This window comes from Scyliorhinus canicula, chromosome 1 (genome assembly GCF_902713615.1).
Source record: "Scyliorhinus canicula chromosome 1, sScyCan1.1, whole genome shotgun sequence".
In the NCBI taxonomy this organism is placed as follows: Eukaryota; Metazoa; Chordata; class Chondrichthyes; order Carcharhiniformes; family Scyliorhinidae; genus Scyliorhinus; species Scyliorhinus canicula.
In genome coordinates, this window is record NC_052146.1 from 165,901,071 (window position 1) to 165,967,024 (window position 65,954).

The 65,954-nt window shown below is 44.9% G+C and overlaps 1 protein-coding gene across 1 annotated transcript; it reads right to left on the reverse strand.

Moving 5' to 3' along the window:
* Positions 1-21,248: 21,248 nt before the first annotated feature.
* On the reverse strand, positions 21,249-57,776 carry LOC119969032 (KH domain-containing, RNA-binding, signal transduction-associated protein 1-like). Its single transcript, XM_038802173.1, has 8 exons — positions 57,633-57,776; positions 56,452-56,568; positions 55,547-55,693; positions 52,309-52,430; positions 43,205-43,436; positions 41,824-41,891; positions 40,809-40,867; positions 21,249-23,319 (listed from the first exon to the last, which is right to left on the reverse strand). Exons 1-8 carry the CDS (start codon positions 57,750-57,752, stop codon positions 23,225-23,227), a joined length of 960 nt encoding a protein of 319 aa, XP_038658101.1. The 5' UTR covers positions 57,753-57,776; the 3' UTR covers positions 21,249-23,224.
* Between the last annotated feature and the right edge of the window lie 8,178 nt (positions 57,777-65,954).

Here is a 65,954-nt window from a genome sequence, read left to right on the forward strand (position 1 = left end):
TGCTTCCCCTATCTCCTCTGATTCCACACACAACTTTCCACTACTATCCTTGATTGGCCCTAATCTTACTCGAGTCATTCTTTTGTTCCTGATATACCTATAGAAAGCCTTAGGGTTTTCCTTGATCCTATCCGCCAACGACTTTTCGTGTCCTCTCCTCGCTCTTCTTAACTCTCCCTTTAGGTCCTTCCTGGCTAACTTGTAACTCTCAAGTGCCCTAACTGAGCCTTCATGTCTCATCCTAACATAAGCCTTCTTCTTCCTCTTGACAAGTGCTTCAACTTCCTTAGTAAACCACGGCTCCCTTGCTCGACAACTTCCTCCCTGCCTGACAGGTACATACTTATCAAGGACACGCAGTAGCTGTTCCTTGAAAAAGCGCCACATTTCGATTGTACCCATCCCCTGCAGTTTCCTTCCCCATCCTATACCTCCTAAATCTTGCCGAATAGCATCATAATTGCCTTTCCCCCAGCTATAATTCTTGCCTTGCGGTATATACCTATCCCTGCCCATTGCTAAAGTAAACATAACCGAGTTGTGATCACTATCACCAAAGTGCTCACCTACATCTAAATCTAACACCTGGCCGGGTTCATTACCCAGTACCAAATCCAATGTGGCATCGCCCCTTGTTGGCCTGTCTACATACTGTGTCAGAAAACCTTCCTGCACACACTGCACAAAAACTGACCCATCTATAGTACTCGAACTATAGTATTTCCAGTCAATATTTGGAAAGTTAAAGTCCCCCATAACAACTACCCTGTTACTCTCGCTCCTGTCAAGAATCATCTTTCCAATCCTTTCCTCTACATCTCTGGGACTATTCGGAGGTCTATAGACAACTCCCAACAGGGTGACCTCTCCTCTACTGTTCCTAACCTCGGCCCATACTGCCTCAGTAGACGAGTCCTCAAGCGTCCTTTCTACCGCCGTAATACTTTCCTTGATTAACAATGCCACACCCCCCCCTCTTTTACCATCTTCTCTGTTCTTACAGAAACATCTAAATCCTGGAACCTGCAACAACCATTCCTGTCCCTGCTCTACCCATGTCTCCGAAATCGCCACAACATCGAGATCCCAGGTACCAACCCATGCTGCAAGCTCACCCACCTTATTCCGGATGCTCCTGGCGTTGAAGTAGACACACTTCAAACCAGCGTCCTGCTTGCCGGTGCCCTCTTTCGAACTTTTAACCCTATCCCTGACCTCACTACTCTCAACATCCTGTACACTGGGACTACAATTTAGGTTCCCATCCCCCTGCTGAATTAGTTTAAACCCCCCCGAAGAGCACTAGCAAATCTCCCCCCCAGGATATTGGTACCCCTCTGGTTCAGGTGAAGACCATCCTGTTTGTAGAGGTCCCACCTACCCCAGAATGAGCCCCAATTATCCAGGAAACCAAAACCCTCCCTCCTGCACCATCCCTGTAGCCACGTGTTCAACTCCTCTCTCTCCTTATTTCTCACTTCGCTAGCACGTGGCACGGGTAACAACCCAGAGATAACAACTCTGTTTGTTCTAGCTCTCAGCTTCCACCCTAGCTCCCTGAATTTCTGTCTCAAATCCCCATCTCTCTTCCTACCTATGTCGTTGGTACCTATGTGGACCACGACTTGGGGCTGCTCCCCCTCCCCCTTAAGGATCCCAAAAACACGATCAGAGACATCACAAACCCTGGCACCTGGGAGGCAACACACCAACCGTGAGTCTCTTTCGTTCCCACAGAACCTCCTGTCTGTTCCTCTAACTATGGAGTCCCCAATGACAAGTGCTCTGTTCCTCTTCTCCCTTCCCTTCTGAGCAACAGGGACAGACTCTGTGCCAGAGACCTGCGCCCTATTGCTTACCCCTGGTAAGTCGTCCCCCGCAACAGTATCCAAAACGGTATACTTGTTATAGAGGGGAACGACCACAGGGGATCCCTGCACTGCCTGCCGGTTCCCTCTCCCTCCTCTGACGGTAACCCATCTACTTTCTTCTTTTACCTGAGGTGTGACTACCTCCCTATAACTCCTCTCAATAACCTCCTCCGCCTCCCGAATGATCCGAAGTTCATCCAGCTCCAGCTCCAGGTCCCTAATGCGGCTCTCGAGGAGCTGGAGTTGGGTGCACTTCCCGCAGATGTAGTCAGAAGGGACACTAGAGGTGACCCTTTCCTCCCACATTCTGCAGGAGGAACATTCAACTGCCCTAGCCTCCATTCCCACTGAACTAACTTCCCAACTACTGAAAAATAAAAAAATAAAAAACTTGTTAGTTTAGCAATCCAATGGACAGAGCTTTTTTTTTTGGTTAGAGGAGGAGGATGGGTGGGAGACACTACGTAAGTAGTGTTTCGGGTAAAGCTGTCACTCGAGAACAGCCCCTTCACAAACCACCTTCAACTTACGCTGACCACACTGCACGTATGCAAATCTCTCCGGAACAGCCAATCAGAAGCTCTGCTCTGCTGCCCTCTGCTGGATGCTCACCTTCCGTCGAACTCCTCGGGTCACTGATGCAGGTGCACCTTCAACTTACGCTGACCGCACTGCACGTATGCAAATCTCCCCGGAACAGCCAATCAGAAGCTCTGCTCTGCTGCCCTCTGCTGGATGCTCACCTTCCGTCGAACTCCTCGGGTCACTGATGCAGGTGCACCTTCAACTTACGCTGACCGCACTGCACGTATGCAAATCTCCCCGGAACAGCCAATCAGAAGCTCTGCTCTGCTGCCCTCTGCTGGATGCTCACCTTCCGTCGAACTCCTCGGGTCACTGATGCAGGTGCACCTTCAACTTACGCTGACCGCACTGCACGTATGCAAATCTCCCCGGAACAGCCAATCAGAAGCTCTGCTCTGCTGCCCTCTGCTGGATGCTCACCTTCCGTCGAACTCCTCGGGTCACTGATGCAGGTGCACCTTCAACTTACGCTGACCGCACTGCACGTATGCAAATCTCCCCGGAACAGCCAATCAGAAGCTCTGCTCTGCTGCCCTCTGCTTACCTAATGAATGCTGTTTGAATTTCTCTATCAGTCAAGACGCGGGGAAAATATAAAATACAACACCCAGCTCCGACTATCCCCAACTCCGACTATTCCCAGCTCCGACTATCTCGAGCTCAGAACATCCCAGCTCCGAATATTCCCAGCTGCGACTATCCCAAGCTGTGACCATTCCCAGCTCTGACTATCTCCAGCTCCGACTATCCCAAGCTCCGAATGTCCCCAGCTCCGACCATCCCCAGCTCCGACTATCCCCAGCTCCGACTATCTCCAGCTCAGACTATTCCCAGCTCAGACTATTCCCAGCTCCGACTATCCCCAGCTCCGACTATCCCAGCTCCGACTGTCTCCAACTCCGACTATCCCAGCTCCGACTGTCCCCAACTCCGGCTATTCCCAGCTCAGACTATCTCTAGCTCAGAACATCCCAGCTCAACCCGGTCACAATCCTCACCAAACACATCCGACTCAGCTTCTTTTAGATGGGAGACTTAAGGACGGATCAGTTAGCCAGGTGAGAGCAGCACGCTGGACTTTACTACTGCAAGGCAGGGACATCTCTGTAAAGCGCACCAAGGTCCCCACTTTTTTAGCAGATAACTTACATTACAGAGGAACCCCATATGAATGCCAGATCATTACAGCCAAACACCCCACAGGACCCTTTTTTCCAAGGTCACTACAGCCACGAGCAGGCAGCAAGAAAACAGGACCCTAACAATTGAGGGTCACATTCAAAATCTATGTAGATGGCTCCTCCACTATTGAGGATGGTATTTGGATAACTGGGTGCGGTATATACATGGAGGATTCACAGGGGCGCTCACTGGAATAAGTAGCTCTCAAAGCGCCAGAACACCGAGGAGCCCAGGCCACTGAACTTGCAGCCATAGCTTATGTGGTTGCCCACCCGGAGTCCTTCCCAATGTCTGCGGACATACACTCAGACAGTATGTATGTTTGCAACAGTTTAACTGAATTCCTCCCACTATGGGAAACTCGTGGTTTTGTATCCATTGGCGGAAAACCCCTACCCTCAGCCCCTTTACTTAAGCACATCATTAAGGAAGCCACTGGCTGCACATATGGCATAATTAATGTTTCCAGGATGATAGATCTATCATAGGGCTAGAAAAGTGTAGCTATGAGGAGATTAGATAGGGTGGGACTATTTTCCTTGGAACAAAGAAGGCTGAGGGGTGATTTTATTGAGGTGTACAAAATTATGAGGGGAAGAGATAGGGTGCACAGGATAAAATGGTTTCTCTTGGTGGAGAATTCTAGAACCAGGGGACATAGATTCAAGATAAGGTGGCATGGTAGCACAGTGGTTAGCACTGTTGCTTCACAGCTCCAGAGTCCCAGGTTCAATTCCTGGCTTGGGTCACTGTCAGTGTGGAGTCTGCACGTTCTCTCCGTGTCTGCGTGGGTTTTCTGGTTTCCTCCCACAGTCCAAAGATGTCCAGGTTGGTGGATTGGCTATGCTAAATTTACCTTTGTGTCCAAAAAGGTTAGGTGAGGTTACTGGGTTATGGGGATATGGTAGAGGTGTGGGCTTAAGTAGGATGCTCTTTCCAAGGGCTGGTACAAACCTGATGGGCAGAATGGCCTCCTTCAGCACTGTAAATTCTATGATAAGTGGCAGAAGCTGTAGAGGGGACTGGAGGAAGAACTTTTTTATGCAGAGTGTAGTGGGAGTCTGGAATTCACTGCCCAAGTTGGCCGTGGAGGCAGGAGACTAAACTCTTTTAAAAAGTACCTGGATCTGCACCTTAAGTACTGTCAGCTTAGCGCAATGGATCGGGTGCAGGAAGGTGGAATTAGAAAGGGCACTTGGGTGTCCTTGGGCTGGCATGGACAAGGTGGGCCAAACAGCCTCCTTCTGTGCTGTAACCTTTCTATGATTCTATGGGTACTTGAGGAAGTGGCTTTAGAAATAGTAGATCCATTGGTGGTCATTTTCCAAAATTCTTAATCGCTGGAATGGTTTCTACCTCGCTATTCAAAAAGTGAGATAGAGAGAAAACAGGAAACTATAGACCAGTGAGCCTAACGTCAGTGGTACGAAAGTTGCTGGGGTCCATTATCAAGGATTTCATAGCACAGCATTTGGAAATCAGTGGTTTAATCAGACAAAGTCAGCATGGATTTATGAAAGGAAAATCATGCTTCACAAATCCAATGGAATTCTTTGAAGATGTAACTAGTAGAGTTGACCAGGGAGAAGTGGTGGATGTGATTTATGTAGACTTTCAGAAGGCATTCGACAAGGTTTCGCATAGCAGATTACTATGTAAAATTAAGCCGTATGGGATTACGGGTATTGTCTTGAGATGGAGAGAAAGCTGGTTAGCAAATAGGAAGCAAAAAGTTGGAATAAAAGGGTCTTTTTCTGATTGGCAGGCAGTGACTAATGGGGTACCGCAGGGATCTGTGCTTGGACCCCAAATGTTCAAATTATATATTAATGATTTGGACAAAGGAACTAAATGTATTATCTCCAAATCTGCAGATGATGCAAAGTTGGGTGGGAGGGTGAGCTGTGAGGAGGATGCAGGGATATTTCAGTGGGATTGGAACAGGCTCTGGGCATAAGAATGGCAGATGCAGTATAATGTGGATAAATGTGAGGTTATCCGCTTCAGTAAAAAATAGGAAGGCAGATTATTATTTGAATGGGTGTAAATAGAGAGAGGTGGATACTCAGCAAGCCCTTGGTGTCCTCGTCCATCAGTGCCTGAAAGTAAGCAGGCAGTAAAAAAGGCAAATTGTGTGTTGGCCTTCATAGCAAAAGGATTTGAGTATAGGAATACAGATATTTTACTGCAATTGTATTGAGCATTGGTGAGGCCACACCTGGACCATTGTGTGCAGTTTTGGTACCCTTATCTGAGGAAGGATGTTCTTGCTATTGAGGGAGCGCAGCAAATGTTTACCAGGCTGATTCCTGGAATGGTGGAATGGTCACATAAAGTGAGACTAAGTCCGTTAGGATTATATTCATTGGAGTTTATAAGAATGAGAGGGGATCTCATAGAAACCTACAAAATTTTAACAGGATTAGACTGGGTTGATTCAGAAAGAATGTTCCCAATGGTGGTCGAGACCAGACTGGAGGCCATAGTTTGAAGATAAGGGGTAAACCTTTTGGACTGAGGTAAGGAGAAATTGGCAGAATCCATGATGTTGATTTGCTAAACTTGGCCTGCAGCCAATCAGTGAATGTAGGATTCTCCATCAGCTCCTATTGTTGCCTCTGATTGGTGAAGCCAGTCAGAACCATCCAGAAATAAGGCGGGTCTTCTGCAAAGTCCCATCTTTTGTTTCAGTTCTGAGGTTTCAGCCAGGTCACAGCTGGAAAGCACTCTTTCGCTCTGCTGTATTTTCTCGCTTTTGACCAAACAATATCTAAAACCTCCAGGCCAGTTCTGGAAGCTCTCCTGGTGAGAAGGCAGACAGCACTCAAGTTTGTGGAAGGCGTCTGGAGTAAGAAAACAAGCCGTCACTCACCAGGTCTGTAACCTTTTAATCCTGTCTGGAAGGCTGGGAAGAGCTCAAACTAAGAGCATGCTTTAAAATACTGCCAGCATTTGTGCACAAAATCAGGCAATCGAAAGTACTCCTAACTCTCAAATTTAAAGCCCAGTAAAAAACCAAGGACACAGAAGCTCTATCTGGTGGTAGAAGGCCAGACCTGAAACACTTGGGTACAACACCATCTGGTGGTCAAAGGACAGAATTGTGCCAACCTGAACCTCTTGAGTAACTCTATTCTCCAGAGGCCACAACTGCAGCAATGCAGTCATCTTAAACCTCTTTAATCCCTGCTTTTTCATCCTCACCAACGCCTATCTTGTGTCTGTCTGTGTAGAGGGTGGGACAGGTCTTGAGATTAGGTAGACTGGTAGACCATTGCCCTGGTATATCTTTATAAATTCATCTTTTCCTCTTTTTATTAATAAAGTTTGTTAATGTTTTACTTCTAAATCTGGTATCTGTAACTTGTTGGAGCAGTCGAGCTTTAATGATGTCAGGCAAACTCGAATTATTGGTTAATTCACTTATGTTGGGACTCCGGTACCTGTGGGGCTGGAACTGACCGCACACTCATCCAGGATGTCACAACATAAATTGAGGACTTGTCTGGGATTGGAAACGTTAGATGCCGACTTGGGGTAGAGTAAATTACAAAGACACCAGGTTTGTAGTAAGAAAGCAAGTTGGCTGTGGAGTCTGCTAAGTGGATGATTTAACTCTGGTTCACTTAATGGAGCTTCACAAAGACAATCTGGTCACGTTGGCAGGTGAATTACAAATGGTAGTACCAGCTAAAGTTATGAAGGCTGGGGTAGTTGATGCAATTGCTAAAGATTTAAAGTTGAGGCTGTGAAGTTGTACAAATTAAATAATGGCATGATAGGGAAATCGGTCAACTACTTGACGGGGTGAGCACACGTTTATGCACCTTGTCAGAGCAGGACTCTAGAGATTATGATTCAATGAAAAGGGCTATTTTAGATGCACACAGATTGGTTCCCGAAGAATATTGGCAAAAATTCCGGAATTTGTCGAGACTGCAGCGACAGACCAATGCACAATTTGAGACGTTTAAACAGAACAATTTTAATAGATGGGGCATAACTTAAAGCATGAATAAGATCAGAGAAGGTCAAGCTATTCCAAAATGCCTGACCTCTGTAAATTTTGATAAGGTTAACTCATCATGACCCAGGGCTGGATGAGTAAGACAAGATACGGTCAGGGAAGGAGTAACCGACCTTTTAATGTTCTATCAAAGGTCAAGATAATGGTATGAGTGATGAGACAGAGTCCAAGGAGGTCAGCAGGTTGTGCCATGTTTTAAGACATTGCTTGTTTCCACCTCTGATCGAATTCCTGACTAAGCTGTACTCACACAATCTTGATAATGATAATGTATAAATATTGAACTGATTCTCTGCGTAAGCGCAGACTTGAGGAGGAATAAGCTGCTCTCTGAACTCAAGTTGCAGCCAATACTGCATGCAGTATTTTCATAAATAAAGACTCCTTATTTTGTCAAAAGTAACTTTGGTGAGTCTTTCTACCACAGTCCAGAAGCAGGAAAAATATTGACTTCTACAAGGCAAATGCCAGGAACACAGGGAAGCTGACGTGGTAGTACAGCATCAGAGATTTTGTCAAGTGGGGAAACGGAGCTGAGAGAACTCGCTTGCTGTTAGAGTATAAAAGGGAATCAAAACAAATGGAGATGAAGCAGAAATAAATGGAATTGAGGAGAGGGGAAAGAGAAGAGGAGAGAAAAGGGAAAGAGATTGGGAAAGAGAGCGAGAGGACAAAGGGAGAGATTTCTAACTTGCGGTTCTGGAAAAGTGGGAGATGCCAGAACATGGAAGGGAGCCTAGTCCTAGAACAGAACTTGGTGATGATATGTTTAGGTTTATACATGCTCTCCCAAAATTTGAAGAGAAAGAAGTAGAAATGTTCTTTAGGGCTTTTGAGAAGATAACAAGCAAATGGAATGGCCAAAAGGGAAGTGGACATTATCCCTGCAGAGTAAGTTGACGGGGTGAGCACACGTTTATGCACCTTGTCAGAGCAGGACTCTAGAGATTATGATTCAATGAAAAGGGCTATTTTAGATGCACACAGATTGGTTCCCGAAGAATATTGGCAAAAATTCCGGAATTTGTCGAGACTGCAGCGACAGACCAATGCACAATTTGAGACGTTTAAACTGAACAATTTTAATAGATGGGTACAGGCTTTGGGAGTTGCGACTACCTATGAGGCTCTGAGAGAGGTTATTGTCTTAGGAGTTTAAGAATTCCTTACCTTTAATAGTAAGGACCCATGTTGAAGACCAGAAGGTACAAACTGCTAGACAAGCAACGATTATGGCTGATGATTATGAGCTTATCCATAAATTTAAACCTTTGTTCCATCACCCCCATAATTTTGAAAAGGAAAGGGAAACTGAGGGGGTGGCAGATAGCCATGGTAAAGAATGGATAGTTAGGAAGGCTCCGGGATCTCCTCCTCAGACCAAGGAAGGTAGGTAGGTACTGGGGGTGGAAGTGAGACTGGGAAGCCAAGATGTTATCATTGTAACAAGTGGGATATGTCCATTCAGCATGTTGAATGTCGCAAGGAAATCCCATGAGACTTGTGGGAGTTCACAGGGAGGATTCGGAGAAGGGAGTTAAAGTGGAGAATGCTTTGGTGCATTAACTGGACTTAGGAGACCCAAGGTGAACACTGCTGTGGGAGCAGCTGTAGGGAATGGAGGTAGATGAGATATACTAGTTTTGTATCGATGGGGAAAGTTACCCCATTTACCTCGACAGAGGTAGCCAACTCCATAACAATTTTACGAGGCACAGGGGCTACTCAAACTCTTGTGCTGGAGAAGGATTTGTTTTTTCCTCCAGAGAGCTCAGTGAAAACAGAAGTGTTTATGAATGGGATAGATGGAAATTTTATTCTAGATCTATTGTATGAGGTGCATTTGGAGTGTGACCGAGTGTCAGGTCCAGTAGTTGTTGGAATGGTTAAAGAATTCCCAGTGGAAGGAATAGACTTAGTTTGGGGGAACGATTTGGCACGAGTGAAGGTTGTAGCTTCACCCATGATTACTGAGAGTCCAACGGAAGTGCTGCAGTTAGCACCTGAAATGCCAAATGAAAGACATGCGAGCTAGGAAAACCCATTGGAAATTAGAGGACTTAGTGGACCCTAGCTCCAGGAAGGCAACATACCATCCTGGGAGTCTAGTTTGCAGCCACAGAAATGCCTGTTTATTCACTTTGCAATCGAATCCCCTATAACTATTGCTCCTTCCCTCTGCAGCAGAACCAACCGTGGTGAAACAAATTTGGCTTTTGCTGCTTTCCCGACAGGTCATTCCCATCAACAGTATCCAAAACAGTGCATCTGTTTTGCAGTTACAACCTCCTAACCCAAATTAACTTACAGTTGGGTTGCTTTAAGAGTTGCTGATTGATGCTCATTTCACTAAAGCTTTTCCTTGTTCCTCAATGCAGACAGCAGGTTGAACCGACATTGATTTAATTGGATGAATGTTTTGCATGCTACTTACCGCTCAATCATCAGCCTTTCAGCTTGCCACTGTTGAGTTTCCAGATACACGCTGATTGTTTCGTTCAGTAGTTTGGAGCAGAGGGTATTTGGCAATAATGTAGATTGAAATTGTGTGTAAATTCCTACCAATAGATTGAAGCAGTGGTAGAGTTTCTAAACAGAAGTTGACATTTTGTTTTGGCTGTTCCAGCACTGTTCTATCTCAAAAGATGTGGGAAAGAGGGGTGCAGTTCTAATCGAGTGACAATAGCAAGCATTCCCACTGGACACTAGAACAGGATGAAATGTGCTATATGTTTAAAAACATGCTGTATAACTAAGCTCACATGTAAATACTATTAAATATTTCAATTTCCCTCAACAGTTGGCCGTCATAATTCTGGGCCGAATCTGAATTTAGCAAGCACCGCGCAGGCCTCAGTTTCTAGATTACATCAAAACCCCAAAAGCTCACTTAGGAGCCTTCCTCTGTGTGTCATCGGAGTCCCACGATTAACTAATTTTCCACGGTAAAACCCTAATGAGATTGAATAGATGTTGGAAGAGGCGATCCTGCACCATAGACTTGAACTGATGTTCCAGATCATTAATCACACTCTGAAGAATTGTGTGGACTCAATATTAACTCTGCTTCTCTCTCCACAGGTGCTGCCAGACCTGCTGAGATTTTGCAGCATTTTCTAGTTTATTTCAGTAATCCAGATCTTGGAATTACTAGTTCAGTAACAACATAGGGGAATGGTTAAGAAGCTTTTAAAACACCGTATTTGGTTAAAAAAAAACAGAATCAAGAAAGCCAATGAGTAAGACACTGAACAAAGTAAAAACAGCTTTATTTAAATCCAGTTATCTTCCAAATGTTTCAAAAGCACAAACTGTATGAATTTTCCACCGACAAAAAGCAAAAGCTTTTACAGATGTGAAATCAGTAGTCAGCAATGTCATTTTTTAAAAGTAGAAATTTTAGCTGAATTAATTCTCATTCAGGTAAAATTTACCAGACAATGTATTACACATTACATTATATCACATAAAAACAAAACACTTTGAACTTGGAGAATGTGCCAGTATGAAGGCTGAAGCAATTCTCCTTTTGCATTCTGGGGATCTGTGTACACCACACAAGCTCAGAATGCAGCATTGCTATCAGCAGCGTAACACTTCTGGCTGCATAAGTCAAGGGCACGCCCAGGTTTTCCCAAAAAGCCGAGGCTTTCAAGTATAATCTTCACAAAGATTCAAAACAATTCAATTGAGAGATTTCATTTGGTTAATGCAAAATATGCATTGTTTTTAAAAATCTTATTTGGACATTACAAATTTGTTACTGAGAAATTAATTTGCAGCCACGGTGACTAGAAAAGGATGTGGTCATAAAATTGTTACAGCACAGGAGGTGGCCATTCAGCTCATTGTGCCACCATGGCTCTGCTAAGGAATAATTAAAGGACTGCCACTCCATTCTCTGCTCCCTCCCCACATTCCTCCCTTTCAGATAGTTAACAAATGTGGAACGGTTTATAGCACACGTCTGGTCTGCACTGGCCAAAAAAGGAGCCACCCAGCCTATCCCATTTTCCAGCATTTGGTCCAGAGCCCTGGAGATACAGGACTTCAGATGCATTTGCAGGCATCCTTTGAATGAGTGGAAGGTTTCTGCCTCTGCTACCCTTTCAGGCTCTGAAATTCAACCTCCCCCCCCTCCCCGCATCACCCTCTGGGTGACAAAAGGTTTCCTCATCACCCCTCTAATCTTTCTACCAATCAATTTAAATCTATGGCCCTAGTCACTCACCGAAGGGAAATAGGTCCTTTCCATCTACTCTACTCCAGCCCCTCAACCTTGTATACCTCAATCAAATTTCCCCTCAGTCTCCTCTGTTCCAAGGGAACAACCTCAACCGGCCCAATCTTTCCTCACAGCTACAATTTTCCAGTCCTAGCAACATCTCGTAAATCTCCTCTGTACCCTCTCTAATGCAATGATACCTTTCTGTAGTGAAGTGAAGTACTAAAATTGTGATCCTAATTAGTGTTTAAATGATTAAGGGCAACAAGTCTCCCAATATCCACCCCCTGTGTCTTGTAGTTGGCTGGCCTCCTCCCTGCGGCAAACATGACCTTTAGTCCTGTTTTAGTCAATTTTTTATGTAACATATTTAAACTCCAATTGCTATACATGAATTTCTCTCTTTGCTGTGACTGCAGTACCAGAGCAAACCAAAGCACATTACCTCACACTTACGCAGTGAATTCTACTTGCCAGCATTATGCTCTTTGGAACTTTTCTTTGATTTATTAAAGTATCTACTTTGGCATCAACTGCAATTCACTCCTAGGCATATTTAAAAATAATTGACAGACGATGAACAGGATTATCTCCAAAACGGAAACCTGTGGCGATCGCTACTGATAAACTCCTGCTTTTTCCTGCCCCTTTTAACCAGTATCTAATCACTAGCAATCCTCCTCCCAATTCCACACATCAGTAATCTCCCATGCGGTACTTTGTCATGCATGGAATTTATCCAGAACATGCAGAGAAGCCCAGTGCTTAAGAGAAACAACCACTCAAATCCCAGGCAAGACTGTGCAGGTGGTTTAGAGGGACTTCTGAAATAACATGATTTACTGGACAGGTTTTGTGATCGTTTTCAGAACTGCACAACTTTCGTTACACTGTTCTAAATGAAGTAGGATAGCATTCAAGGGGAGACGGAAATCCAGATGATTTCACTGCATCTTTGCGGCTATACTTTATAGGATAGATTGCTACTTCCTCAGTAACAATTCAAATAATTGTTTCGCCACAAGTAAAATACTGAGAATGCTGGAAATCTGAAACCATAAAATTCTAGAAAATCTCAGCAGCATCAGTGGAGAGAAAGTTTCAAGACCATATGTCTTTCCAGAATTTTCTGTTTTTAAGTAACAGCTGACCAATCAGAAGGTAGTGTGCTTGATAAACAGAAGTTTATGCCGTACAAGGAACATCCATGATAATATTGACACAATATTGACATGGGGCTGGTTTAGCACACTGGGCTAAATCGCTGGCTTTTAAAGTAGACCAAGGCAGGCCAACAGCACGATTCAATTCCCGTATGAGACTCCACAAACAGGCACTGGAATGTGGCGACTAGGGGCTTTTTACAGTAACTTCATTGAAGTCTACTCGTGACAATAAGTGATTTTCATTCAATAGAATTTTAACATGGAGCATGTTACACAATAGAGCATGTTAACACCAACCATCATCTTAGTGGTATTTCCAAAGATTTCAGATGGGTAGACACAAACAACAGCTTCCTGAATCCAGGGCCTTCCTTCACAAGTTACGTTTCAGCAAATGTTCACCCACCAGGTTCATCAAAACAGGTACGGAGGTTCCCCCAAAGATTAAGGGTACTTGATTCATCATTTTCCATCTCCAAACATTTATTCAAACAAGGAAGGTTTGATATGGAACCTGTGACCATGAATTTAATTAGCTGTGTCTTGATTCAAGACCTCCCACAATTTCACTATTAGCATGCCTTTCATAGGTGTACTGCTCAGCCTGGAACCTTTTGAGAAATGACAGAGTTCAAGTTTACTGGAGCCATTTTAAGACCCAAAATGATATTATAATCAGAAGGGATAGTTACTGCAAGACTAGGTAAACTGCTGACACCAACCAGTACATGATGCTGCCAAATATAGCATTATAGCATGTGGATTCATCCAGACAGATGGATCCCAGACTCCCAGTCCAAAAGATCTAGTTGGCAAGGACAATATCATTAAAAGGTTTATGGGATCTTGTTATAAATATACTACTGAGATCCAACAAATTTCAAATGGATGGCCTGTGACCTTCATTTTCAGAACACAATATTGTGATTAAACTTAATAGCCCCACAATTAATGTTCCTTTAAGATTCAGATTTTTTTTTTGCAGTCTCACATCAAGTATAGAACATAGAACAGTACAGCACAGAACAGGCCCTTCGGCCCTCGATGTTGTGCCAGGGAAATGTGTGTCATCTCTTAGGCAGCTCCAGCTGCACAGTTCAGCAGGAACAATGCTCACAACACATCTTAGTTGACACTTGAGTGTAACTAGTAACTGTAACATTTTGTTTCAAGGATCTTAACAGAAACCCCACAGTGCAGGAGGCCATTCGGCTATTGAGCCTACACTGATCCTCCAAAACAGCACCCCACCGAGGCCCATACTCCTTCCCTATCCCCACCTAACCTTTTGGATACTCAAGGGCAATTTAGCATGGTCAGTCTCCTGTCCTGCACATCTTTGGACTGAGAGGAAACCAGAGTACCCAGAAGAAACCCATGCAGACACAGGGAGAATGTTTAAATTCCTTCGTACTCACTCTCTGGCTGTTCAGTAAAGCCAATGCCCGGCAAGGATGAAAACCAAGATCCAATTAAAAGGTGTACAGGCCACAAGATCTGGTTTGGGGGGAGGTTAATAGGGAGTGTAATTGGAAAAGGATGGCAGACAGAAGTAGATACAAACGTTTCAAACCTGGACAGAAACTGTGCGTTACAGTATGCAACTGCACATTAGAACTTTAGTTTACCTTTAACTTCAGGGTTGGATTTCTAGTGCAGGTGATCTACAAAACTGTCATCTTTCAGTTTTATTTTAACCTCATTTTAAATCATCAGCTTTCAGAGCAATCATAAATACACACCACTTAATTACCACGCAATTAAATTAGGACATTTAAAGCATGGCAGTGCTCAAGTTCTTCAATTGTGATCTACCACTGCACCTTTGTATTGGTGCCAGTACCAACATGTAGACAACATAACCACAACAGTTCCCACTGCCTGGAACATTTTGTCAGGTGCACCACATGCTGTAAGGAAGGCAGCATGTGCCACAAGGCAGCTGGCACACCAGTGAGGCAGAGAAAGAAACACAAAAAGGAAAAAAACAGAGGGGGAAGGTCACCCGAGGACCACAAATATTGACCCCTAAAGAGGTGACTTGACACACCCATTGCATACTCCAATAAAAAAGGCAAATATAACCATTTTCTTCTAAGGATGTATGAATGGCCAGTTGCATCTTCCATGACTGATCTAGGTTAACAATTAGCATTTTCCCTTCTTTTAAGATTGTAGGGTGTGCAGATAAAGGATAGAATACAAACCCCGGAAAAATTTGCAAGTGTGTAGAAAACTCTTACATGGCTCGATCGCTACTATGGTACAAAATTCTGGTACTGTTCCAGTATATCTACAACAATGATATCGACCTGACAATGTCCAAAATGGTTCAGCTCTGTTGTGTCCACAAAAAGGTCAAATCCAGTCCAACCAATTACACTGCTGATAATCATGACAAGGGAAGGAAGATGATTGTTAATTTGTAATGTCACTGGACCAGTGGACCAGGGTAATGCTCTGGGACACTGGTTCAAACCCCACCACGGTAGCTAGTGGATTTTATATTAAATTAATTTTTAAAAGTCTGAGAATGAAAGCTAGTTCATATGTTTTGGTTCTGTCCAAAGCTGGAGGATTACTGGAAGGAGGTTTTTAGGGTAATCTCTTAAGTCGTGCACGTGAAACTGGGCCCAGGCCCTCAAGAGGCCATATTCAGGATGTCAGACCAGACGGAAACGGGTGTGGAGGCAGCCTTCGCCTTGTTGATCGCCCAAAGGCGGATCCTGTTGGGATGGAGATCAACCTCTCCACCCTGTGCCCGGCGTGGTGGGGGACCTACTGGAATACTTGACACTTGAGAAGGTCAAATTTGAACTGAGGGGAAGGATGGAGAAGTTCTACAATTCATGGGTGTTATTCATTATGCATTTCGAGAATTGGATTACATTGAACATTAGGAGGGGGCTGTATGTGTTAATGGTGACTGCGGGTGATACCCGATTACTTTTTGTTATTCGTTTATGTTAACATGCGGGCTGTTTGGGGATTTGATGGTAGGATTGGATTGTTGTTATTGATATGGGGATTGACATAGCATTAGTTACTGATTATTGTTGGTGGGTGTAAATTTGGGAGAAAATGTGAAAAATGAGAATAAGATTTTTTTTTTAAAAACTGACCTCAAAGGATAATTTGTGATGGGCAACAAAACTATGCTAGTCAGTCTGCTACAGCAGAGGGCAAAGAGAAAAACAATGTTATAACGGAAAAGCAGAACACTGCGAATGCTGGAAAACTAAAATTGCTGGAAATACTCAGCAGGCCAGACATAATCTTTGAGAGAAATTGAGTAAACGTTTTAGAACAATGACTTTTCACCAGAACAAGGAAAAGTTAGAGATGTATTAAATGGTGGGACAAATATGTGATCCGAAGGTATATTGAATGACTGCAGAGCTCATTTTACAGAGTCAAAGGAAATTGGGACGAGGCACGAAACCAAAAAAACGTGCCGAGACAGTTGCGCAACTGTCTGAAAGGCAAACGCAAGCTTAAAATTTTAAACATACAAAAAAAAAACAAAGTAGGGGGACAGAATTTAAAGTCTGAAATTGTTGAACGGAGTGTCTGGAAGCGCCTCATCAAAAGTGACACGTTGCTGAAGCTCACTTTGAGCTTCACTGCACCAGTACAGCAAGCTAAGGATGGAGATGTGAACACGAGAGCGAAGTGGAAAATTAAAATGACAGGCCACTAGCAGTGCTGCCTCATGGCGGCAAGGACTTGGGTTTGATTCCGTTCCTGGGTCACGGTCCGTGTGGATTTTGCACATTCTCCCCGTGGATCTCATGCCCACAACCCAAACGATGTGCTGGGTAGGTGGATTGACCATGCTAAATCGCCCCTAAAAATAAAAAACAGGCCACTGGAAACTCAGGATCACGCTCGCTGGCAGGACAGAGGCATGCTATAAGGACCCAATCTGCATTTGGTCACCCCAATGCAGAGGAGGGTACATTGTGAGCACTGAATGCAGTACAGCCAATTGAAAGGAGGACATTGAATTGTTGCTTCATTTGGAAAGGTTGGGGTCTTGCACGCTGAGGTAAAATGGAAGGCGTTAGATTTGCGTTTCATAGAAATGTGCCATGAGAAGGGGACAAAGTGCTGGGGATAATCGAGGGACTAAATTATGCCCTGAAGTCGGGATCCACATCTCAAAGAAGAGTATTGGAAATCTACTACGGCGAAGAAAAGGACCAGGGGATCAGGGTTACGGGTGTATTTGGACCCACAGAAATTAGAATTTATAAGGGGGCACTGACATGCATCCAGCAACAACTGTTAGATGGTGGGTGTAGAACATATGGAAATAACTGTTCCGGAGAGGCAAATCAGGTTGGCAAATTCATAACAGTTACACATATACACTTCAATCCTATCCACCACCAAATAAAGCATTGTGGAAGATGTTTCACACCAACCAGATGGCATCCATTCCTTTAATTTTAGGAAATTGCATCAGCAACTCAAATACTCTGCATAAAATGTAGAGCTATAAAGTGATATCTTTTAGAACTTTGCCATTGCATTTGAATTGTACACCATCCCGATCTGACCTTGGATCTCAAATTCCTGGTCAGCTTTGCATAAGAGTTACCATCATAGCCAGCCATCGGAAGGCAGCAGTGGAAAAGTTAGCAAGGTTAAAAAAAAAAGGTCTGTTTTATGTTTATTTTGTTGGAAACAGCAATCCAAAAAAATTTCTGCTGTCATTAACAACCTCCGAGGATCTCAGTGTGTTTAACTGAATTTTATTGTACACTAGAGTCAATACCTCTAAACATAATAAATACAGCTTCACAAAGAGCACAACATGATCCATATCCAACAGCCTTCTCACCAATCTGCTTTTTATACTGACTTCAACAAAATGCCTGAACTCTTATCTCCCAGTTGCAGAAGAGGATAGATTAATTGTTCTAACCAAACGTGGCAACATTTCACTCTCAGGAGCAGTCTGCAATCTTTTCAGAATCATATAATTGCTTCACAGAATCTTTAATCTAACAAGAACATGATAGAATTTACCGCATGCACTTTATTATAAAGGCAGTTCTTCTTCCCTCACTGTCCTAGGGTGGAATGGGTCCATCAGTACAAAGGACAAATAACAGAACAAAAATACATGTCACCAGATATTAGACCAATTGTTAACTTCCTGTCCTTTAAACAGTCCTTTGTTTATTAGAATACCAGAGTTTCGGCACACGCTGACACAACTGTAATCTCCAGGAAACTTCATGACTGCTGCTTCAGTAGCACCTTGCTCCTAGTACTTTACAGATCATGCTGCAATATCAAACACAATTATCTAATTTAGATTTGGAGATATTTATTTATCTTTCCTTATTGACGCTAGTCTTTACCACATCAACTGTAAAAACAGGCTGCCCGTAACACTGACAAGACTGAGTATTGTCCATCTCACACTCAGAAGTAAATCACAGAAGTAAATCATAAAGTGTGGAACTGGAGTCACACTTGGGTCTGACAGTGAATCAATTGGGTTTTACAACAATCAAGAACATTCCATGATCATTTTCTGGAGTCCATCCATAAATTGATTTCACGATTTACCACTGTAGGATCTGAACTTATAACACTAAGTTGTGAGTTCAGTAACATAACTATTAATTGGATTACGGCACAGTACCTTAACTCAAGATGATCCTCTCTGTTCGTAATAAATTTCCACTTCGTTGTACCATACAAGTTACTGAGGATTGAGAATTCAAATCTTTTCAGGAAAACATTAGTCGACTGTACCTACCCTTGCACCCCATGTCTACTGGTGCTGCTGTTTACTGAAACACAATAAGCAGTTCTGTTTCTTGCCTCCATTTCGAATTGCAATGTCTGAAGCTTCAAAGCAAACATTTATTTCATTATGTTTTGAGCTCTTCAGTTATTGTATGTGTTATGGTAAAGGTTCGCATTAATAAACTTTAATTGCAGAAACAGTAGACACAAAGCAGGAATAATGAAATGAAATATGAATGAAAATCGCTTATTGTCACGAGTATGCTTCAATGAAGTTACTGTGAAAAGCCCCTAGTCGCCACATTCCGGTGCCTGTTCGGGGAGGCTGGTACAGGAATTGAACCGTGCTGCTGACCTGCCTTGGTCTGCTTTAAAAGCCAGCAATTTAGACCAGTGTGCTAAACCAGCGTTTAGGACAGAGCAGTGTAAAACAGTCTGAATATGAGACTACTCGGGTTGGACAGCGACATCTCATTTGAACAGGGGTCCTAGATAGAGACAGTCTGCATTTTAAATCCTTAAACTATAATTTTTTTTAGGTTGTTTCCTAATCCAATATTTTTGATGTTGGACAGATCATAGTGTTAGTACAAAACCCACTTTGATCAATCAGAGGTGGCAAAATTCAATTAACTCCTTGATCCAAAGTGAATAACCAGCAAATCTTTATTGGTCGCCATCTGCAAAGACATCAGATTTCACCATAAAACCTTGGAGGCACGACATCACTCTCAACCAATGCAGTTGTGAACAGTTAACCCTTATTTCATTCCCTCTCCCTAATGCAGACGGAGAAATGCCCCATTCTTGAGACCAGTTTTTATTAACCAAGCAGTTTTCTTCATCCAGATTCTTTTTAAAAATATAAATCTAGAGTACCCAATAATTTTTTTAATTTCCAATGGGCAATTTAGAGTGGCCACTTCACCTATCCTGCACATCTTTGGGTCGTGCGAGTGAAACTCGCGCAAACATGGGGAGAATGTGCAAACTCCACACAGTGACGTGGGGCCGGGATTGAACTTGGAACCACAGCGCTGAAGCTGCAGTGCTAACCACTCCGCCATCGTGCCGCCCTTCTTCCAGATTCAATGTTCAACAAGGTACTATGCAACAATCATATTGGGAACCTGGAGACAATTACAATAGCAGCGTGCAAACGTACATACATACCCAGCCAGACTTCCCAGCTCTCCGAGGATGCAGATTTCAACATGGGTTACTACCCTGTGCCTGCAAAAGGGAAAAAACTGGTAAGAGTTCAACCATTTAGACGTGCATACGGTGGTAAAAGCGGTTTGAGTTATTCCATGCAAATTAGATTTATATTATACACAAGGGCAGCATGCAACTCAAGCTTTTATATAAATTGAAACAAACTTCTGAATTAAAGTTTGAAAAATAGATACAGTAAAAATAAATTAATCTTAAATATGCAAAATCTAAGATACATTTTTATTAGTGCTCGAGGATGAAACCAATTCTCTTTTAAAGCTTTACCTGGACTGATCTATTTTTGTGTGCTTTGTTTCAAGTTTAAATTTAAAGCATTCAGCGTTTAGCAAGAGTTGCATTACATTCATATTATGATGGGCAAATTTAGACTCTTTAATCAAGACAGGGTTAAAACAGAACATGTTTATCACTAGTTAACACTAATTAGAAATTTATTTTCCTGTTTTCCTATTTTAATGTTTGGAAGTTTACATTTTTACCATTTATAACTATAATAGTTACCAAGAAAGGCTGTATATACACATCAGTGCCTTAAAATTACAGATTTAGCATTACTGTTACCTTGTGCATTTTGCGAGGTGGTTAAGGTTTAGTCATCCATCCTGCGATATATTCCTTTAAAAAAATCAGCCATCATCTTTCATTTCATCATAAAGACATTGAGCCCTGTAAACTGACTGGGATTGCCGAGACTTAGTCACATTAACACTGAAAATTGCAAATACATTTTAAAATTCAGTATAGAAAGACATTAACTTGTATTCGTTAACCTCGTGGTTTTTTTTTGGTTTTTGTTGTTAACTGTTACACTGCAGTACTCAGGACTCCGCTGGTTGGGCCCGTGTGAGGTAGTGTCAAGTCGTATGATTTAATGGTGTTAGTCACAATATAGAATCTACAAGGAATATTTTGTCTTTAACAGTTTTATGGTGAAGCAGTGGTCTTACCTCTATCTTCTTTACGTTTTGTTCACAGATAACATGCTGGCATAAACAAGTCCGTTATATTTATTTTAGCAAGATGAAACCGTCTTGTGTTTGTTTATTTCACCATTTCTGTACATATTAACCAAGATTTACCAAAATCCATGCAACAGGTTTAACAGATTTGCTTTTAACTTTCAACTCATCCCAAGGACTTTAACCAAAATAGTTTTTTTTTGGTAAAATGAAATAATTAGAACAGAGGTCTTTAAAGTTTATATAGTGAGAATGTTTATTGTACCGCAGAAAAAGAGTTTTATATTTCTAAGGAAAAAAGGGAATTCAGTTTAGTTCTATACAAAAGAATTGAACTTTATTGACAAACTGCTGCAAACGTGTTTGACAAATGTTTAGCTACCTATTTAGGTCAGCTCACACAAGGAGTGCAATGCATATTTATGTCCAGGCACAGATTTCAAGGACAACAGACAATTGTGGTTATAAATTTCCAACTACATACATGAACTCATTTTAGCTGCAGTGTCCCTTTCTTACATCAGCAGACAGACCCTCTCGAGAATTGCCAGAAACACAAAAGGCTAAAAGAAAACCATGAAGAGATGGGGAGGGGAGAATGAAATGAAGAAATAAACTTGACTTCAACAATAAATTTCTGACCCTGGCAGGCTATAATTACACTGCTCAAAGTTCAAGTCTTAAAAGCAAGAGAATCTGTCAACAGCATTTGAATATCAGAATCCCAGCTATCCACACGTGAACCTCGCAAAGCTCTTGCTGCAAATGGCAGCTGAGACACTACTAGAGACATCCTCCCAGTTACTCCAGGTTAACTAATCCTCTCAAAGTGGTCAGACACCTCCCTCAATTATAAGCAGGGAGAGTAAAGCCAAAGCTGCAAGAGCCCCATCATTGTCTCAACAATTCCGGAGGCAAACGATTTGGTGCCTGTGGCTGTTATCACAAACCATCCACCCGCTGAGTAAATGCAATAGTGACAAAGGCCTTACTCATTCATATTTGACTGTGCACATCGCACAAACTCAGTGCATTCTGTGAGAACAGGTATACTGTTCTGGGGCCTGGTGACCTCAAGTGAAACCAACAGGAGAGAAAGTAAATCCATCCCCACAGTCACTGATACTCCAGCTTCTGCAAGAACATAAAGAGCAAAAGGGGCTTCATGACAGGGCCTAAAACAATGTGACTGATGCTTCAGTCAGCAATCTGAATTTAATGAAAACAAGCGCAAGGAAACAGGTGTATCCAGTGGATAAGGGCAGCTAGCGAGTACCCGGCGATCAGTGCAATTGAACCTGCCTGTCGAGAATACTGCACATTCTGGGGAAGCCCAAAGCCACAGAGAGCACATTTTCCATTATTCACCAGCTCACTGGGAAAACACCATCAGTTGGTCTTTGTATTGAACAAACATACACCATTGCACCATTATGGTGACAAATCAGCTTTCACCATCAGAACTAACATCTTTGCTTGTAGGGGTTCTTCTTAAAAAAACATACCAACCTCAAAGGGGTCTTTCAAAAAAAAAAAATCAAATGTACACATCCTTTTATAAAATTATAAACATTTACTTCCCTGGTTTGGAAATGACAATGAAACATTGTCTGATTGGGTTAAAAACACAAGATTCATACTGCGCCCCCAAAACTAAAGACATGCAGATCGTAGCATATTGACCAGCAAAACATCTCGAATAAAAATCAAATTGGTATGGAAGCCGAGGGTGAATGGAATGTGAAGATTTCATTTGACAGATTTAAAATGCAGCTCATGTAATCCAATGGGATTCTGCAACTTTGAAGATCATTTAAACATTGTACGTAATTAACAGAAATAAGTCATGGTAAACAAGTCTAAAAATACCTACACAGCAGAATGAAATTCAAATGGCAAATAAAGGCCATCTTTACACGTACATGTAAATTGACAGATGCGTCAACAGTATAAAAACAAAAACAAAGCATTCTAATCATATGGGTTTAGCTAGAACTTGCTGCCCTCTAATTTATTGAAACATATCATGCCAGAGTTGCACTACCATGGGTATTAGTTATCTAAACATGTACATAAATCAGTCTGCCCAATAAACGTCCAAAGTAGAAAACAAATGGACTATTACTTGTGTCACAGTTGATAACAAGATGGTGACCACAGAAGATTGAAGCAATTTATAAGGAAGCACACATGGTCAGAGGCCAGACTTAGTATCTCCCATAGGGATGTTCTCTGTACATTCCCTTGAGTGGCCTTGCTGGTGCCTTCAGGCTTGCTCGTCCTGCATTCCAATCCTCCTGTCCTGTAACACAAAAGATAAACAGATTTGCATTACACACAGTACCTGAAGAGCAAGCTCTGGAAGCTGCACTGCATACATCTCTAGCAGTGCCCGATGTGAAGCACAATCAGTAACAAATGCAGACACAAAAGACTAAACCATACTATTGTTGGATACTAACAAAATGAGTACAACACCCCAAATAACAAAAACTTTCCTGGGCCCAAATCGCCAACTCAGCACCCTTGCAATCGGGTTGATGAGCATTGGATTGTGATCATCCTTTAGCTAGAAAGTACAGCAAAGTGGGCAAGAAAAATGCCCAAGCAATTCTGTGCGCATGCAGAGGCGCACAGGCACTTGAAAATCAAACTGTTGTTTTCTGGTCCTCATTGGCTGCCAAATTTAAATAGGCCAGCTGAATGGTTGCAATGTGAATGTGATTTCACCATACATACACATACCACACACACTGCAACTGTTCAATGAAAACTCTGTCTACATAGGGGCAGGGGGAGAGTTAGCCACACAATCTAAGGCTGTCAACATCTCAGGCAATGCCATTGCTTAACTAAATTACTCAGAAGTCAATCCCAGGACAGACACAAGAATGGCAAATTTCAAAGGAAACAATAATTGCACAAGAGATGCTAATCGATTGTCAAGTTGGCTCTAATTGGTCAAGATGATACCATGGAAGGCAGCACGGTGGCATTGGTTAGCATTGCTGCCTCACGGCACCGCCCGGCTCTGGGTCACTGTCCTTGTGGAGTTTGCACATTATCCCTGTGTTTGTGTAGGTTTCGCCCCCACAACCCAAAGATGTGCAGATTAGATTTTTTGGCCACACTAAAATTGCCCCGTAATTGGAGAAAATGAATTGGGTACTCAAAATTTTTTTAAAAAGATGGTACCATGACAACGATACCGGGACGCCCATACTTCTGGTTATTCAAAAAAGGTGCAACGTCCGAACATATTCTTTTTACCTGTAGAGAACATATGAATAAATATAGCTGCCAGCAAGTTACATCGTGAGCCCGACTGACAAAACCATGTTGATTGTGTAATTCTCAGCACACTTGCGATTGTTCACAAGTGCTGACCTATCACAGAATCACATCCAACATGAGACATTATTGTTCTGAGTTTAGCAAGTTGCCATGGCAATATCAGCTTTAAGACTTGATCAGAGTAAGTCTTGTTACAGGGCAGCATTGATAATTTCAGTTCATTAGCTAAAGAATACCCCCACATTACTTTGCTGAAATTAATTTGACTGTAGCTAAACGTGGCAATTTATTATTTTACTGTAGCATGGCAAATACAGAACTTTCCAAGGAAATAAATTCATCTGAAGGAAGTTCCCCACATTGCATTTCTCCGTTTATGCTCTTATTAGCGAGCAGCAATTCAGACAATTAGCTGCAGCATTCACTCACTTACTTTGCAGAAACAATTCCACTCCCATGTCACGCCATTCCAATAAACGCTTTAGATTTCCAACCCAGCTGGACTTGGTTAGTTAGGACCTGCATGTCCCAACATACAATAAGTACTTCTAAATACCAATGCAATTTGAACAATATCACGTGTACCAGATCCTAATTGTGACTTTGAACATATTGTTCAGCAAATCCAATCAGCTGTCCTGCAATAACTAAAACCTCGGGAGCACAAAGGACAGCAGCAGAGGTCCTGTCCAACTTGTGTAGGCATAACACAGGAATAGGGCGGTAGCAGCACGTGTTGTGTATGGAATGGTATGTTTTTATAGATGCAGGCAGGTTGTTTCCACTGGTGGGTGAAAGAAAAACTGGGGGGCATAGCCTCAAAATAAGGGGAATTAGATTTAGGACTGAGCTTAGGAGGAATTTCTTCACCCAAAGGTTGTGAATCTATGGAATTCCTTGCCCAGTGAAGCAGTTGAGGCTCCTTCATTAAATGTTTTTAAGATAAAGATAGATTTTTTTTTTTGAAGAATAAAGGGATTAAGGGTTATGGTGTTCGGGACGGAAAGTGGAGCTCTGTCCAAAAAAGATCAGCCATGATCCCATTGAATGGCGGAGCAGGCTCGAGGGGCCAGATGGCCTTCTCCTGCTCCTAGTTCTTATGAAAACAAATGTATCCACACGGGAACTTGGATGAGCCAGGGAGGTACTGTAAAGCCCCAGTTTGAGATTTCCAATTCAACAAATTTGCTGATCCATGCAGAAGTCTTCATATATCCATCCCACGCTCAAATTATCCAGGGTTTCAAACATAGTAAAATAGATACCAACTTTAGAAAATGCTGGGGGGAAACTGCCTAGATTTAGCTCAAAAAAATCTGAAGTGCTATTCCTTGCAGACAGCGCGTGTGCATTCTGTCATTGTTTGCATTTGGGCATTCCTTGCTGCTGCAATTTAATGCCTAATGGCTAGTACGGTAGCAGTGGTCAGCACTGTTGCTTCACAGCGCCAGGGTCCCAGATTTGATTCCTGCTTGGGTCACTGTTGGTGCAGAATCTGCACATTCCCCGTGTCTCTACGTGGTTTCCTCCAGGTGCTCCAGTTTCCTCCCACAGTCCAAAGATGGATTGACCGTACTAAATTGCACTTAGTGTCTAAAAAGGTTAGGTGGGGTTACTGGGATAGGGTGGAGGTGAATGCTTAGGTAGGGTGCCCTTTCCAAAGGCCGGTGCAGACTTGATGAGCCAAATGGCCTTCTGCACTGTAAATTCTATGAAATGTATCTCCACTCTCAAATACTGAAGTGTGACAAACTTTACATTGTTCTGAAGAGCCAAAAGGACTTGCAGCATTTACTGTTCTCTCTCTCTACAGATGCTGCCAGACCTGCTGAGTTTTTCCAGCATTGTTCCAGATCCTAGCATCTGCCGTATTTTGCTTATTCTACATTGTTTTATTAAACAATTTGTCCAGTAAATTTCTCTTTAAATTTATTAAGAGCATAGTTTTTCTTGCCTTTGATTCTTTCTACATGCCAAATTTTAGGATAGCTGGCACCTATCTATCTAGAAATATTGTAAAATATTTGTTCAAAATTATGCTGTTTGCCAGGTTTCATGCCAGTGGTGGGACTTTACTGCACTATACACATTTGGATGCCTCATCACTGAGGTTTTAGGGCAAAGATCTGATACCTCTTCCTGGGTAAAAGGAGTCAGGATACAGACCCAATTAGATTGCAGACCCGGCTGAATGGCCTAATCGTGTTCCTATGCATCAACTCTTCCACACCCATTATTTAGGTAACCTGATGGATTGGAGCCGGGAACCTTTTTAAACACGCTCACATCTAATCTGGGAAAGATGAGAGCAGTGAAGTTATCTTTTGGATGAGACATGAAACCAAGGTCACATCTGCCTGCTCAGATGGATGTAATCAATGTTAGACGTTTAGCTGCTGTTGTATAGAGTCAACGGTCTGCTCCTTTTTACAAAGTAAGAAGTCTTACAACACCAGGTTAAAGTCCAACAGGTTTGTTTCAAACACGAGCTTTCGGAGCACGGCTCCTTCTTCACCTGAAGAAGGAGCCGTGCTCCGAAAGCTCGTGTTTGAAACAAACCTGTTGGACTTTAACCTGGTGTTGTAAGACTTCTTACTGTGCTCACCCCAGTCCAACGCCGGCATCTCCACATCATGGCTACCTTGTTACAAACACCTTTATTTTACTTTAACAGACTCTGCACAAAACCCTTATCATCCCATCACCCGAAGTCTCTTTACATGTGTCAATTATTGGATATTTAATATAAATGAGACAACTAATTGGAATGTCGCTTAACCGTCTCCCCTTCCTTTCAGAAAAAAAATTAATGAGGTGAAAACAAAATTACAAGAAACTCAAAAACACAAAATTTCCCCACTTTTTTGGGGGGAAAAAACACAGAAACAGGCACCCATCATTAACAATATGCAAAAGTTTCTCTGAACTAGCCCATCTTTTTGTGAAACAGTCTGACAATTGATAGCTACTGTCAACCCATTTAATTTTTGCTATTTCCCCTCTGTCCAACATCTGCTTCAAACTTGCGATGTCTTTCCTTAACCTTTTTTCGACACTTTGTAGAGTGCACATTTTCCCACAGGGATTTATTGTCAATGTGACATTCAATATGTATATTACCCAAATCCCAAAATTTCTGTCAATATCTGAGATTTATAAACTGTCATATCCACCGCCTCTACAAGGCTTAACGTCTGAGCAGCCAAAGTGCTTTTGACCACTCTAATTTTCTTTGTTTCCCACACAAGAGGCAACATTTACCATTGTTCCCCAAAAGGAAAATTATAAAACCTCCTGCGCTTGAAACCCCATCACAAATTTGCATGGGACGCATCACTATAAATTATGAGTTTCAAGTGCCTACGGTCACCTATAACCGGGAACCACAAAACACACTCCTGCATTTTTAGTTTGACCAACACTTTATTTGCTCTTGTTAGGTCTTCCACTTCGGGATCATTCATTTTTGTACTCAACTCTGAGGCATCAAAACTCATGTCCGGTCTAGTCTGTCTACCTAACCAATTCAGTTGCCCAATTAAACTTCGCAGTTGCCCTTTTTCCATCTCTGAAACCATTGCGTCTTTTTGTGTAACCCGGCCACGACTAATTGCTATTGAGCTGGTGCTTTCCAAATAAGATTGTTGATGTAAAGTTGCCCCTAACTTCGCCTGTCCGATTTCCAGTCCAATATATTTAAATGCACCGGAAACCTGACTTCCAACCACAAATGTTTTCCTCAAATCAGAGATTACAATAGCTTCGAAATCACTAGACCCACCCTACAAAAAAATCATCGACATGCATCATAAAAGATGCCAGAAAGATTTCCTTTATAGTGCCAGCAAAGCATTGCAGATCTGCTTTAGACTTGCAACAGCCTAACTTTAACAAAACTGACCTTACCAAAAACTACCAGACTCTAGCCACATCACGTAATCCATATACACATTTGTTCAACTTCCAGAGTACCCCTTCTGTGTTAGCTGCCTCTTTAGGAGGACGGAGAAAAATTTCTCTAGAGCTGATGCCCCTGCAAAAAAGGCAGCTTATATATCTCTAGATTTGCATTCCCATGCCTTTGTGGCTAATAGGGCCAAGATGATCTTTAAAATAACTTTTCCTGCCGTAGGTGAATCTACCCTGATCTTCTAAGTTTTCATCAAATCACCTTGCCACAAGCCTGGCCTTTGCCTTATAAGTTCCATCCGGAAGAACCTTTTCCGTGCAAATCCATCTGCAGGACAAAGCTCTTTGTCCCCTATCCGGTACTTCCGTGTATATCCCAAATTCACTCCAACTTTGCGGTTCTTGCTGTTTGGCATCTTTGATAACTTTTTCATCTAATTTATTGGAAGCCACCAAAATCTCACTTGCATGTGGGCTTCTACCCCTATTACTGTAGTATTCGTAGTCTTACTCATGTTCTGAAACCTTGATAAACTACGTCCCCTCTCCCGCCTGGTATCTCGTTCTGTACTGCTACTGCTTGATATTTCCCTTCTGCTGTGGGATGTACTTTCAATACTTCTCGACCTTTCCCTGCTGACCTGTTCACTATCCGATCTACTATATGAACTGGCACTACGTTTCTGTGCCCTCCATTTTTGAATGCTGTGTTCCAATCCATTGTCTTGACTCCCTTCCCTGAATGCTGGACATTCAACCAATGTCTATATACTTTCCAGTGGCCTTCCCTGCTCTACTAATAACAGTTGCATCCTTCCATTGACTAGACCCTTCAGGCAAGTATGTCACTTTTGTACCAACTTTTTGGTAGTTGTCCTTTCGGACAAATGGCTTGTTCTAATTCATCAGAAATGTTGTATTCGTCGACAGAAACCATGTCTATATCAGTTAACTCATAGTTCTGTAACACGTGGGTACCAGATGACTCTGGTTCCTCATCATGTCTGTCTGCTCTGTCAAAATTTGAAAATTTGTAATCTGTACCCATTATTGTAGATGTACCTTAACAGTTTGATTGCCATGTTGCAAAATAATTGTTTTGCCATCTATGCCTATGATCTTCCCTGGGCCTTTCCATTCATTAAACTTGTCTCTCTGAGACTTCCGGTGGCGGCTTTGAAGGAGTAGGTCGCACATTTGGTGGCTCCCGCTCGGGTCGGACTTTTGGACCTTTTCCCCCAGTTTTTCACCAGACTTGATTTTGAAAATTGATGATAGAGGCAATTGTGTACTGGATTCCCACATCGGTGCATGGAGAGGCGGACTGGAAGTGCTCACAAAGGCAGAAACAGACGATCAGAGAAGACTTGGGCTGAAGCTGCAGCGGGAAAAAGCATGGCGGATGGCCAGAGTCCTGGCTTGTCGACCCAGCGTCAATGGAGCAGCTGATGCAGGAGAGCTTAGCCAAACAGAAGCAGGAATGCTTGGACCCGATTAAAGAATCAATCACGCGGCTGGAACTTAGACTGGACGCCCAAGATCAGGTGATCCAGAAAGTAGAGAAAGCGCTGGCTGAGCAGGAGGAACATCAAACTGCAGTGGAGCTGGAGGTGGGGATGCTGAGAGACCAGCAGAAAAGGCTCCTGGAGAAGGTGAAGGATGGGTCCTGCCAGCAGAACTTGAGAATCGTCGGGCTCCTAGAGGGGTCCGAAGGAGCGGACGCTGGGGCATACATAGCGGACATGTTCGAGATGCTGCTGGGGGATGGGACATTCTCCCGACCCTTGAAGGTGGACAAGGGCTCACAGAGCGCTCGCAAAGAAGCCGCAAACGAGACACCCAAGATAGTGCTGGACTTCGCAAAAAGGAAGGACTGGTGGCGGATTCAGAACTTTGAGCTTTGCTGCAACGTTCGTGTTTAAAAAAAGTTTTGTATTTTTGTTTTGTGGACGCCATTTGTAATGCCTTCTGTATTACATAATTACATAGAACATACAGTGCAGAAGGAGCTGTGAAGCCATAATGCTATCCACTGTGCTACCGTGCTGCCTGTATTGATTTGGGGCCAGTTGCAGAGCTGAGTGAGTTAAAGTTTACATTTGCGCTGATGGGGGATGGAGGTGTGTTTGTTAGATGCTAAAACTTCTGCTTTTCTTTGTTCCGCGGTTTTTTGTCGGGCAATTTCATTGGGATTGTTTTTCATTTGAGCATGTGTGTATGATCGGGGGGGGGGGGGGGGGGGGGGTTTGGAACGGACGACAATAGGTGGGAGAATGTCTGGCACCAGAGGCAGGTGCCACCAAGCTAGCTGGGCATATCGAAGGGGTCGATTAACATTGTGCTTTTACTAGGGGGCGGGGGAAATGTTCTGCTGGCGAGGGAGGGACTTTTGCTGAGGGACAGAGAGGAGGTCGGGGGCGAGGCTGCCTGGGGGCAGGCTGGTGGAGGCGTGGGGCGCAGCTCTGGAGAATGGTCTAAGAAAGGTGATGGCTGATCGCCGAAGGGGGGGGTCAGGCAGGGTGGTGGATGAACCCCCCAACCAGGCTGATCACCTGGGATTGTACGAGGGCTAAATGGGCCGGTTAAGAGTGCACACATGTTCGTGCATTTGAGAGGACTGAAGGCGGATGTGGTAATGCTACAGGAGACGTACCTTAGAGTAGTTGATCAGATTAGATTAAGGAAGGGATGGGTCGGACAGGTTTTTCCACTCGCGGCTGGACTCGAAGGCTAGAGGGGTCGCGATCCTGATTAATAAGCTAGTGGTGATTGAGGCGGGAAGAATAGTCTTGGATGTGGGAGGCTGGTACATTATGGTCAGTGGGAAATTGGAGGGGGTGCAGGTGGCACTAGTAAATGTGTATGCACCAAATTGGGATGATGTGGAGTTTATAAAGAGGATGCTGGGAAGATAACGGACCTAGATTTGCATAACTTGGTCATGGGAGGGGACTTCAACACAGTTATTGACCCTGGTTTAGACCAGTCGAGCTCAATGACAGGCAGGGTGCCAGCAATGGCAAAGGAACGAAAAGGGACCCATGGAGATTTGGGTAGCCGAGAGTGAAGGAGTTCTCCTTCTACTCACACGTGTATAAAGTGTACTCCCGTACAAAATACTAAAGTGTATTTTGAGCAGTGCTCTACTGACGGGGTGGTGGACACGGGGTACTCGGCGATCACAATCTTAGACCATGCTCCGCACTGGGTTGACCTGCAGGTTAGTAAAGACAGTAACCAGTGCCCGCATTGGAGGTCAGACGTGGGACTTTTAGCTGACGAAGAGATATGCGGGCGGCTGAGGAAATGAATTCAGAACTACCTGGATGTCAACGGCATGGGGGAAGTTCCAGCAGCGGTGGTCTTTGAGGCATTGAAGGCGGTGGTTAGAGGGGAGCTGACCTCAATACAGGCCCACAGGGAGAAGGTAGACAGGGCAGAGACAGACCGACTGGTAAAGGAGATATTACAGGTCGACAGGATGTATGTGGAGACCCGAGGCAGGGCTTTTAAGGGAACAGCAGAGGCAACAGGCGGAGTTCGGCTTGTTAACCACAGGGAGGGTGGTAGAACAGCTGAGAAAGGAGAGGGGGATGATTTAGGAGCATGAAGAGGCGAGGCCACATTGGATTTGGTTTTGGGTAATGAACCAGGCCAGGTGTTAGATCTGGAGGTAGGTGAGCACTTTGGAAACAGTGACCACAATTCGGTGACCTTTACATTAGTGATGGAAAGGGATAAGTATACCCCGCAGGGCAAGAGTTATAGCTGGGGGAAGGGCAATTATGATGCCATTAGACATGATTTAGGATGTGTTGGTTGGAGAAGTAGGCTGCAAGGGTTGGGCACACTGGATATGTGGAGCTTGTTCAAGGAACAGCTATTGCATGTTCTTGATAAGTACGTACCAGTCAGGCAGGGAGGAAGGGGTCGAGCGAGGGAACCGTGGTTTACCAAAGAAGTGGAATCTCTTGTTAAGAGGAAGAAGGAGGCCTATGTGAAGATGAGGCGTGAAGTTTCAGTTGGGGCGCTTGATAGTTACAAGGAAGCGAGGAAGGGTCTAAAGAGAGAGCTGAGACGAGCAAGGAGGGGACATGAGAAGTCTTTGGCAGGTAGGATCAAGGAAAACCCAAAAGCTTTCTATAGGTATGTCAGGAATAAAAGAATGACTAGGGTAAGAGTAGGGCCAGTCAAGGACAGTGGTGGGAAGTTGTGTTTGGAGGCTGAGGAGATAAGCGAGATACTAAATGAATACTTTTCGTCAGTATTCACTCAAGAAAAAGATAATATTGTGGAGGAGAATGCTGAGACCCAGGCTATTAGAATAGATGGCATTGAGGTGCGTAGGGAAGAACTGTTGGCAATTCTGGACAAGGTGAAAATAGATAAGTCCCCGGGGCCGGATGGGATTTATCCTAGGATTCTCTGGGAAGCCAGGGAAGAGATTGCTGAGCCTTTGGCTTTGATTTTTAGGTCATCATTGGCTACAGGAATAGTGCCAGAGGACTGGAGGATAGCAAATGTGGTCCCTTTGTTCAAGAAGGGGAGTAGAGATAACCCCGGTAACTATAGGCCGGTGAGCCTAACGTCTGTCGTGGGTAAAGTCTTGGAGAGGATTATAAAAGATACGATTTATAATCATCTAGATAGGAATAATATGATTAGGGACAGTCAGCATGGTTTTGTGAAGGGTAGGTCATGCCTCACAAACCTTATCGAGTTCTTTGAGAAGGTGACTGAACAGGTAGACGAGGGTAGAGCAGTTGATGTGGTGTATATGGATTTCAGTAAAGCGTTTGATAAGGTTCCCCACGGTCGGCTATTGCAGAAAATACGGAGGCTGGGGATTGAGGGTGATTTAGAGATGTGGATCAGAAATTGGCTAGTTGAAAGAAGACAGAGAGTGGTAGTTGATGGGAAATGTTCAGAATGGAGTTCAGTTACGAGTGGCGTACCACAAGGATCTGTTCTGGGGCCGTTGCTGTTTGTCATTTTTATAAATGACCTAGAGGAGGGCGCAGAAGGATGGGTGAGTAAATTTGCAGACGACACTAAAGTCGGTGGAGTTGTAGACAGTGCGGAAGGATGTTGCAGGTTACAGAGGGACATAGATAAGCTGCAGAGCTGGGCTGAGAGGTGGCAAATGGAGTTTAATGTGGAGAAGTGTGAGGTGATTCACTTTGGAAAGAATAACAGAAATGCGGAATATTTGGCTAATGGTAAAATTCTTGGTAGTGTGGATGAGCAGAGGGATCTTGGTGTCCATGTACATAGATCCCTGAAAGTTGCCACCCAGGTTGATAGGGTTGTGAAGAAGGCCTATGGTGTGTTGGCCTTTATTGGTAGAGGGATTGAGTTCCGGAGCCATGAGGTCATGTTGCAGTTGTACAAAACTCTAGTACGGCCGCATTTGGAGTATTGCGTACAGTTCTGGTCGCCTCATTATAGGAAGGACGTGGAAGCTTTGGAACGGGTGCAGAGGAGATTTACCAGGATGTTGCCTGGTATGGAGGGAAAATCTTATGAGGAAAGGCTGATGGACTTGAGGTTGTTTTCGTTAGAGAGAAGAAGGTTAAGAGGTGACTTAATAGAGGCATACAAAATGATCAGAGTGTTAGATAGGGTGGACAGCGAGAGCCTTCTCCCGCGGATGGAGGTGGCTAGCACGAGGGGACATAGCCTTAAATTGAGGGGTAATAGATATAGGACAGAGGTCAGAGGTGGGTTTTTTACGCAAAGAGTGGTGAGGCCGTGGAATGCCCTACCTGCAACAGTAGTGAACTCGCCAACATTGAGGGCATTTAAAAATTTATTGGATAAGCATATGGATGATAAGGGCATAGTGTAGGTTAGATGGCCTTTAGATTTTTTCCATGTCGGTGCAACATCGAGGGCCGAAGGGCCTGTACTGCGCTGTATCGTTCTATGTTCTATGAAGAGAAGACAAGCAGAATGCTTGCATAGCAGCTTAGAAAGAGGGAGGCAGCTAGGGAAAGTAAAGGATGGGGACAGGAGCCTGGTTGGTGACTCAGCAGGAATTACTATTGGGCGGCGGAAATAGCCATGATCAGGAAGTGGGTGGTGCTGGTTGGGGGGGGGGGGGGGGGGGGGGAGAGCATATGTAGACGGCTTCATGCAAGGGCACCAGCTTGGGGGAATTGATAGCGGCACCTCTGCCGTTCCTGCCGGCACAGTACGCCACCAGCCCCGTGGTGGTGGCGGCCCTGAGAGTCTGGGGGCAACGGAGGAGACATGTGGGAGCGGAGGGAGTATCGGTCTGGTCTCTAATCTGTAATAATCACCAGTTTGCCCCAGGAAGGATGGATGGGGGGTTTTGGAAATGGCAGAGAGAAGGGATTGAGAGGATGGGGGATGTGTTTATAGAGGGGAGCTTTCCTAACCTGAGGGAGCTGGTGGAGAAATTTGGATTGGCAAGGGGAAACAAACGGGATTTCCTACGTCGGCAGGTTTCAACCTTCCCGCTCCTACCATCAAGGGAGTTACAGGACAGGGTAGTTTCCAGAGTGTGGGTGGCAGAAGGGAGGGTCTCTGACATCTATAAGGAACTTATGGGGTCATAGGGGACACAGACAGAGGAGCCCAGGCGCAAGTGAGAAGAGGAGCTGGGCGGAGAAATTGAGGATGGTCTCTGGCGGACGCGTTGACCAGAGTCAACGCGTCCACAACATGTGCCAGGCTCAGCCTGATAACAGTTGGTTGTCACCGGGTTCACATGACAAAGAACAAAGAAAAGTACAGTACAGGAACAGGCCCTTCGGCCTTCCACGCCCGTGCCGACCATGCTGCCCGACTAAACTACAATCTTCTGCACTTCCTGGGTCCGTATCCCTCTAATCCCATCCTATTCATACATTTGTCATGAAGCCCCTTAAATGTCACTATCGTCCCTGCTTCTACCATCTCCTCCGGCAGCGAGTTTGGGGACCCACTACCCTCTGTGTAAAAAAAACTTGCCTCGTACATCTACTCTAAACCTTGCCCCTCGCACATTAAACCTATGTGTAGTAATTGACCCCTCTACCCTGGGGAAAAGCCTCTGACGATCCACTCGGTCTATGCCCCTCAATTTTGTAGACCTCTATCAGGTCGCCCCTCACCCTCCGTCGTTCCAGTTTATTCAACCGCTCCTCATAGCCAATGCCCTCCATACCAGGCAACATCCTGGTAAATCTCTTCTGCACCCTCTCTAAAGCCTCCACATCCTTCTGGTAGTGCGACGACCAAAATTGAACACTATACTCCAAGTGTGGCCTAACTAAGGTTCTATACAGCTGCAACATGACTTGCCAATTCTTATACTCAATGCCCCAGCCAATGAAGGCAAGCATGCTATATGCCTTCTTGACTACCTTCTCCACCTGTGTTGCCCCTTTAAGTGACCTGTGGACCTGTCCACCTAGATCTCTCTGACTTTCAATACTCTTGAGGGTTCTACCATTCACTGTATATTCCCTACCTGCATTAGACCTTCCAAAATGAAGTACCTCACATTTGTCCGGATTAAATTCCATCTGCCATCTCTCCGCCCAATACTCCGAACGATCTAAATCCTGCTGTATCCTCCGACAGTCCTCATCGCTATCCACAATTCCACCAACCTTTGTGTCGTCTGCAAACTTACTAATCAAACCAGTTATATTTTCCTCCAAATCATTTATATATACTACGAACAGCAACGGTCCCAGCACTGATCCCTGCGGAACACCCCTAGTTACAGCCCTCCAATTAGAAAAGCACCCTTTCCTTACAACTGACACTTGAAAGCCTCCACCATGTCAGATGTTGATTTACCCTCAAACATCCACCCCCAATCTAGGTTCTTCAGTTCCTGCCTAATATTGTTATAATTAGCCGTCACCCGATTTAGCACATTCACCCTAGGACCACTCTTATCCTTGCCCACCAGCACTTTAAAACTTACTGAATTGTGGCCACTGTTCCCAAAATGCTCCCCTACTGAAACTTCTACCACCTGGCTGGGCTCATTCCCCAATACCAGGTCCAGTACAGCCCCTTCCCTAGTTGGACTGTCTACATATTGTTTTAAGAAGCCCTCCTGGATGCTCCTTACAAACTCTGCCCCATCTAAGCCCCGAGCACTAAGTGAGTCCCAGTCAATATTGGGGAAGTAGCAGTCTCCCATCACAACAACCTTGTTGTTTTTAGTCTTTTCCAAAATCTGTCTACCTATCTACACCTAAATCTCCCGCTGGCTGTTGGGAGGTCTGTAGTAAACCCCCAACATTGTGACCGCACCCTTCTTATTCCTGATCTCTACCGATATAGCCTCACTGCCCTCTGAGGTGTCCTCCCGTAGTACAGCTGTGATATTCGGGAGGGCCAACGAATCATGTCCACATGTTCTGGACATGCCCAAAGCTTAGGGATTTGCAGATGTCATGACCACGATGTTAAAAACAAAGGTGGCACCGAGTCGAGAGGTGGCGATTTTTGGGGTGCCGGAAGATTCAGGAAACCAGGAGGAAGAGGCAGTTGTTCCGGCCTTTGCTTCCCTGATAGCCCAGAGATGGATATTATTAGCTTGGAGGGACTCAAAGCCCCTGAATTCGGAGACCTGGCTAGCTTTCTCTGTATGGAGAAATATCAAGTTCGCCTTGAGGGGGTGAATGTTAGGGTTCGCCCGGAGGTGGCAGCCATTCGTCGACTTCTTTGCAGAAAATTAATCACCAGCAGAGAGGGAAAGTAATTAGCTTAGCTTTGAGTAGGGGGTTAATAAAGGTGGGACCTGTAAGGGAGGAAGACGGCTTTTGCACTGTTTCTAAATTCATGCACATTTCTTTTTTTTGTTGTTGTTGTAAAACCATAAATACCTCAATAAAATGTTTATTAAAAAAAGATTGTCTCTCTTATAGTATACTATGCCTCCTTGCTGAAAAACGGTATTTGATGGCCGTACATTAGGTCTTAAAGCTCTGTGAATTCTTTCAGAGACACATGCTTCCTAAAAAGCTTTTCTACTGCTATGTAATGCATTTAAATGCTCAGCAAAGGCAGAGCTAATTGTAGTCCCTTCCCAAGCTGGAGGCTGGTCATCCAAAATGAATGGAATTTTAGGATTTCTACCAAACACTAATTGATAGGGCCCCATCCTATTGATCACCCCCAACCATCTGCAATGTACCGCCCATGCTAAAGCTGAATTTAGCTTGCAGTTTGGACTATCTGCCAAAATTATCCAGAGCATGTAATCTACTACCGCATGGTTTCTTTCATACACACACACACACAATTACTAAATGGGCTTTCTGCAGCCGAATTCATAACTGTGATAGTCATGTTTTTATACATATCCCCAAACGCATCTTTAGCAAATTCACCCCCACTGACGGTAAGGAATTTTGCCGGAGGACCCATTCCTGTCCCTATCCATTTTTCCACGATTTGATCCAGAATTACTCTCTTTTCTTTACTTCGTACAATCGTTGACTTGACTAAATCTGGTGGCTAAATCTACAAAATGCACAATAAATATATTATTGGCTTTATCCCAGATATTAAGGTCCATGGCCACAACGTCAATAAAATCCCTGGCCAAAGGTAGGGTACTACTCGGTCGTGCTGGTGTCTTCTGTACTTCCTACAAACTTCACAGCGATCACAAATCTTTCTGTCAGCTTAGTAGAGTCTTCATCCCTTACCCTCGCATCCTTTAATACATTTTTCAGCCTCCGAGACTGATGCGCAAATTGCCTATGCAGTTTTAATTCAACAAGCTTTTTATCAGCGAAAGTCCCATTTTCAACTGCCATTAACACATCCTTAACAACTGTACTCAAAATATTTGTCAGTAATGGAATACAATAGTGTCCGACTGTGTAAATTGTAAGTCCACCATCTTTCCGAAAACTGTTGCCTTATCCTGTTCCATATCCAGTTTCATGTGTGCTTTCTTCATCGACAGTCTGCTCAGAAGCAGGTATCTCACTTGATACAACATCCGTGCTAATGAGATGATTCACTGAGGCAATATTGCAAGGGATCACCACTCTTTTCAGCGACTTCAGAATATTATCATCCCAAACCCGAAACTTGTGGAACTTTCAAATTCCTTAACCTTGTTACAATCTTCAGCATTCAAGGCGTCCAGGTAACATTTTAACCAGTCAATTCCACACAGATGTGCAGCCACTGTCCAATACAGCACAAGTGAAGGATTCTGCAACCAACACCCTCATTACCAACGTAAAACTGCTTGTTAATAGGACAATGTCTTCTTTCTGGTCACTATCTTTTTCCTCTTCTGACTCTTCCGTGTCATGTGTCGCTTCAAACACTCTATAACATGTTGGACAGTTGAAAGCATAATGGTATTGAGAGTCACATCGATTTATCATACCCTGTGCATTTCTGGGGTTCCTTTTGCAGTCTCTAACTGGGTTTCTGTCTTCACAATTTCCGGGTCCCGAGGTTCCGGGTCTCCTTCTATAGTCTTGGAACCTGTTCATAGCCGTACGATTTTGCCATCCTGTTCGTGTATCTTCCATATTCTGCTTTATTGCAGACCGACCTATTTGGGTCATCAGAGCTTTTAAGCCTTCCAATGCCTTGTCACTCCCTATGACAATTTGCTGAAGAACCTGCCTCACTCTTGTGAAATCTATGCAAATGTTTGGAACCTCTGCAACCATGTCACTTTAATGTGTATTATAAGTTAACAGTCTTCACAAATAAAATTCATGAGACGCCATGTGCCGTTTAAAATGGAAACAAATGCAGTCCAAATGCATGCCCCCCCCGGGCAGATCCGGCAGTATGCAAGCCTGGTGCCCAGCAGGGCAGACTGCCACCTCCTGACATCAGCGCACTGACCAGTATCATCTCCTCCTGATCCCAGCACGCTGTCCCAGCGCCAAATTTCTTTTGAAAAACAGCACTCTTCCCACCAGAAGTGGCATGTACACTGACGTCACGTGACCTGTGCTTTGGCCGCAAAATCACAGGAGAGATTCCTCCATTTTGTAGCTGCAGCATGCAAACAACAGGAATGCATGAAGAACTGAAAATGGATCAGTTTGTAATAAGGAAGCGAGGGTTAGAGACGCAAACAGCTAGGATCTCACAACTGAATCTACTGGAGACAGCTTCTCAGGAGAGTACACGGCAGGACAAAGTAGTGTTGGTGTGAGCTTCAGGGCCTCGGATGAACAATCCACTAAGATGCTGAAATCAGGGAAAAGCAGTATAGAGATGATTTCTTGAGGTATGGTTTTATTGATTGCACCAATGTAAATCAGGATGCAAACTCCATGTGCATTGTGTGCAGGGAAGTATTGGCAAATGAAAGATTAAAGCCCTAAACATTTCAACGGTATTTGAAGGCATGGCAACTTTGAGGACAAACATCTTGATTTTTTCAAAAGCTGCAGCGAGAACTGAAATCATCAGCTAAGTCCTCAGCAGAAATGTAACACTGAATGACAAAGTAATGAGGTTGTGAGGTCCAAAGCAGGCCCACCTATCACATTAAAGGTAAGCGATGAAGTCGGTCGCAATGTTCGGTCAGCCAGCGTGGGTCCCCAAGGATGGCCGGCTGGTAAAAATGGGTCCCGGGCAAAAAAGTTTTTAAAACACTACCATACACGTTGGAGACTCCAGAATATGTCAAGCATTTCGTATTGACAGCCACCTCATTCAAAAGGCCATCATTGTCAGGGATGCAGCACTGGATCGGCTGCCCCTGCTCAATCCTTTGAAAACTACAGCAGTGAATCTTTGATAACAAAGACTTCCACAGGTCAACTAAAGTCAGTGTACAGAGAAGTTCTTGTTATCATATTCATGTACTGCAGTGAGATCTGGACTGTGTACCAGTGACACACAATAGTGAAAGAGAAATTCCATCAGCAGTGCCTCCACCCCATCCTCCAGATTCAACGGGAGGATAGACAAAGACTTGTGTCCTCCCTGAAGTCAGCTCCACAGACATTCAGGCAAAACCCCTACAGAATCAACTATGATGACCAAAATTTGTCTCCTTGCCAGGTCCTGTTCTCTCAACTCCCAAAGAGCCAGCATTCCGAGGACAAAAACAACTTTTCAAAGACACTCAAATTCCCCTTCAAGCGCAATAGTATTGACATTAATGATTGGGAGGAGCTTTCTAGCAATCATTCAAAATGACCACAACATGCCCAGTGTCTTAATGAGGCAGCAGAGCAGTAAAAAAAACACAGGAAGAAAATCCTGAACTCCAGATCCCACTCATCGTGGGGCACCTTGCCCCAGGTATCTAAAGGCCTGTGGATTGCGTATCGGCCTGTTCAGACACGTGAAGAGCCATCACAGAAACACGCAATCCTGAGTAGATGTCATCCTCAAACCGAGGGTCAGCCACCACTGATGTGACAGTAGCTACACTTGGTACAACTTGTAGTAAAACCTCAGTGGATCACATGCAAATTCTTTCAACAAAGAACTAATTCACTTAGTTGCCTGGCAATCGTACATCTGGTTTACAACAATGTGGTAGGAAAATCAATTACGACTCTCACTTTCAAATGCATACAATCGATGCAACATTGGACCAGTTCCAATGGAGTAACTCACCATAATCTTCGTAGGTTTCCTGCACTTCTCCATGTCCATAGTCAAAATATTCAGCATCACTGCAAGAAGAAACATTTTTTAAATGGTCACAAGGCGATGTATTTAAATCTTTGCTGAGTACACATTTTTAATAAAAAGCAACTCGAGTATCTTGGTTCCACATTTAAGTGGGTAATATGCCATTACAAAATCCATATTATGTTTAAATAGCTTCACCTCCCCCAAAGACTGCAGTATCAGAATTCAGTAAATAATGCAGACCACAAAAATGCAGATCTAATCCTAATCATAACCTAAATGGCAGTGTGATGCATTTGTCAACTATGTTCAACAAAGGCAATGCGTACCTACGTCTCTGATTTTATGCAATCAGCACCGTGGACCCATGGTGATTTGGGTTACAGTTCAGAGAGGCGCAATACTTTCAATCCAGAACCAAGGTCCTGACTTAGAACCATGTAGCAACAGATTGCAGGAGAACGATAGCATTTGAATGGACAGACTTGAGGTACGAATTTGATTGATGAGATATTTGCCTACTCATAGGATGGCCTGCATCACTGCAACACAAACATTGTCCAGTGAAATCAAGTGAATTCCACACTTGCTTGTGGTAATTAGTTTACATTACAGACTGAAATGTTCCTGCTGCGAAGTGATATAAATTACAATGAAAGGCCCCACTTTACAATTTGCAACCTACAAGACTGAAAATGAAAAAAAAATGAAAATCGCTTATTGTCACGAGTAGGCTTCAATGAAGTTACTGTGAAAAGCCCCTCGTCGCCACATTCCGGCGCCTGTTCGGGGAGGCTGGTACGGGAATCGAATCGTGCTGCTGGCCTGCTTTAAAAGCCAGCGATTTAGCTCAGTGAGCTAAACTCAGTGAAGTACCAACTCACCATAATTCCTATTTAATTAGTGCAAGTGTAGTCATAAGCTGAATCACAAATTTATATAAAACACACTTCTACTGAAGGTCATTACCTCTGCATAAATCCCCAACTCTACTTACCCTTGGGATTGGTCATAATAATTTTCATAACTGTCATAATTTTGCTCTGCGTATCCATCATCATAACCCTGCAATGTTTAAATACAAATTCTCAGTTACTCCCACCGGCATATCATATTCACAACATTCATCATTACCGATTTAACAAGAGTAATTTCTTTAAGAGCAGAGTTTTACTCCTCTTCCAGAATGAAAAATAACTTGCGTCAGAAAAGTTCTATAATTAAATATCTGCAATGCAATTGTGTAGAGCTACTCAATACTACACGAGATGAGACTCCAGGGCAGCACTGTAGCATTGTGGATAGCACAATCGCTTCACAGTTCCAAGGTCCCAGGTTCGATTCCGGCTTGGGTCACTGTCTGTGCGGAGTCTGCACATCCTCCCCGTGTGTGCGTGGGTTTCCTCTGGGTGCTCCGGTTTCCTCCCACAGGCCAAAGATGTGCAGGTTAGGTGGATTGGCCATGATAAATTGCCCTTAGTGTTGGGTGGGGTTACTGGGTTATGGGGATGGGGTGGAGGTGTTAACCTTGGATAGGGTGCTCTTTCCAGGAGCCAGTGCAGACTTGATGGGCCGAATGGCCTCCTTCTGCACTGTAAATTCTATGCTCTAAAACTATTTCAAAACTACATAGCACCCAAAGCTGAATTAACTATAAATATTCATCTCAAATATATTCACCTCAGGACCAGCAACAACTGAAGCAGCTATCTGCATGCAAACCAAGAAATTCTGCACCGGCCAGTTATCAGAATGTTATTTAAACCAAGGAATATGACGTTGCTTTCCAATGTCAAATATTGTTTTAAAACACTGACTCTAGATTGGACTTGAAATGTTGACTCTTGTTTCCAGCTTCACAGATGCTGCCAGCCTGCAGTTTTTCCAACACCGTCAGGGGCAGCAGAGTAGCATGGTGGTTAGCATAAATGCTTCACAGCTCCAGGGTCCCAGGTTCGATTCCCAGCTGGGTCACTGTCTGTGTGGAGTCTGCACGTCCTCCCCGTGTGCGTGGGTTTCCTTCGGGTGCTCCAGTTTCCTCCCACAGTCCAAAGATGTGCGGGTTAGGTGGATTGGCCATGCTAAATTGCCCGTAGTGTCCTAATAAAAGTAAGGTTAAGGGGGGGGGTTGTTGGGCTACGGGTATAGGGTGGATACGTGGGTTTGAGTAGGGTGATCATGGCTCGGCACAACATTGAGGGCCGAAGGGCCTGTTCTGTGCTGTACTGTTCTATGTTCTATGCCAGTTTTTATCTCCAATTTACCCGCCGGAATATCTGGAAGGGCTACACACAAGTGCCAAATGCCCCCACTACTTACACTAGACAAGAAATGCGCCCTCGCCACACACAATAAAACTCATATCTTTATGCACTTACATATTCATCATAGCTCTCTTGAGCAGGTGGAGGATGCAGCGCCTGTCTGTATGCTGCAGGTGCACCCCGAGCCCGAGGTGCTGGGGCACCCCTTTGCGCCGGTGTGGAACCACGTCCACTTGCCACTTCCCTGCGCCCTCCAGGTGCTCCTCTTACAGCTGCTCCACGTGTCATTGCACCACGTGGTCCATACGGAGTCGAAGGTGGCGGCGCCGCCGCCGCACCACGGCCCCTAGAAACGAAGATATTACACTTGCCAGTTGGTTTCTCAATGTGCAAAGTAAATCTTATTTTACCACAAATGCAAATAAACACAGCAGATAATTCAAAGCTTTCATCAGCAGAATCCAAGAGATCAACACTTACATAAAAACTCATTGAAACCAGACGGAAATGCGAGGATGAACTGGGAACAGAGGTAGGGTGAGGACTCTGGAGCAAAGCACTGAGCAGAGCAAACTCAACCTCCTCCTGCGCAAGGCTAAGCCTAATGCAGCTCAAAGTGGTGCACAGAGCACATCTGACCAGAACCCGAATGAGCAGGTTCTTCCCGGAGTCGGAGGACAAATGTGAGCGGTGCCAGAGGGCCCCGGCTAATCACACCCACATTTTGGGCTTGCCTCAAGCTTTCTGGGTCTGGATAGCCTTCTCCGAAGCAATGTCCAAGGTGGTGGGGGTGAGGGTGAAGCCATGCCCCATAGTGGCAATCTTTGGGGTATCGGAGCAGCCACATGCGGAAGATGGCCAACGCCCTTGCTTTCGCTTCCCTAATCGCACGCCGGAGAATCCTGCTCGGTTGGCGATCAGCAGCACCACCCAAAGCTGCAGACTGGCTCGCTGACCTCTCGGAATTTCTCCACCTGGAGATTAGAACGCCATCCAAGAGAAAGTCTTCCTGGGTACTTGGGGGCAGTTCACTGGCCTGTTCCAAAACCTGTTCAAGGCAAGCTGCGGGGTGTAAGCCAGGGGAAAAAAGGAGATACATGAGGAATCAAAGGAGCGGGGGGGGACTGGGGACCACAAGAGAAGAGGAAGGGTGCTGAAGCCAATGAGGGGAGGAGGGGGTATCATAGACCGATCCAGAGGGCAATAAAATGTACATAGAGTTAGTTAAATGAAGGAGAAAACAAACATCTAAAATAAAATAAATTAGCGCGGGCAAGAAAAATGTAATGTAGATACACAGCAACTGTTATAAATATGAGAAAAGCCAATAAGATGATTTTCAAAAAAACAAATCTCATTGGGATGTTTTTGTTTACAAGTGAAAGATATCTACTTTACCAGGCACAGGTTAACATGTGGTCCTGTCAATGCACCTGCTGTCCCACACAAATAATTTCCCTACAAACTTATGATAAGTGATATATTGAGTGTTCCAATTGGGGGGAAAAAAATGATCAGTGACATCACAAGAATGCTGTGACTGGACTGCCTAATAGGGAATCGGAGAAAAATTAGAAAATATATTTTAAATTAGTTTTTTTTTTAATGTTTCCAATTCAGGGGCAATTCTGCGTGGCCAATCATGGGCAGCACGGTCACACAAGTGAATAGCACTGTGGCTTCACAGCGCCAGGGACCCAGGTTCAATTCCCCGCCGGGTCACTGTCTGTGCGGAGTCTGCATGTTCTCCCAGTGTCTGCGTGGGTTTGCACGTTCTCCCCGTGTCTGTGTGGGTTTCCTCCGGATGCTCCAGTTTCCTCCCACAGTCCAAAGACGTGCAGGTTAGGTGGATTGGCCATGCTAAATTGCCCTTAGTCTCCAAAAAAGGTTAGATGGGGTTATTGGGTTACGGGGATAGGGTGGAAGTGAGGGCTTAAGTGGGTCGATGCATACTCGATGGGCCGAATGGCCTCCTTCTGCATTGTATGTTCTATGTTCTCAATCCACATATCCTGCACATCTTTGGGTGAGATCCACGCACATACAAGAAAAATGTGCAAACTCTTCACAGACAGTGACCTGGGGCCAGGAACGAACCCAGATGGCATCAGTTCGAACCACTGCGCCACCGTGCTGCTCATAAATTACTGTTTGTAGGTTCCTTTCAGATTGAGATATCAAGTAGTGATATTAAAAAAAATAAGGATGGAGGGCCGAGTGATATGTTGTTCCTGCATGATTTAGGAGCTGGTGGACCCCACAGTGGTTCCCAGTGTACAGATCTGTAGTAAGAGTTGGTTGCTTGAGGAACTCCGGCTCAGTTGATGAGCTGGATTTTGAGCTTTGGACATCGCGACACTTCAGGGAGGGGTGTTCAGTTATATAGAAAATTAGTAAATCAAAGTTAAAGGAGAAGGAGACAGTGCAGATTAATGACGAGGACTTTAAATGAGAGCTCAGGAGAGGTTTGTAAAGTTTCCAGAACACAGAATAGAACAGAGCGTATAGAAGGTGGCAGGAATCCAATTACTGGATGCAGGCAGACCAAAAAAGGTGACAAGTATGAGAAGGGAGGTGGTTAATGCTGGACTGAGGGCGTTTTACCTAAATGCGCGCAGTATATGGAAAAAGGAAGTTGCATACACTGAAATTGGCCGGTACGATGTGGGAATAACAGATGTGCCTGCAAGGGGATCAGAGCTGGGATCTAAATATCCAAGGATATGCATCCTATCAAAAGGACAGGCAGATGGATAGGGTTGCAAGGCGTAGAATCTGTGTGGGTAGAGTTGAGGAATTGCAAAGAAAAAAAAGACCTTGATGTGTCAGGACATGGGGCAGATGTTTTTTCTTGGAGAAGCTTGTGGTCGAGCCCAAGGCAATACTGGATTTGGTGATGTGTAATGAGGCAGACTTGATTCTGGACCTTCAGGTGAAGGGGCTAGTGACCACAATATGATAGAATTTACCTTGCAGTTTGAGGGGGAGAAGTTGGAATCAGATGTAACGGTGTTACAATTGAACAAAGGTAACTACAAAGACATGAGGGAGGAGCTGGCCAGAGTTGACTGGAACAGGGGCCCAGCAGGAAAGACAGTTAAACAGAAATGGCAGGAGTTTTTGGTGTGGCGATGCTGGCGCTGGACTGGGGCAAATACAGCAAGAAGTTGTACAACACCAGTTTAAAGTCCAACAGGTTTGTTTCAAATCACTAGCTTTCGGAGCACTACTCCTTCCTCAGGTGAATGAAGAGGCATGTTCCAGAAACACACGAGTATGGCCTCAACCAGGACCTTGGATTCAAGTCCAAAGATGCGCGGGTTAGGTGGACTGGCCATGATAAATTGCTCTTAGTGACCAAAAAGGTTAGGAGGGGTTATTGGGTTACGGGGATAGGGTGGAATGGAGGGCCTAAGTGGGTCGGTGCAGACTTGATGGGCCGAATGGCCTCTTTCTGCACTATGTTCTATGTTGCATTACATTCACCCCCTACCATCTGGCCTGGGCTTGCAAAATCCTACTAACTGTCCTGGCTTGAGACAATTCACACCTCTTTAACCTGGTATATACCCAGAGATATACCCTTATCTCTGGATCTGTAAAGACTTAATTACCTGCAAATGCTCACATTCAAAGCATTGTCTTGCATCTTTGACTTTGTCTATATATGCATGTTTCTAGAACAAGAGTCATTAGGGACATTTAAGTGACTCTTGGACAGGCACATGGACAGCAGTAAATTGAAGGGATGTAGGTTAGGTTGACCTTAGATTAGGATAAAAGGTCAGCACAACATCGTGGGCCGAATAGCCTGTACTGTGCTGTTCTAGGTTATATAATACCTCTTCATTCACGCGAGGAAAGAGCAGTGCTCCGAAAGCTAGTGATCTGAAACAAACCTGTTGGACTTTAACCTGGTGTTCTAAGACTTCTTGGAGTTTTTGGGGTTACTCAGGAGACACAACAGAAATTCACCCCAAGGAGAAGGAAATATGCTAAGGGGAGGACGAGGCATCCATGGCTGACAAGCGAAGTCAAAGAGAATATAAAAGCAATGGGAAAAATGTACAATGTGGTGAGGATTAGTGGGAAGCCAGAGAATTGGGAAGCCTATAAAAGCAAGCAGAGGACAACTAAAAAAGCAATAAGGGAGAAGCTGAAATAGGAGTGTAAGCTAGCTAGTAATATGATAGGAAGAGTTTTGAGATGTATAAAAGGGAAGAGAGGCAAGAATAGACACTGGACCACTGGAAAATAAGGCTGTAAAAGTAGTAATAGGGAAGAAAGAAATGACAGAGGACCTGAATAGGCACTTTGCATCAGTCTTCATAGTGGAAGACATCAGGGGCATAACAGAACTTCAAGAGAACCAGGGGGGCAGAGGTGAACATGGCGGTCATCACTAAGGATGAAACTGAAAGGTCCAAAGGTGGGTAAATCACCTGGACCAGATGGACTACACCCCAGGGTTCTAAAGGAGATAACTGAGGAGCAGGTAGTGTGTGGAAATGGCAGATGGGCAGGGTTTGGCCCCATCAGCTCAGTGGTCGACGGCCCAGTTGGTGGACTTCCTAAACGAGAAGTTCACCCAACAACGCAAGGAGTGTGCGGAGGACCTGGCCCAGGCGGTCGACTCAATCAAGGCGGTGGTTAACCGCGTGGAGGCGAGACTGTTTTTCGGTTCTGTTTGGGGTTAGGTTAGTATATAGTACTTTGTTAAAGGAGATGGGGAGGACCTTTGTGCTCGGACCTTGGGAGGGATTGTTTGTTGGTTTTTGCTTCTTGCCTTCGTTTTGATTGCTTGCACTAAGAACTGGGGGGGTCCACCCTAACATGTTGGGCGTCAAGGGCGGAGGCTGCCAGGCTAGCTGGGATGGATAGCTCATGGAAGTGGGGGGGGTGAGCTGAAGACGGATGTAGGGGATGGGGAAAAACTAGACTGCAGACAGGGAGGGGACTTTCAAGGTGGTGGAGGGGGGGGGTCGATGGCGGCCGTTACCTGAGAGCAGGCCAGGAGAGGTGCGGTACAAAGACTGGCCTAGGAGAGGTCATGGTTGATCGGCAGGGGATGGGGGCCTAGGCTGGTCGTGTGGAATGTTCATGGACTGAATGAGCCAGTCAAAAGGGCCCATGTGTTCGCACACTAGAGGCAACAGAAGGCAGACGCGTCCAAGTTGTCTGAAGGTGGGGGAACCAGATTAGGTTGAAGAAGGGATGGGTCGGGCAGGTGTTCCATTCGGGATTTGACTTTAAAACAAAGGTGTACAGGGTGTAGCAATCCTGGTCAATAAACAGGTGGCATTCAAGGTGGGGAAGATGGAGGCTGGAAGTGGGGGGTGAGCTGAAGACGGATGTAGGGGATGGGGAAAAACTAAACTGCAGACAGGGAGGGGACTTTCAAGGTGGTGGAGGGGGGGGTCGATGGCGGCCGTTACCTGAGAGCAGGCCAGGAGAGGTGCGGTAGATTCATTATGGTTAGTGGGAAGTTGGGGGGGGGGTTGGGGGGGGGGGGGGGGGGAATCCGTGGAGGTTCGGGAGGCCGAGTAAGGAGTTTTCATTCTACTCCCATGTGCATAAGGTGCATTCCCGCATAGACTTTGTTGTGCTGGACAAACACTGCTGGCTGAGGAGGGTTAAGGGGGTGGAAAGAGAAAAGAAGAGATAAGGGGGGGGGGATCTGGCGGGGGTGAATGATGTGTTTCGGGAATTCTACAGTAGATTATGTAAATCGGAACCCCCAGCTGGGGAAGGGGTGTGGGGGGGGGGGGGGGGGGGTGGTATTCCCAAGGATAGGTGAGGGATGGGTGGAAGGCTTGGGAGCCCCAATTGGGCTTGGGGAGGTTATAGACGGGTTGGGGGGGAGGCAATCTATCGGGACCTGATAGATATCTGGTTGTGTTCTATAAAGAAATTTCCAGGTTGCTGGGCTGCTCCTGGTGAAGGCTTTCAATGAGTCTAAGGAGTTGGGAGTGCTTCCCCCAATGTTAACGAAGGCATCGGTTTCCCTTATTTTGAAGCGGGATAACGATTCCGGAGAGTTGTGGGTCGTATAGGCCGATCTCCCTTTTAAACGTGGATGCAAAATTGCTGGCAAAGACCTTGGCCACGCGCATAGAGGATTGTGTCCCAGAGGTATTAGGGGAGGACCTGACGGGATTTGTGAAGGGACGTCAAATATTAGATGGCTCCTAAACGTGATATGATGCCAGTGGAGGGGCATGAGGTCACGGTGGTGGTGGCCATAGATGCAGAAAAAGCCTTTGATCGGGTAAAATGGAAATACCTGTGGGATGTCTTGGGAAGGTTTGGGTTCGGGCAGGGATTCATGGACCGGGTCCGACTGCTTTATCAGGCACTGGTGGCGAATGTAAGGACCAACCAGTTTCGGTCAGAGTAGTTTAGTCTGTGTAGGGGTCAAGGCAGGGGTACCCACTCTCCCCGCTACTGTTTGCCTTGGTCATAGAGCCTTTGGCAATGGTGCTTAGGTCATCGAACATTTGGCGAGGGATAGTGAGATGGGAGGTAGAGCATAGGGCCTCGCTCTATACGGACGATTTGCTTCTTTACATAACAGACATGTTGGGGGGGGGGGGGGGGGATTGCAGAAATTATAGGGATATTGGCGGAATTTGATCGGTTCTCAGGTTACAAATTAAACATGAGCAAGAGCGAGGTCTTCGCGATCCAGACAAGGGGGCAGGAGAGGAGACTGAGGGAGATGCCGTTTAATCGGTGGGAAGGAGTTTTACGTACCTTGGGATTCAGGTGGCAAGGGACTGGGGTCAACTCAGTAAGTTAAATTTTGGCAGGGCTATCGAGCAAATGAAAGGGGACATCCGCAGGTGGGACGTGCTCCCGCTGTCATTGGCGGGGAGGGTACAGACTGTGAACGTGACAGTCCTCCCGATATTGCTGTTCGTGTTTCAGTGTCTCCCAGACTTCATCCACAAGGCATTTTTCAGAAGATGAACGTGGCGATCTTGAGTTTTATATGGGCTGGGAAGGCCCCAAGGGTGAAGAAGGTCCTTCTGGAACAGGGGCGCAGGGCTTGACCCTTCCGAACGTTATTAATTATTATTGGGCGCCTATTATATCGATAGTTAGAAAGTGGGTAGTGGAGGAGGGGTCGGCGTGGGAGCAAATGGAGGCGGCATCTTGGAAGGGCACGAGTCTGGAGGCTCTGTTAATGGCACCTCTGCCGTTCTCGCTGGCTCGGTATTCCACAAGCAAGCCCAGTGGTAGTGGCAGCCCTGAGAGTGTGGGAGCAATGGAGGTAGCACATGAGGCTGGAGTGGAGGGGGCATTGGTGTAGTCACCGTTCTGTGATAACCACCGGTTTGCTTCGGGGAGGCTTTAGGAGGTGGCAGCGGGCAGAGAACAAGAGATTTGGGGATCTCTTCATTGAGGAGGGTTTCCAGAACCTGGAGGAGTTTGAGCTGCCAGGTGGGAACGGATTTCGATATCTGCAGGTACGGGACTTTGTCCGGAGGCAGGTTCCAGGCTTTCCTACAGGATAAGCTGATGTCAAAAACAGGGGTTGGGGAGGGTCTCAGAAATATATAAGGAATTGATGGCGTGGGAAGGGGTCCCAATCAGGGAGATGAAGAGGAAGAGGGAGGCCGAGTTGGTTGGGGGGGGGGGGGGGGGGGGGGGCAATTCATCCTCGTTGTGGGCTAAGCTTAGCCTGATCCAGTTCAAGGTGGTCCACAGGGCTCATATGACCGTGGCCCGGCTGAGCAGGTGTTGCGAGGAGGTGGAGGACAGATGGGGGAAGCCCGGCGAATCATATACATGTGTTTTGGCCGTGTCCGAAGCTGAGGGAATTTTGACAGGGATTCTCAGATGTCATGTCAGAGGTCCTGGAAGGGAGGGTTACTCTGAGTCCAGAGATGGCAATATTTGGAGTGTCGGAAGATCTGGGAGTCAGGGATGGGGGCCGATATTTTTGCCTTTGCCTCCCTGGTGGCGCGGAAGCGAATTTTGCTGCGATGGAGGGACTCGGGAGATAGGTAGGGTCTGGATTAATATGGGGATGAGTGGTTATGGGGAGAAGGCAGGAGAATGGCAGAGCCCTCGATTGGCTGAGTGCCCTAATTCTGTTCTTATGGTCTTAATATTGTGGTAAATTAGTGACACTTGTGCTGTTTATATTAGACTTGTAGAGCGGGTTAAGTTTCTAACTGCTCAGAAACACTCAATGAGCAAAAGTTAAATCTTTTTAGTTCGTGGTAGCATGGGGACCCAGATGAAAGGCTAGACAAGTAAACTGACTCACACTCATGGGGATAAGAAAAAGAGTGGCAGACAAAATACAATGCCTGGAAGCATTCATGAAACTTATATCACCAACAGTGGGAAATATTCCTGAAGATAGTCAAGTGTCTGGATACAAAATAAGATTCAGTGATGCAGTACAACATTGCACTGATAGAAACACAAATTCCACTGAAGATCCTTGAGTGAACTTTCAATTACCCTTAGCAAGAGTGAACACACAAATACGCAGTTCAATATCCCTGGAAATTGGAATTGAAAATACTGTACAGGGATATGGTCCCTGGCCCCCACATTTCTAACTCTGGTGGAATTTTAAATCTTGTGGAAGAATAAAAATGTAGATTGAACAGCCTTTCAGAAGGTTTCTGAGGGTACAAAATGAAGAAATTTCCAGAATTTGAGAATATAGTGACTAAATTGTTTAGTGTGGCACATAGCAAAACAAGCCAGTATGATCCGATGCTTGATTCCATCTTTGTGTTAAGTTAACCGATTTCAAGCGAGCCAGCTACTCAAATTTACGTGGTTAGCAATGCTGCCGTACAGCGCCAGGGACTCCGTTTTCCTTCCACAGTACTCAGATGTGATTAGGTGGACTGGCCATGATAAATTGCCACTTAATGTCCAGGAATGTGCAGGTTAGGTGGGGCTATGGGGTTACAGAGATAGGCCAGGAGAGTGGGTCTAGGTAGGTTGCTTCTAAAGAGGGTCGGTGCAGACTCGATGAGCCGAATGGTCTCCTTCTGCACGGTAACAATTCTATGATTCTAATTCAGTGTGCCAACATTAAGGAATTGGTGGGTGGATTGGGGGGGGGGGGGGGGGGGGGGGGGGGAGAGAGACAGCTTTGACTCTTACACCTGATCAGTGAGCTCTACTGGGCTGAAGATCTATATTTCAGATGCGGAGCTTCTTCAACTCAACCATTATGTATCTGTTACCTTGCAAGTGGTACAGGCGGAGCTCCACGGCCACGTACACCTCTCCCACGAGAAGCTTCCTGCCCACCATTCAAGTACGCCAGCTCAGTTAACTGCTCCTGCCTTATTTCATCATTGTAGTCCTGTTAAAGTGATTACATAAATAATTATAAATACAGAAAAATAATTATGTTATGGCACCAGCCTTTCAACACCACATCTAGCATGTAGTTCTTTGTCTATCAGAGCTCTCAGTGAGCAACCAGTGCTGTATTTTCTTTTCTGTGGCTGACTGACTTCACCATTACGGTCAAGCTTACAGGTAACAACTTTAGTTTTAATGCATCTAGCTATCATCAGTTCATAGTTGTCATCTCCTGTGTCAGATATATGCAAGTACATCAAGCAATTAGGAAATTAAAAGGTATATATAACCTTTACTACAAAGGAATTGGAGTACAAAAATGAAAACACCATACTTGGAGACGGCGTGCAGTTTTGGTCTCCACACTTAGGGATATTATTGTCTTCGAGCAAGTTCAACAAAGGCTCATTAGATTAATTTCTGAGATGACAGACAAGGAGAGGTAGAGTAGACAAGGTCTATATTTAGAAGAATGAGGGGTGAGCTCATTAAAGCATAAAATTCTTCAGGGACCTGATAGTGTAGATGCTGGGAAAGTGCTTCCTTTAGCTGGGGAGTCTACAATACAAGATCAAACTCAAATACAAGGGTCAGTCATTTAGGACTAAAATGGAGAGGAAGTTCTTCAAGAGTTCTTAACCGTTGAAATTCTATGCACCAGACTGTGGTGCACAGAATGTTCAATCACGGATTATATCAAAATATATTGCTAGATTTTTTGGAATGAAGGGATTCTACTACAGTGCAGAAAGGTGTAGCGGAGGTAGATGATCATTCATTTTACTGAATAGTGGAGCAGGCTTGAAGTTACTGCTCCTATTTCTACATACTTACTGAACAATCAAAACTGTCAACAACTTTGTAAACATATGTTGCCATTTTAAAGCTTGCACCACTAAAGAGAAACCAAATTCCCATGAGTTTTCAAATGCTGGCAGCCTCAGGTCAAACAGTTCATGCACACCACTGGATTGATTGGAGAATCAATGCCGAACAAAGTACATCATGCTTAATTCTAACAATCCATAGTCAGTAAACCTTGACAACAATAACCGTGAAGCCTTGCTGTCCCCTCCAGGATTACAGTCCTCTTCAACCTACACTCCATTCCAGGGCATGAGCATTTCAGCAGTGCATCAGTGTGTTGGTCGTTCTCATTTGAGCATGCTTATTCCAATTTACTGAAAGTAGTTTCATAAACATTGAAGCACTGAATTACCCCCTTGCCATTCCAGCAACAGAAGATTTTCAGGACTAAAATTGCAGTAATGCAATAATGCTGCAATATTCACCTCGACATCGCACCTCTCTAACACAACACATGCAATGTACAGCAGAATTAATGTTTACTTAGTACAGAACAGAAAACACCATCGAAATAGGTAGCAGGAGAATAAGTCGATGTGGATTAAATGTGGAACATACAGCAGCCCAATGAAGGACTGTCTGAAGACTTAGTCTGATTAAGGAGGGTCTTCAGCAACGGAAGAAGCAATTAAGGCAACAGCAAGCTACAGTTCCAAGAACTTCTAAACGCAATACGAAAGAACCAAGACAACAAGATTACACAATTTTGATGGGGACTTGAGCAGATGACACGTGATTATTAAATCCAGCAGTCTTGTGTGCACCATTTTTGCTTTCTCACTGTGTTACACAGCTATCCCATTTGTCATCCGATACAGTTTTTAAAATCTCTCCCTCGAATATGATAACCCAATAGATAATGGACTTTTCTATAATTAGCATTAAATTGAACATGGTCTTCCAATGTTCGGGAATTTCATGGATGTTTATTACAGCAATCACTTCAGAACACAGAAGACAGCTCGCAGTCTCAGAATAATATTTACTCAAGCTGAAACATTCATACATTCCGCTACCGAGACTTGCTCAATCCAATGGCATTAACTCCTCACTTCTTTCGTCATTGAGTGTGTTTGAGGTTTTAACATGGGGGACGGATGGACAGGGAATTGATATATGCCTAACACAGCCACAACATCTATTTGCCCAATTCCCAGGAAGCAAGCTCAGTCTCACATATTTGAGGCTGCAGTGGGGAAAGCAGTCAAAGAAAACACACAACAGCACCATCCTCCTTGTTATAAAGGACTTATTTGTCAGATAAACAATGTATTTGTAAAAATAACACTTAATCGTGAAGATTTTTAATTAAACTTCCAATTAACTACCCATTTATACAACCTTGATTTAAATATTTTGCCCAGTTTGAGTCCAACGGATGGAATGAAATGCCCCTTCCTGCTGCAATAGGACTTGATAGGGTCCCCACCACGTAGAGATATGGCTCATACATGTGGAAAGTTGCAATGGCCTTCTTCTCAGGTTGAAGTGTACAGTAAAGGCAGAACTTTGCTCTAGTCTTAAGCCTGCAGTCCTAGAGCTAGGAAACTACATGTGATAGAAAACTGAAGTGTTCCATTCAAAAGGATCATATCACCGTTATAAATAGAAACATAATTGAAAACACAAAATCAGTGAAAATGCTAGTATGTAAAACTAGTCTTCAAATGTAGCAGAGATTTCTCCACAGGAGCATTCTAACCAATGCAATTATGACAAAACCTAAATTGCTATGAAGCAGATTTAAGCTGACCTTCAATCAAAGGTCTTGCTTCCATGCATACTAATCCCAGTGGAGTAAAAGGCATATTTGCAAAATTTAATTACTGTTGTGTAAGGATCGAGCTAATGAGAATTTGTAATGAAGTGCGAGAAGTATTAAACGCATATTTAACACTGTAATTGAGTAAGGAAGTAAATCCATCCCACTGGCTCCCTGTCACAGACTTGATTCGTCATCACAATGTTCCAGCTATGGGCTTTTCTGCATTTATCCTACTTGGACAAATCTGCATCTGCTTTTCAGTGAGTTCAAGCTAAAACGTTAAAGTCAAATTGGCCTGTACTCACTCCATATTTTGACCATTGAATACAAGCAGTCAAGACTACGATATGAAAGGCACAACCACCCCGTTCATTGATTCCCTCCATTTTGGGATTGGTGCAATGGGGAAAAGGAGTGAAGTTGACATTTGGAAACAAGCTGGAGCCTGAATCTGACGACCAAGATTAAATAATGAGACTCACAGGAATAAGGAATTTTTTAAGCTCCTCCATGGCATGGTACATTCGTGAATAGGCCTCAGTTGGGGGAGCGAAGACTTCAACAAGAACATGCAGGTCATTGTTCAGATGGGCATATTTAGCTTCTCCTCCTTTACGAAGTTCATCTTCCTGATCAGATGGAAAGGAAAAAACATTTGTATTTAACAACAGATACTGAACATCATGCATAGCTGAGCACTGGCATTGATCAGATGCCAAATTGCTATGATTTGTTGATGATCTTGACAACCGTATCTTAAACCATTTCAATGATCCAAGGATTTTCTTACTGTAAAAGGTGGGTTCTTCTGCCAGAGTACACAGGCCTACTGACAGCAACCAACCTTGGTATCACATACAAGTGATTACTGCTCTTCAATATGCAATTCACTCTGAGGGAAAGGTGATCAACTTAAATCCTCATCGGCACTGGGGGCATACACAATAATCAGTAATCAGAGCCCAGACTAATCTTCCCCTCTCCTTTTCACATTTATGAAAGCAAACTATTATGTCCCTGTCAGTAAGTCAGAGATCATAAATCACTAAGTGGAGATCAAACTTAACACCATCTGTTCTCCCTCTGCGAATAATCGTGAATCATACGCAGAGACATAAATTACACTATTCTACAATATTTTAACACCAACTCACTCAGTTCACACCACCTGAACGCAAAATGTTTTGACAAGTTGATGCAAAACTGAATCAAGCATTCTACAGGAACAGTTGTACTCGGACATGAATTTCAGAAGTTTGAATAAAGTGGCCACACTGATCATGTTCCAAAGGATTCAACTGGGGCACAACCTTTCTAACCCATCTACAATCCCAATGAGATTGTATATTGATTATCAAATCATTCCTTTCCAACACTGTTTTCGTACCTTAGACTTATCTCTCATCGAGCCTTTCCCAAGGATGGACATTTTTGTGCCAGTATCTTCCTGTAGCCTCTTTAATGAATTTCCTCTAGGTCCAAGCAGTTTCCCTACAAAGTTGAACTGTAAAAGCATTGCAAATTAATGCAGAACTTCATTACAACATAGATCACATTTCAAAAAAGTATTGGTTATAAAGCATTTTGGGACATCTTAGGGCCATGGAAGGAGCTAAAATTAATGAGACTGTTTTTTAATTAAACCATTCAACTTAGAAGATAATTACTCACAAGAAATTCACATCACAAACCAATGAAAAGCATAATGTTTTCTCTTCATTGCTTCCCCCCCCACCCTCATTTTGAAATATTTAGCATAGAGTGGGGAAAGAGGAAAAGATTCACCAAGCTTCATTCCAGGTGCAGCAAGTTCCTCAAAGTCAATTAAGTCTTAAATGAGACACGGCCACAGGTATGTTGTGCAATGTCTTCACAATTGAAACAGGCTAACTTTAGGCCAAGTTTGGGATTAATTTATACTCATTTCTCCCTCCGAAACACTGCCAAAGATCAAGCACGTATGCCATGCAAGTACACCATGGCATTTAAGTGGACACAGGGTTAAGTTGTGGAAATAATGGATCCCCATAATAAATTATTCCAATTTTGGAATAATGCCATGAAATTAGATATGCTATGCTACCACCATTGCTGCATTTTACAGGTAGTCAGGATTAAGTCAGAGCTCCCCAAATCCCCTGGGTCTTAATGTCTATCACCCATTTAAAAATAATTGGTATCTTAACAGTTACTGGAGGTTGTTGGACACAAGTTAAATTTAAGCAGGCGCCAAAGGGGAGTTTGGAAATGTCACACCCTTTCCAGAGAATGGCACATAGCTCACCCTCTTGTGCTCTACATGTTCTCGCTGTGATGTCAGCAGACAGTGTACTGAGGCATGAGAGCCCCCCCCCCCAAAAGCCACAACAACACAAGAACGCTGTTTAGTAGCACTATCAGCAGAACCAAAACAATGCTGAGCAATCATACTGCACAACACACCATAAATGAATGGACAATCGCACAAATCTCACCCCCACCGGCAAATCCTTGCTCCCAAAGCATCAGAACTGCAAAGCACTGCTCCAACTACAAACTAAGATACATGCAGTGCATCAGAGATCTTACCTTGGGGAACTGCGCGATCGGAATCAGACATCGCTCAGAAAGCTTGATGTTCTTCTGTGTCAGGACATCAAGAAATCTCTTTTCCTCCTCTTTCTTCTCTCCCTTCTGAACCTTTTCCATTTCTGGGAATAAAAAAGGCAAAATAATTCAAAACTCCTCTGGAGACCAAATATATTATAGAGAGAGAGCACTTGTATTAATACACACCATGTTAGGAGAAATATTCTTACCCGATGACAAGTTATTAATTGAAAAGTAAACATGGATGATCAGGGGAACTGCTACAGAAATTCCAATTTATAACGAACTTCACTTTTTTCTTGGCTGCACTCTACCAATTTACAGAGAGGAGTCTCAGTGCCTATGATAGGAAGGGTGCAGGTTGGAGAACAAAAAATGTTTTATAGTGCTGACAGACCCGATTCTGGCAGCATCCTGGGGCGCTGGAATCAAACAAGGAGTGCTGAAGAGAATAGAAACTAACTGCCATAGTTCAATTTTGCCCCAATCCCCATAACCAGCTCACAGAATATCACATGCCATGGCTGTGCAATCTCCTGCAACACACTCCTGTGGGTGATCTATAAGCGCAGATGTGGAAACATAGAAGATTGGAGCAGGAGGAGGCCTTTTGGCCCTTCGAGCCTGCATCAGAGATTTATCACGATCATGGCTGATCATTCAACTCAATAGCCTAATCTTGCTTTCTCCCCATAGCCTTTGATCCCATTTTCCCCAAGTGCTATAACGTATCCAATATATTTGAACTTAAAAATATAAATAGCTATATGGAAGTTGCATATTTATGCAATTTCCAAGTCATATTAAAGAATCCCAACTCCCTCAAAAACATGGGTTGAGATAGCTTCATAGAATGTGGAAAATGCCACAACCACCGGCAGCAGTGGTTAGCACTGTTGCTTCACAGCAGCAGGGACCCAAGTTCGATTCCCAGCTTGGATCACTGTCTGTGTGGAGTCTACACGTTCACCCCCACAAGTGCTGAAAGACGAGCTTGTTAGGTGAATTGGAAATGCTGAATTCTCCTTCAGTGTACCCAAACTGGTGCCGTAGTGTGGCAACTAGGGATTTTCACAGTAACTTAATTGCAGTGTTAATGTAAGCCTACTTGTGAGACTAATTATTATTGATGTCCAGAGCTTCTTTTTGAACACCTGAGGCTTGTGTTCACTGAAGTTTACAAGAGTAGGAGGCAACTTGATTGAAACATACAAGATCCTGAGTGGCATTGACAGGGTGAACATGTAGAGGATGTTTCCTTTTGTGGGAAAATCTAGAACTGGGGCCACTGTTTAAAAATAACTAATTTTCGACGGAGATGAGGAGTATTTTTTCTCTCAGAGGTGGAGTCTTTAGAATTCAACGTTAAACATGAGTGGAAGCAGAGCTAAACGGATTCTTGATTAACAAGAGGGCGAAAGGTTATCTGGACCCTATTTGCCAATGACTTTTCATAACCCATTTTAGCCCTCCTGACTCCTTGCTTAAGTTCCTTCCTACTTTCCTTATATTCCACAGGCTTTGCCTTCTAGCCCTGACAAATGCCTCCTTTTTCTTCCTGATGAGGCCTACAATATCTCTCGTTATCGAAGGTTCCCAAAATTTGTCATATTTATCCTCTTCCTCACAGGAACGTGCCTGTCCTGAATTCCTTTCAACTGACATTTGAAAGCCTCCCACATGTCAGATGTTCATTTACTCTCAAACATCCACCCCCAATCTAGGTTCTTCAGTCCCCACCTAATATTGTTATAATTAGCCTTCCCCCAATTCAGTACATTCACCCTGGACCACTCTTATCCTTGTCCACCAGCACTTTAAAACTTACTGGATTGTGGTCACTGTTCTTGAAATGTTCCCCTACTGAAACTTCGACCACCTGGCCGGGCTCATTCGCCAAAACCAGGTACAGTACAGCCTAACCAATTGAGTTCTCCCTCAATTTTTTCACCTTCTGACCTATTCTCTGGTACCCACCGGAGAAAAATAGAGAATCTAACCATCTCACTGACATTCAATGGCATTGCCATTGATGAATCCCCTATATTAACATCCTGGAGGTTACCATTGACCAGACTGAACTGGACCAGCCATATAAATACTATGGTTACAAGAGCGTGTCAGAAGGAATTCTGCAGAGAGTAACCTACTGACGTCTCAAAGCCTGCTATCAGTAATAGAATATTCCCCACTTTCCTGGAAGAGTGCATCATGAAATATTTACACGGCTTCACTAATAAAACCATAGAATAGCTATAGAACAGTAGGCTGATGTTCAGCCCTTTGCGTTCATGCCAGCTCCCACTCCCACACATTTTCATCCAGCCCCGCAATGTTCTCTCCAGGCAATTATTCAATTCCCCTTTGAAATGCACAATTGAATCTGCCTCCATTAGGCAGTGCATTCCAGATCCTAATTACTTGCTGCATAAAAAGATTTATTGTGTCGTCATTGCTTCTTTGGCCAATCACCTTTGATTGGTATCTTCTGGTTCTCAACGCTTCTGCCAATTGGAACAGCTTCTCGCTGAACTCTCTTCTCCAAATATCTTGTCCCAGTTTGATCAATCTATCCACCAATCACCCATCAATCTTTTCTGTATACTCTGCAATGCCTTCACATCCTTCCACAGTTGGACATAATACTCCAGTTGAACCACTGTGCCAAAGGTCCAGCATAACTTCCTTATTTTCGTACTGTGTTTATAAAGCCCAGGATCCAGTATGCTGTATTCTTAACTCTCCCGTACCGCACAGAATGGCATCTTCATGTATCGCCTTGATCTTGTATCGCCTTGTGACATTATTCCGGTCAAGGCACTTATAACATGTGGTTTTGTCAATTAAACCACTTTAGATGGAGACGACAGGCATAACATTTAAATAAGCAGTAAACTCTGGGGCTGTTTAGCACAGGGCTAAATCGCTGGCTTTGAATGCAGACCAAGCAGGCCAGCAGCAAGGTTCGATTCCCGTAACAGCCTTCCCGAACAGGCGCCGGAATGTGGCGACTAGGGGCTTTTCACAGTAACTTCATTTGAAGCCTACCAGTGACAATAAGCGATTTTCATTTCATTTCAAGTGTAGCAACCTCTTCAATGACGCAAAATAAACCCACATTCTAGGGAGCAGCGAAAGAAACACATTGCACATGACTCAGCACAAAGCACACCACAGAAAGGTTGCCCCGTTTCTCAAGATATTTTCCACTCACTTGTGTCCTATTCAGTTAATGATAATAATAATCTTTATTATCACAAGTAGGCTCACATTAACACTGCAATGAATTTGCTGTGAAAATCCCCTAGTCGCCACACTCCGGCACTTGTTCGGGTACAGAGGGAAAATTCAGAATGTCCAATTAACCTAACAATCATGTCTTTCGTGACTTGTGGGAGGAAACCAGAGCACCAGGAGGAAACCCACGCAGTCACAGGGAGAACATGCAGACTCCGCACAGACAATGACTCAGGCCGCAAATCGAACCTGGTGCTGTGAAGCAAGTGCTAACCACTGTGCTACTGTGGCGCCAAGTAATATCCCTTTCTTGCCAATCACGTTATTTAACTGGAGCTGTAACCACACCCTCCACTGATACTGGGAGTCTAATACATAGATTTGGGCCAACTTGCCTGTGAACCAGAGTACACCCTCACCAGACAAGATGATTACTGGAACATCCATAAGATCAAAGATCAGCAGTAAAATGGGTTTAACATACAACAGTACAGCATAGTACAGGCCCTTCAGCCCATGATATTGTGCCGACCATTTATCCCAATCTAAGATTACCCTAACCTATACCCATTCAATTTACCATGTGCCTGTCTAAGAGTCGCTTAAATGTCCCTAATGACTGACTCTACCACCTCTGCCGGCAGTGCATTCCACACACCCACCACTCTGTGTAAAGAACCTACTTCAGACATCTCCCCTATACCTTCCTCCAATCACCGTAAAATTATGTCCCCCTTCGTGCCAGCCATTTCCACCCTGGGAAAAGTCTCTGGCTATCCACGCCTCTTATCACCTTGTACACCCTATCAAGTCACCTCTCTGCCTTCTTCGCTCCAGTGAGGAAAGCCCTAGCTCCCTCAACCTTTCTTCGCAAGACATGCCCTCCAGTCCAGGCAGCACCCTGGTAAATCTCCTCTGCACCCTCTCCAACATCCTTCCTATAATGATACGACACAATATTATAAGTGTGGTCTAACTAGGGCAGGGGTGGGCAAACTACGGCCCGCCAAAGGTCTTTATGCGGCCCACCAAGATCAAGTCATTAAAAAAAAAAATTTCTTTAAAGAAAAATTTTTTTTTTTTTTTTTAATAAGGTTAATGTGGGGGGCTGTTGGGTTACTGATATAGGGTGGATACGTTGACTTGAGTAGGGTGATCATTGCTCGGCACAACATCGAGGGCCGAAGGGCCTGTTCTGTGCTGTTCTATGTTCTATATGAGGCGCCCAGAATCATAACCGGGTGAAGCGCCATTTTTGAAAAGTAGAGATAAAGAGGGCTAAAGGCAGGATGTTGCCGGGGGAAGCGCTGAGGTATATGCCGCACGCTAATTGGTTACAGCCGGGACTATTAATACTATGCGGCCCTTTAAAATTGTGAATTTCTGAATGTGGCCCTTGCACGGAAAAATTTGCCCACCCCTGAACTAGGGTTTTATAAAGCTGCAGCAAAACAGCTCTTAAACTCAATTCCCCGTTTAATGAAAGACAACACAGCATACGCCTTCTTAACAACCCAATCAACCTGGGTGGCAACTTGGAGGGATCTATGTACATAGGCCCCAAGATCCCTCTGTTCCCCCACACTTCCAAGAATCCTGCCTTTAACACTGTAAATTCAACCTTCCAAAATGAATCACTTCACATTTATCAAGGCTGAACTCCATCTGCCACTTCTCAGCCCAGCTCTGCATTCTGTCAATGTCCTGTTGTAACCTGCAACAACCCTCAATACTATCTACAACTCCCCCAACCTTCGTGTCATCGGCAAACTTACTAACCCACCTTTCCACTTCCTCACCCAAGTCATTTATAAAAACCACAAAGAGCAGAGGTCCCAGAACAGATCCTTGCGGGACACCACTGGTCACCGACCTCCAGGCTTACTTTCCATCCACTCCCATATCCATATACACCACATTCACTGCACGACCTTCACCAATGTGTCTTGTCACATCCTCAAAGAATTCAATGAGGATTGTGAGGCATGACCTGCCCCTCACAAAGGGGCTGACTATCTTTAATCAAACTATGTTTATCGAAATAATCATAAATTGTATCTCTCAATCCTTTCCAATATTTTGCTCACCAGACATTTATGATTACATGTCAGCTCGATGCTTATAACTAGGTTTTCAGATGGAATGAGATCCTCTACATTGGTCTGTAACGAACAGCATGAACTTATCACATCAACAAGGCTGTTGATATTAAAAATTAATGACACTCCCTCATGCCCTGAAACAGATACAGTGTTTTCATCTTGTATTTGATTTCTACCTCACCATTAGTAAAAATGTCCTTTGTCCAGTGATCTATTTTTATATCCATGCTACAGCTCTGATCAGTTATCGGTTTCAAACCCTGAAGGAACAAATTCACACTGAACATTTTAAAAGCTACAAATGCTTAATCGTAAATTATTCACTCTTACTGTATTTGCTAGCTACTGGACACTCCGCAAATTCCATTCCAACAGAATTAGATGTTAAATATGCTACTGTTATCTCAATTTGTTACCGATAACTGCCGTACTGGACATACCTGCCTGTCAACTCTGGTGTCTGGCGCTGTTCCTTTTTTTTAAAAATCACGTTCCTAGCAATTGTTCTCTACTCTTTTTACAACAAATCCAAGTCACCAATCAGAAGACAGGCCGGCATTTTTCTATCACCTTTCACAATCTGAGAACAACCTTGCTTCAAAGCCAATAAGGAACTTTTGAAGTATAGTCGCTGTTATAATGTAGGAAACACAGCAATTTACAGGCAGCAACGTGAGAATAACCTTCCTTGATCTTCAAAACAATCTCATGGCATCTCCTCGATCTACATGAAAGGGCAGAAAGTGCCTCGTAGCTTCCAACATATGGAATGACAAATATATGTACACTGCAGGGTCACCTGGCAATAAACTTGCAGACAGTAAAATCAATTTCAGGCAGCAAAACGTGGGGCTAATCTTTATCCCTCACAGGGGGGGGGCGGAATGGTGGCACAGTGGTTAAGCCCTGCTGCCTCACAGCTCCAGGGTTCAATTCCTGGCCTCGGATGACTGTGGCGTTTGCACTTTCTCCCAGTGTCTGCGTGGGCTTCCTCCAGGTGCTCCGGTTTCCTCCCATAGTCCAAAGATGTGCAGGTTAGGTGGATTGGCCATGATAAATTGTGCTCCGTGGCCAAGAGTTACTGGGATATAAAAAAAGCAAGACTTCGACTGAATGAGACAAAATACTTTCGAAAGGGACCTGGAAATTCTGCAGTGGTCCTTTTGCATCACACCATTACTGGCCACAGTACATGTCTTCTCTCTAATGAAGCACACTATCTTCAAACTCACTGCATGTCACACAAAAGGAGATCCGCTAGAATGCTGGGGAATTGGGCGGAGGGGGGGGGGGCCGGGGGCAAAGTGGGCGGGGGGGGGGCCAAACGGAGCGTGGGGCGGGGGCCAAACGGAGCGTGGGGCGGGGGCCAAACGGAGCGCGGGGCGGGGGCCAAACGGAGCGTGGGGCGGGGGCCAAACGGAGCGTGGGGCGGGGGCCAAACGGAGCGTGGGGCGGGGGCCAAACTGAGCGTGGGGCGGGGGCCAAACTGAGCGTGGGGCGGGGGCCAAACTGAGCGTGGGGCCCAAACTGAGCGTGGGGCGGGGGCCAAACTGAGCGTGGGGCGGGGGCCAACTGAGCGTGGGCGGGGGCCAAACTGAGCGTGGGCGGGGGCCAACTGAGCGCGGGGCGGGGGCCAAACTGAGCGCGGGGCGGGGGCCAAACTGAGCGCGGGGCGGGGGCCAAACTGAGCGCGGGGCGGGGGCCAAACTGAGCGCGGGGCGGGGGCCAAACTGAGCGTGGGGCGGGGGGCCAAACTGAGCGGGGGGCGGGGGCCAAACTGAGCGTGGGGCGGGGGCCAAACTGAGCGTGGGGCGGGGGCCAAACTGAGCGTGGGGCGGGGGCCAAACTGAGCGTGGGGCGGGGGCCAAACTGAGCGTGGGGCGGGGGCCAAACTGAGCGTGGGGCGGGGGCCAAACTGAGCGTGGGGCGGGGGCCAAACTGAGCGTGGGGCGGGGGCCAAACTGAGCGTGGGGCGGGGGCCAAACTGAGCGTGGGGCGGGGGCCAAACCGAGCGTGGGGCGGGGGCCAAACCGAGCGTGGGGCGGGGGCCAAACTGAGCGTGGGGCGGGGGCCAAACTGAGCGTGGGGCGGGGGCCAAACTGAGCGTGGGGCGGGGGCCAACTGAGCGTGGGGCGGGGGCCAAACTGAGCGTGGGGCGGGGGCCAAACTGAGCGTGGGGCGGGGGCCAAACTGAGCGTGGGGCGGGGGCCAAACTGAGCGTGGGGCGGTGGCCAAACTGAGCGTGGGGCGGGGGCCAAACTGAGCGTGGGGCGGGGGCCAAACTGAGCGTGGGGCGGGGGCCAAACTGAGCGTGGGGCGGGGGCCAGACTGAGCGTGGGGCGGGGGCCAGACTGAGCGTGGGGCGGGGGCCAGACTGAGCGTGGGGGCGGGGGCCAGACTGAGCGTGGGGCGGGGGCCAGACTGAGCGTGGGGCGGGGGCCAGACTGAGCGTGGGGCGGGGGCCAGACTGAGCGTGGGGCGGGGGCCAGACTGAGCGTGGGGCGGGGGCCAGACTGAGCGTGGGGCGGGGGCCAGACTGAGCGTGGGGCGGGGGCCAGACTGAGCGTGGGCCAAACTGAGCATGGGGCGGGGGCCAAACTGAGCGTGGGGCGGGGGCCAAACTGAGCGTGGGGCCAAACTGAGCGGGGGGTAATCAGTAATATGCAACATGGTTTTGTGCAGGGAAGGTCATGGGAAGGAGACAGAGAGTAGAAGTGGAAGGGAGTTTGTCAAAATTTAGAATTGTGACCAGTGGTGTTCGACAGGGATCCGTGCTGGGACCACTGTTGTTTGTGATATACATAAATGATCTGGAGGAAGGTATAGGTGGTCTGATTAGAACGTTTGCAGATGACACTAAGATTGGTGGAGCAGCAGATAGTTAAAGGGACTGTCAGAGAATACAGCAGAATATAGATAGATTGGAGAGTTGGGCAGAGAAATGGCAGATGGAGTTCAATCC

Excerpts from the sequence above, each read along its gene's own strand:
- LOC119969032 (XM_038802173.1), bottom strand. The coding sequence starts at position 57,752 with ATGGAAAAGGTTCAGAAGGGAGAGAAGAAAGAGGAGGAAAAGAGATTT. Across the intron at positions 56,569-57,632 it reads CGATCGCGCAGTTCCCCAAG|TTCAACTTTGTAGGGAAACT; the intron begins GTAAGATCTCTG and ends ATGCTTTTACAG. Across the intron at positions 52,431-55,546 it reads TTAAAAAATTCCTTATTCCT|GACTACAATGATGAAATAAG; the intron begins GTGAGTCTCATT and ends TCACTTTAACAG.